The sequence below is a fragment of the Arachis hypogaea genome, chromosome 14 (genome assembly GCF_003086295.3).
Source record: "Arachis hypogaea cultivar Tifrunner chromosome 14, arahy.Tifrunner.gnm2.J5K5, whole genome shotgun sequence".
NCBI lineage: Eukaryota > Viridiplantae > Streptophyta > Magnoliopsida > Fabales > Fabaceae > Arachis > Arachis hypogaea.
This window is the reverse complement of record NC_092049.1, coordinates 132,996,126-133,068,214: the sequence shown is the minus strand read 5'-3', so window position 1 is coordinate 133,068,214 and position 72,089 is coordinate 132,996,126. Positions and strand designations below refer to the sequence as shown.

The 72,089-nt window shown below is 34.5% G+C and overlaps 4 protein-coding genes across 5 annotated transcripts; 1 reads left to right on the top strand and 3 right to left on the bottom strand.

The window, feature by feature from the left end:
* Nucleotides 1-24,627: 24,627 nt before the first annotated feature.
* On the bottom strand, nt 24,628-28,291 carry LOC112744255 (monodehydroascorbate reductase). 2 transcript variants are annotated; one of them, XM_025793821.3, is made up of 11 exons: nt 28,070-28,291; nt 27,557-27,680; nt 27,226-27,297; nt 26,718-26,769; nt 26,547-26,621; nt 26,284-26,402; nt 25,979-26,198; nt 25,765-25,883; nt 25,558-25,683; nt 25,285-25,425; nt 24,628-25,117 (listed from the first exon to the last, which is right to left on the bottom strand). In XM_025793821.3, exons 2-11 carry the CDS (start codon nt 27,602-27,604, stop codon nt 24,776-24,778), a joined length of 1,314 nt encoding a protein of 437 aa, XP_025649606.1. In that variant the 5' UTR covers nt 27,605-27,680; nt 28,070-28,291; the 3' UTR covers nt 24,628-24,775. The 2 variants fall into 2 exon arrangements, with proteins under 2 accessions (XP_025649606.1, XP_025649605.1); XM_025793820.3 differs by having other exon boundaries at nt 27,557-28,291.
* Nucleotides 28,292-47,953: 19,662 nt separating this feature from the next.
* Nucleotides 47,954-49,420, top strand: LOC112744254 (photosystem I reaction center subunit XI, chloroplastic). Its single transcript, XM_025793819.2, has 2 exons — nt 47,954-48,411; nt 48,790-49,420. Exons 1-2 carry the CDS (start codon nt 48,259-48,261, stop codon nt 49,279-49,281), a joined length of 645 nt encoding a protein of 214 aa, XP_025649604.1. The 5' UTR covers nt 47,954-48,258; the 3' UTR covers nt 49,282-49,420.
* Nucleotides 48,788-51,979, bottom strand: LOC112744253 (CRIB domain-containing protein RIC4). The gene is made up of 3 exons (XM_072215484.1): nt 51,646-51,979; nt 51,061-51,210; nt 48,788-50,182 (listed from the first exon to the last, which is right to left on the bottom strand). Exons 1-3 carry the CDS (start codon nt 51,776-51,778, stop codon nt 49,848-49,850), a joined length of 618 nt encoding a protein of 205 aa, XP_072071585.1. The 5' UTR covers nt 51,779-51,979; the 3' UTR covers nt 48,788-49,847.
* Nucleotides 51,980-56,405: 4,426 nt separating this feature from the next.
* On the bottom strand, nt 56,406-62,855 carry LOC112743240 (pentatricopeptide repeat-containing protein At5g04780, mitochondrial). Its single transcript, XM_025792459.3, has 10 exons — nt 62,322-62,855; nt 62,162-62,227; nt 61,877-61,999; nt 61,431-61,529; nt 61,200-61,272; nt 60,679-60,767; nt 60,320-60,403; nt 60,177-60,236; nt 59,883-60,068; nt 56,406-58,890 (listed from the first exon to the last, which is right to left on the bottom strand). Exons 1-10 carry the CDS (start codon nt 62,412-62,414, stop codon nt 56,611-56,613), a joined length of 3,153 nt encoding a protein of 1,050 aa, XP_025648244.1. The 5' UTR covers nt 62,415-62,855; the 3' UTR covers nt 56,406-56,610.
* Nucleotides 62,856-72,089: the final 9,234 nt, after the last annotated feature.

Genomic DNA, 72,089 nt, shown 5'->3' with positions numbered 1-72,089 from the left:
TTTAACCGGAGTTTACAAATAGTGGTCTCATTCTTTTTATTATTTAAGAAATTATTCATAATTTTTTAATTATGTAATTAACTTAATTAATAATATTTATTATATTAAAGAAATATCAATTTATACTATTTACATATCTTTTTCACCATTAATAAGTAAGTAGGTATTTGTACTATTATACTTATTGTTCTAGATGACAACTTAAGTTACTTATTTTGTATGTTAAATAATATATTGTATCTTAAATTCATTAAATATTAATATGAAAAAAATTGTGCAATAAATTATGTATATAAATATTCATTACAAAAAATATATATATTTATCATATATAATAATTCTTGATATATGTAGTGTCATGTATATATTAGAATTATCTATTTTAATTATCTGAGTGATAATTGTTATTTTTATTTTTTATTACATTAGTAAATAATATTTAAAACTAAAAAAAGATAATTAATTTTTTAATTTAAATTAAAAAATCTCTTATAAAAATATCCAACTTTTACATATCCTAAGTGTTACAATATTAAATAGTAAGTATTAATCCAAGACATATTTAGGTCTAGTAAGACCACAATGCAAGCAAGATCAACGCAAGCCTATTGTTAGGGTCCCAAATCCGACTTAGATTCATTACTTTAAAGGCACAATGTAGATGAAGTTTACGTGTCATGTAACACCCTAACTATCAAAATGTCACGCTTCCGGCTACGCCACTCTGATAGTTCGGGTATTATGACGACTCTTAAAATAGTTAATACTAAAATATGAACCTGTTTAAAACTTTGCCTCAAACTTTCCTCTTCAAACTAGCTTTGATTTCCTTCCAACTTTGCCGCGATTTCACTGTATAACTTTATTTGATTGAGTACCTAAATGTCTTTCGAGATCTCGAAAAATTATTTTGGCCTTAACCTAATTGATTTTCATTTTTCAAGCCTCACCTATTCTGCCTTTAACTTGGAAACTGTTTTGACAAAATGCAACTTAATTTTCTTTCAACCATATTGTAATTTTTGATACCTGCTTTTGTTGTTCTTTTAAAAAATATTTGTTACATATATTTCTTTTAGAACATGAGATAATTTTTCTTGAGTTTTTCATTCCTTATATACAATGTATTAGAAGATATTTTTAAACCATACTTTTAAACCTTGTTAGTGTAATTATTGGCTTTGGATTTTCTTTTCTATAAATCTCATGCTCCTTAACTTAACTTGAACTCGTTTCAAACCGCTATATTGTTTTCTTCTTATTATTCCTAATCAAATTTCTTTGATTCGCGGGTACCCTCAAAGTTGTCGATCAATTTTTCTTCCAGCACCCTTCATTGCTTTCACCTCCTCATTTTCTTGTAATTTTAACAATTCTCTCAAATTTTTTGCGATGCTATCCTTTTTTTCTAAAGTCTTGTATCTTTCTGAATAAACTCGAGAATTATTTTAATGTCACGTGCGACCTTTAAATATAGTAATGTAATACGTTAGTTCTTTAAGACGTGGTTTGTGGATATGGAAGGTGAAACGGTAAGTGTTCAACGTTATGAGAAGTTGTGGAAGTTCCGGTTCTCACGAAGGAGTTTGCATATGTTAGGCTTGTGACGGGTTATGGGGTTGTGAAGTGATTGATGGAGTTGGAAAGTTGAAGTTCTGAAGTTGATGTGAGGTCTGTGCGCAGACGTTATTCTGTTTGTCTACGTCAACTTGTTTTTCAAGTTTTTGCCACCTAGATATCCCATTTGTTTTTGCAAACACCTAACTTGAACACTTGCACCTTCTTGTGCTTCAAGTTTTGGTAAAATAGTAGCCTCATGTGACATCTTCGTTTTGAATCATCTTGTAACTTTTACTTTACACCACACATTTCCCTTACACCTAAGTTTTATGAGTTATCTGGTATATATATATATATATATATAAGTAAAGTATTCAAAACTATTTTAGTGTTTTGCGTATCAAGTTAATTTTTCTGTAAGGGAGTGAGAACATCGTTCTCGCTGGTTCTCACTATGGGGTTAGTTTAGGTATTTTATTTAAAAATAGGGGTAGTAATGTAACTTTTACAAAATAAATAAAAAGTAGAATAATAATTACTTCACCTAAATTATTTATGAAGTATCTATCTTTAAAAATATTTTTTTTTTTAATTACCAATCTTTAAATTATTTTTCAGTTAAATATCAAATTGATCAAAATTGGAGATAAGTAAATTAATTCTACTTCATTTATAAAATAAGGTTAAGAATATTAAAATTAAGACATATGAAATACTCATTATTTAAAATTATAAAAATTCTAAATTATAAATAGAAATTTGTCCGGTTTATATATAAAATCTCAAAAATATAATCTCAAGTAATCATAACAAATCATAAATAATTTATTAATAACTTTTAAAAATTTGGGGTTTTACATGTCCTCTCTCAAATCGGCTCAGATTGGATCTCTGTTACTGGTTAGATATGGTAATGGGCACTTAGAGGACCGTGGCAGGTCCCCTTTTCATCCGTCACTCCCGTTTAAAAAAATGTCCCCGTCCCTTCTCCATCTTTGCAAGTCCATGTTTAATTATCCCTTTAGAAAACGCAGATCTTCTCGAGTATCTACGAATATTCTTTGAAAATTTTTGAAAAAATTAACACAAAAAAATATAATATAATAATCATACAATAATCAATTCAATATAATTAAAAAAATTCATAACATATTCATCATGAAAAATAACATTTCAAAAGGAAAAAAATAATAACATAACATAATTTTTTGGAATAATATTGAGCGACGTAGTGACGGACTTGAGAGGCAGAGAGAGAGAGAGAGAGAGAAGAAGGATTCGCATTAGAGTTTAGGATCCGCATTAGAGGTAGAAACTAGGGTTACTAAATTCAAGAATTGGATTTATGTATATATAAATTAGGATAAATTTATAATTTTATATTCGCGTAGATTTAATGGGTTCTATGGGATGGGTATTATACCCGTGTCTCCATCCATTTTCACGTGGCAGGTTGTGGGGATTTCACAAGTCCCTATCTGGCCCTAAAACGCAAGTAATTCCCGCAAATATCTGTTTTAGCTGTTTTTGTAATTATTCTTATTGCTAGCATTTATTGGTTTGTGACGTGGAGTTATTTCAGGCACTTATTAAATTATCAGATAATCAAAGTCTAGGTTATATCATTCTTATAAAGTCACATGTATCCTTGTTATAACAATATAATTTTGTGTAGCAACTAAAATTTAATTGCCAATATGAAAGTTATATATAATATCATATCATAATCAAATAAGTGTTTAATCAAAAAATTTAATATTTATATAATATGACAAAATAAATTGAAATTTGAGCCTAACCATAGTAAGCGCTCAAGTTTAAATTTTCATAAATAATTTTTTTTGTCAAAGTGAATTATGCAATAAAAAAGTCATAAAAGTATTATTGATGCTCAAATAATAGAAATAAGATCATATTAATTATATTTATATAACAATCCCAAATTATAAAGTTAAATATTCATCTCATATATATATATAAAGTAGAAAATATTATATTCATAAATAAAAAAACTAAAAAAATTATGTTTAAAAGTTGAATATACAGATAAAAAAATAAATTATAATTTATAAAAATTATCTTTTCAATTTATTACACAAATAGTAAAACTGTAAAAGTTATTTATCTATATAAATTAAAGGGATAAGTATTGTTTTGGTCCCTATGGTTTAGGGTCAAAATCAAATTTGTGCCTAATTTTCTTTTGGATTTAAAATTGTCTCCAATATTTCATTTGATATTAAAATGGTCCTTTCAATTTTTTTGGACAAAAATACCCTTCTCTAACCCCACCGTTCACCATTACCGCCACCTTTATTACTACCAACTATTTCTTTTCTCATAGCTATTCATTTTAATCCATCAACAATAGCAACACAACAAAAATTCACACTACTCCTCCTCCGCTTCCTCTAACTCCTCCTCTTCTTCTTCTTAATCGGACCACCCTCTAAATACACTCCTCTTCTTTCTCCTGAGCATCCTTGCCCTAATTTTGGTGCTCTTCAAAATGGTGTCATTGTTGTGTTTTTGTTGCTGTTGTTGCATGTGTTGAAAGGGAAAACCATGGCAGAGATCTTCCATCGAGGACTCCTCTACCGCTGTTGAGATTGACAGTCGCCCTCGCCTTGCCACGCCGCACCCTCGCCTGGCGTGTCGCATCCTCGTCTCCCGTGCCGCATTCTTGCTTCGCCTCACCATTGAAGGACATCCTCTTTGCCGTTGTCGCCCTCCTCTTCGGCGTCAGTCACAGTGCTATCACCACCGTCACCATTTACCTTGTCGGCTGTCGACGACCTTCTACGGCTATAGAAGTGGTGGAGCAAACCGGTGACCTTACTATCTCTACTTCACTCTTGGATTTGAAGGATTTGATGTTGCATTTAAAACAAAAAATTTTGAAGCATTGAAGACGGTGGTGAACATTGAGGCTGAGCTTCTCTACTTCTCTGGTTTCAGATCTCTTTTCTCTTCCTTTTCTCTCTCACGCTCTCTCGTTCTCTCGCTTCCCCTTTCTTTCCGGCAGTCTCTCTCACTTCTTAATCTCTTTAAAATAAATGAGGTTGTTGATATTGTTCTTGAATTTGAATGATAGTTGTTGATCATGAATTTTTAAATTTGAATGTTATATTGTTAATTATGAATTTTCGTTGTGTTGCTGTTGTTGATGGATTAAAATGAATAGATATGAGAAGATGAATAGTTGGTGGTAATAAAGGTGATGGTGGTGGAGAACGGTGGGGTTAGGGAATGGTATTTTTGTCCGAAAAAAGTTGAAAAGATGATTTTAATACCAAATGAAAAAGTTCAAAATAAGATTAGGGACGAATTTGTTTTTGACCCTAAATCTTAAGGACCAAAATAGTACTTATCCCTAAATTAAATTATATGAAATGATAAGATATCTAGATATTTAATCAACCTAATTAATTAGTTGTAATTGATTTGATTTAATAATTTAAAAAAATTGCATAAGACTTTTTAGAAATATGCCAATCCAAATAATCTAGATTGAAGATAAGAAAAATATAACCAAATTATATAATACAACATAATATTCCTAGAAGTTTCTTTTATAGTAGATCTAATGCCAAGATATTTATCATCATATGTGGTATAATCTAATTTCACAATTAGTTAAATTTTGTTTTTATGAAAAAAAAATCGCATTATTTATTTAAACAAATATTTGCTCACTATTATAATTTAAATAGAATATAAAATAGATAATAAACTAATTTATTTTAATAATTAATCAATCACAAATATCCATAAGAGACATGAGATTTAAGAGCATACAAAGTAAATATAACTCTTACAACCTTTACACTAACACGATAAGATGATCATCATAAACCTTTTTAGCATAAATTAAACAGAACAACATGTAATAATAAAGAAACAATCAAATCTAAAAAAACTATAAAACACCTATTATGCACGACGACTGTTAGCATTGAGAAAGTTTTAATTATTTTTTTTTTTGGTAATGAAATGGGCCTAAGTCCAACACAAAAAGAAAGCAAACTAACTGATTTGACTAGTGGGTCTGGAGACCTTCCAATCCTGCTATATGAGGATCTCAAAATTTGACTCAGGTTTATCAATAAAACTATATCCAAATGGTTTGTTCAAACTATGCTTAGCCATCCAGTCGGCACAGGTATTGCCTCCCATGAGAATGTGCAAAACTCTAACTTTCCAGGGTTTCGCCAGCTGGTTTTGAACTTTTCTTAGAAGAGAATTGTACTGACTATAAAATTCTCCTTTTGTGATCTGTTGGCAAACTTCTAGGGCATCTGTTTCAACAATAATTTTTCTTATTCCCAAGTCCTAAGCTGTTTGTAAACCATAAAAATTTCTCCACATTTTCGCTTGAAAAACTTGACTATTGCCTATCTTTGCCTGGAAACCTGCAACCCACTCCCCATTCCACGTTCGGATTAAGCCACCACACCCAGCCACATTTCTCGCTTTTGAAACTGCACTATCAGTATTCAATTTTACCCACCCAATAGGAGGAGGCGTCCATATGCCTTCCTAGCTTTTGGATCTATTTATTGTGCATTTCTGACTTCTTCTTTCATAGGCTTTCCAGTAATTATTGAGGGAATTCCTAATTACTTCAACGGCGTTCTTGGGTCTTATATAAGGAGGAGAAAAAACCTCAAGATTTCTCCACTTCCATATCATCCAATAAGAGACATAAAACTCACCTATCCATTCAGATGGTGACTTACCAATGGAATTTTGCCAAGTTTAATTCTATCCATCCTTGAAAGTTGATATTAAAAAACAGGGCTGTAGCAACGGGGTTGATGAGCTTCACGCCTTCACCCATATAATCGCAGCTCTTGGACAATCTCTTATCACATGCAAGATAGTTTCAGGTTGATGCTGACAATGATGACAATTAGGATTAGTTCCCATCATAGAGGCTCGTTTGCTGGTTGTTAGAATTCTACCATGTAACAGTTGTCATATAAAAAATTTTATTCTCTCTGGCCCCTTCCATTTCCAAATTCTCATCCATCTGTCTGCATTATCATTCACATCCGACTCAGCAAGCATTTTATAAGCCGAAGTGATTGTGAATTGTCCACTCGAGGACCGGGTCCACCACAATGAGTCCTTCAAATTACTAGTAGTAGGAGGAATAATTCTAATTTTATCAATAATAGAAGGAGGGATGAGCATACGTAAGTCATCCAATTTCCAATCTCCTTGATTGTCCGCATAATCTACAACCAAATCTGCCTCTATTCCCGTTGAAATTGGATTGATGGCACCTCTAGCAAGACAGTTTTCATTCGGTATCCATTTATCATTCCAGACAGATATGCTTGTTCTATCTCCAACAACTATTCTACAATTATTCTCCATCATATGCCACAATTTAACCAGTTCTTTCCAAGTGGGAGAGTCAGAAGCTTTAAAACTGATACTTGAATCCTCTCTGCTATGGATATACTTATGATAAAGAATCTGAGCCCACAAGTTATTGGGTTCTGTCAACAATCTCCAAACCAATTTCATTAGGAAAGCATCATTAACAAGGTTGAGTCTCCTAAGCCCAATTCCTCCTTGATTTTTGGGGAGGCAGAGAATCTGCGAGTTAACATGGTGCATTCTTTTCTGATTTGAAGTGTAATCCCATATGAATCTCCTTCGCATTTTCTCCATTTCCTGACAAATACCTTTTGGAATTCTCATATGTTTCAAACAATGGGATTTAAGATCGACTTGGAGAGGGTTATTCTCCCGGCTAACGACAAACAATGAGACTTTCACCCCTTTAACTTGCTTTGCATTCTTTCCAAAATATTCTTAAACTTGTCCTTCCCTTTCCTGTGATTGGTGATGTGTGCTACCAAATACCTCCTTAAACAATTATTTTTTTTGTAATAGCATAAGTCAATAATAGCTTTTCTGTTTATCCCTCTAACATTGCTGGAGAAAGTTATAGAGGTTTTATTTATTCTTTTATTAGCCATCTTTTTATCTATTTTGCACTTTATCTACGAATATGCTAAGGACCAACCCCATGCTTAAGCCTTTTAAATCTCATATATTCTTGCCAAACACAATATTATTATGCATGGTCCATACACACCAAAAAACTGAAAATAACAAAATCATCCATCTTTTCTTTATAGAAACTACTGAAGGAAAGAACCGTTGATAAAAAAGATGAGCTTCTCTTATAATATATATGATTTTTTATGATAATAAAATAAAAATAAAAGACATGGAATAATATTTGAGGAATGTTAGGGGGCTAGCAACTTTTGTAATTTGTAGCCATCAAATAGCCATCAATGATGGTTTTAATGGTGTGAGATTGGTGTGAGATTTCATCCAATGACTCATTTTTTTTTGCTGGTTACATGCTGGCCAGAATTTAACAAAGTTGCTGGCCCCTAGACTTTTCCAAAATATTTTGTATTTTAGTTAATTTTAATATTTTTAATAACCAGATTTGTCATAACGTAACTGATAAATAATGACAGTTAATACGGATTGGATATATTTTGAGTATAATATACATTTTATTATTTTGTACGAAAAACATTAGTTTTAATTTATATATTTATTATTGGGTATTAAAAATAAAAAGTATTTGTATTGTTAGCATTTTTCTAACCTTCCTCAACTCCAACCGTGATTAGGCCTAAAAGCTCGCCCACTTCGTTGAAAATAAATGTAATCTAATCATTTTTATCAGATAGTACTATACATTGACATAATTATAGGAGAATTAATTTTAGCTACTTAACAATAAAGTATTTAGTTACCACAAGAGTATTTTTATACATAGAATTATCAATCAATTATATATGACTTCTAATGAAAAAATATATTCAACATAGATATTATTTGTTAGGTAAAAGTTAACAGATTGACAAAGAAAATTAATCACAATGGGTATATTCATTTTAACAAATATTCTTCTATCTAATACTATAAAAAATACCATGGCTACTCTGAATTACTACAGGTTTAACTTCCATCAGCAAGGATAGAATGCCAAAATTGAGACATTTTCGGGCTATAGTATTTGTCAAACAAACAATTAATGAAACACTCCATCCATGCCTTCTCATTTTGAGTATATTTATACATTAAAATATTATACATAAAGAAAAAAAAAAGAAAAGAAGAGTTGAAATAGCAAAAGTAATAAAATGATGATTCTTATAATTTTGTGTGGCTATCTATATAGAAGACTAGAAAACCATGATTATCCAACAAAATTAATTTATATTTATTGTATTCAATTTGAATAAGTAAAAATCATCTTATTTTAATTTAGTATTTTAGTCCTTAATACATATAATTTGAAGTTAGCTCAATATATATAATTTAGTCCCTAATTTATATGATTTTATTTTATTTAATTATTAGTAGAAAATATCTCAGCTGCCTATTTTATCCATAAATTTATTATTTTAATGATTAATAAATTAATTAAATAAATCAATTAATTTGGTTTAATAAATTAAAAAATACTAATAGAACATTAAAAGAAATAAATTAAAAAATACTACTAAATCAAATTGATATAAATTATAATAAATTATATGATATTTAAATATCTAATCAAATCAAGTAGTTGATAATGTTAATTTATCGTAATAAATTATATTTAATGAGTTAAAAGAAATAAATCGCTAAACACTCTCAGAAGCATACCACGTCACCTTTATCATTAAGTACAGAAACCTGATTTTTATATAATAGAATAGGTAACAAATAAAATCGATGAGAATGTGATATGTGACATATTTTAATTATAAATTTGATAATATATAATAGATTTTTTTGAATCCTTATTGTTTTTTCGTTGTTAATTTTTACGTTATCACTTAATAATTTTCGCTTAGGAAACTATATATCAACTACTATATATTATAGTTTAGTTAATAAGAATGATGACATTAATATTTTTTTCTAAATCTTATTATTATTTATAATTATAAAAAAGTCATAAGTAAGTTTATTTTCTTAATGAATGTTAATTTTGTTGTGAAATTCTATATTACCTTTAAAATTTTAGCGTAATTGAGTCTAATTCCTACATTTTGAAATGAATTTACTCAAGAAAATTTAAATTGAAATCACATTATTATTGCAAAATTACTTTATTAACATAATTAGTGGTGTAACACCCTAACTACCAAAGCTCACGCTTCCGGCTGCGCGACTCTGATAGCTCGGACATTACGACGACACTTATACTATTTAATACTAAAATATGAGCCTGTTTAAAACTTTAAACCGCAATATTGATCCAAAAAGAATACTTTTGCTATACAACGTACATCCATACATACCATACAACTTACAGAAACTCATAAAGAGTACATCCATATATATACATACATATATATAAATAATATTACCGACATTAACCAATACAATCCCTATCCCTCTTACAAAATATATTAAGTTGAAGGCGAGGGTACAATAAATAATAATCTAAAGCAACACAGAGCATTTCCACAACAATTAAATAAACTCTTCGTGACTTCTGCACCCATATCCTGAAAGGGGAAAAATGTAGGGGGGTGAGAACATCATCCTCGAAAGGATTCTCAGTATAGGGTTTTTGGGAATTACTGTAATAGGATACGTGGAGATAAATCGTACCAGTGATTAATAACTGACTTATGCCTCTTTTCAAAAATAACGGTTTACAGTAAAAGAGAAAATCTGAAATCCTTTTCTGAAAGAGGAAACTGTTCATTTAAAACAATATTTCGAAAGCCTTTCAAAAGGTTTATCTATGCTAAACCAAAAATAGCCTTTCACACTATTCCAAATCAGAAACACAAAACCGAAACCAACCATCGGTCCATCTCATTTCAACCACGGCCATAGGCCCAAATAATCCAACAACAACCAATCACCACAATCCAACAGAGTCCCAGTTGCAAACACAGATAGGAGGTTCAAGCACAAACAAACAGTTACAACAAGTAGAGCAAGCAGCAGATAATCTCAAATAGTCACAAAGGCAAACCAAGTACAATATGCACACCCAAATAATGTCACATAAATGCATATGATGCATGCCTGTTCCTAGTGGCTGATGATATCATCTGTCGGTTATAGAGCCAACCCGACAAGTCCTGGTAGCTAACCATTGGACTGTCCCTCTGTCGTGTCTCCCCAACTCGAGTTATACTCAATATAAACTTGATCATAATCATGATCCATATCCATCACCCTCACTGGTGAATATTTATGGGGGTGAGCTCATCCGGGGCTTTCACATTGCCCGGCCACCCTGACGACATAGGGTCAAAAGAGCTTCGAGTCTCAACCTGGAGCACGTGGTGGCTAGCCACTGCTTTCTCCCAGGGAAATTCTTATCTCCAATAGTGGAAGTGCAACATTCACATTTATCAATGATTCAGCATATACATGCATTCAATCTCATCCATGGCATTCAATCTCATCCATGGATCAACATCCATCTCAGCCATCCGGCTCACAGTTCAGTCCAGAACCAACCAATATTCATATCATACACAGCCATTCCGGCTCACGGTTCAATCCAGAACCAACCAATATTTATAATCATACACAGCCATTCCGGCTCACAACAAAACAGCACTTCCACATTCAACATCATCAATTCATAAAATCAGCATTTAAGCCATAAATCACTTCAGTTCACTTTGAAATCAAGTTTCAACTCTTTTTAGCCTTGGCTTTAAAGATCTCATTTCTCAAATCACCTCAGGCTCATAAGCCACTTTTACTCAAGGTAAATTCCCCTTTTAAAACCATGCCACTCTCGGCATCCTCTTTTCAAAACTTCCATAACCATGGAAAGTTAAAGATTCATTTTGAAACATTCAAAATCATCCATCCAACAATGGGATTTTATAACAAAGTTTTTCGGCAGAGTCCCAAGTCTTTAGGAGAAATTAATATAACTCATTTTCTCAAATTCACTTAAAATCATTAAAACATTGGCTTCCTGATTTGAGTAACAAAATAGGATCTAAGCCATACAGAGTCATAAAGTCAATTACTCTTTTCAAAGTCGTTTTCTTTACTTAAACAAAAATCAGCTTCAACCACATGAGGAAATTCTAAAGCGTTTCAACTGCTCAGAAATTGTTTTAGTCTTACAAAAATTCGGAACTCAAGGAGTACTTAAAACCTTTCCCAAAACACTTTAAAATGAGACTTGTCAATAGACGCTCGGGTTCTTTCAAAGCCATTGAAACTTCTTTAATTGAAACCCCCAAGTCAAATCCAAAGGCATAAACCCTTTTCACATTCAAGCAGCCTTAAAGCATAAGTTTCATTTAAATAACTTGTTCACAAGGGAAATGTAATACTTTGCTTAAGAAATAAGACTAAATCACAATTTCCTTTCTAATAATTCATTTCAAAAGCATAAGTCACCCCTTTCTTAATAATTCAGATAAAATAGTAGAAGCCGTTAACTCGTAAGTTTCCAAATAACGTTTCAATAAAGTCCCGGATTCTACCAGAATTTCGACAGCACCTCCCCTAAAACTTGGACTTTGCCACCAGGTTCGGGTCCCAACAAAACAGCCCACAATCCTTTTCATAAGCCCAACATCCAAAATCAGTTCAAGGCGAGCCAAAATCCAACAGTCATCTCAATTCCATTTTTCAAGAAAACTTTTTCAAGAATCAAATCATTATCAGCCGAATAAACTCATTTCTAAAGTTTCAAAGAAACGGCTCAGTAACAATCATTTATCAATAACCAGATCATTTAAAGCAAGCCAGGCTGAATTCAAGAGTGTATTCTCTTTTTCACATTCTCAAAAAAATCAACTCAACTCAAATCAATTCCCAACGGATTAAACTCGATCTCAAAGTTTTAAAAGAATCAACTTCAAAAGCATTTCGTTTCATAAAACCACACAACAATTCAGCCAAACAAACATTCATAATCACTCGAGACAATCAAATAATACATAAGGCTACTACAATCACCAAATACACATTGTCTCACATCAGTATCTATATGTAATAATTCCAATATAAAATATAGTTTTTGGAAAGCGCCCTTACCTCAAAACGCAAATCCATAACCCAAACGTCTCACGAAGTCCTTTCCGCCTCAACCCGAACTGACGGCAACCAAAAATTTAGCTCCCAGTCACGTTCGCAATAACCATAGCAACACTAATCGCAACAGACAATAATCAGGACTCGAGCCCACGTTATCAAAACTCATGTTCATTAACCAAACACAACAGAATACTAACGCGAGGTTTTCTGAAACATAAATACTTACTGAACTAGCAAAACGAAGCAGCCGCAACATCAAATCGGCCCGGCAGCAGCTCCGTCAATAATTTTTTTTTGGGCGACGGCGGCGGCCTGAATATCTGGTAATAGCAGCTGTACCACCACGCAGTGTCAATACTCTTTCCGAAATCCAAAAAGGACAAAAACCACAAATTAAAACCCCTTTACCTCAAAGTCAAAACTCGCAGAAATCACTAAACAGAGTAGCTCCATCATAGTGGCTGGTACCGCAGCGACCCAGGCAGCGGCACCAACTAAACAGCAACCTCGATGATGGCAGAGGCTCCGACAGCGGCGAGAATCAGGAGCAGAGGTATAACTGAGCAAATCTCTCATTCAAACCTCCAAAAGAAGCACCAGCTCCAACAACTCGATGGTGGTAGTGGCTGACTTCAATGCTGGCGACGCCGAGCAGAACAGCGATGGCGACAAGGGAACGAACGGTGGCGATGGAATGCCGGCGACAAAACCCTAGTAGTAGTGGCGGCCAGAGCATTTTTCTTCCTCTGTGCATCCCTGAGCTGCAAGTCTTCTCGCTCTTCCTTGGATGGCGACGCACAGCAGTGGGACCCAGCGGCGGCGTAGGATGGCAGAATCGCGACTGGGCAGGGACGAAAGGCATGGCTTCGACGGCGGCGCTCCTCGCGTACGGCAGAATGCGACGGCAATAAAGCCTCATCTCCCTCCTTCGCGTCACTCTCCTCCCCTGGCGACAGCAACAGCGACGGCACTCCTCGCCGGCACCGCACCGTCCTTCTTCTCCGATTCCTCTCCCCACTTCCCTCCATGGTTTGACGATGGTGTGACGGCGGCGGTGAGGCCAGCACGCCGGCTCGAGTCTTTCTCTCCTCCTCCGGTGATCTCCTTTCCTCCACACGCGGCGAACTCCTTTCCTTCTCTCTCAAATTCGTTTGTTTCTTTCTTTCTTTTCCTTTTGCCTCTGCGTGTGGGTGTCTAGGGTAGAGGGGCAGCAGCTGCTGCTGCTTGGGTTTGAGGGAGCTAGGGTTTCATTTTGAAACTTAGGGTTAGGGGTATTTTGGGCAAGTTTAAATAAAAGTAGGGGTAATATAGTAATTGAAACCTAAATTAAATCTAACACTAATTGTGTATAGAAAATACTATTTACTCCTCATTTTTACAAATTATTTTTAATAAATTGTCCAAATCAAATAATTAGAAATCATATAATTAAATCCTTTATTTTTTCAAAACAGTAGTATCAATATTCTAAAATATTAATTATTTAGTCCAAAATCATATAAAAATCCTTATTATTTCACAACTACCAACTTTGTGGTTTAAATATAGAAAATAATTCAACAATTATAAAATTGGATAATAATCATAACTTATCTCAAATTTAATAAATCAAAACTTGCCTTAATTATCTTTAATAAAATAATTTCTGAAATTAAGGCTATAAATAATTATATGATTTAAGATTTGATCATAAAAAGACTTTTCAAAGGTTCTGGGTCTTACAAGTGGCATTTACTTGAACAATTAAATTTAGCTTCTAAAGATATTAAAGTTGTAAATCTCGAAAAATTAATAAATAATTAGTCAATAAATTAATTATTATTCAGAAAAATTAAGAAATTAAATTTTATAGTTTATAGCAGTAAAAATACTAAGAATACAAATTTTGACACTAATTTTAAAGATTTTGACTTAAAACTAAGCCAACAGACTGAACCAATCAAACCAGATTCAAACTGGCCCAAGGCCTTATATATAAACCAAGATCTAGCCTTCTTCTTCCTAATAATTCCCATGAATCACGTCGAACTTGTGGGAGAGGAAGGAAATAATGTAACCCTTCCAAAAATTCAATCCGGAGCTCCATTTGACGAGCTGTCAGTGGCCATGCATTTGTCTCGGAATTCTCTACAAACCCACTGAACAATTTGGTAAAGACTTTTCATTTTTTCACCTATACCTTCTCTATTCAGTTTCGAAAATTGGGGATTTGGGTATTGAAGAATTATATGATTTTGATGATTTAGGTAAACTCTAGCGGTAGATAATCACCAGATTTTATCCATTTGACTCGTGGGTAACGGTAAGGAAACCTTAACCCTTGTGAATTGGTGATTTAGTGATATCTCAATGTTAATTATAGTGATATTGTGTGAAATTAGATTGTGTCCTTATTGATTTGGAGTTCAATTAGGCGGTTTGAAACGAAATCCAGGTGATTAAGTTTGAGGAATTGACGTTTCGAAGTTTGGAGCTTGTGAAAGGAGAGGTCTTTGAGGTGATCCGAGCTTAGGAAGGAATCGGCCAAGGTATGATTTTAGTTTCTCGTAGTTAATATTTAATGTCACATGAAAACTTAGGCTAGACGACCTTAAGAGATAGGAATGAATTGAATGAATTATTGATGGATTATGTATATGGTATATGATGTGTGTATAAAGGATGAACGAATTTGTATGCGTTGGATTGTGTCTTTGATAAGTATAAAAAAAATAATGAAGATTGTTGATGTATTGAGGATTGATAGTGGGTTTGTGAAATTGAATTGAATAGATTGGTTGAGAGATGTGCGATTCGATTTTGTAAACGGTTTGTTCTTGAAGTTGGTAGGTTTTTGGAAAAGATTTAATGTTGGAATTTGTTTGATTTTAAAATAATTTGATACTGGAAATGATTTGAATGACTGAGAGGTGTTTGATTTGGTGGTTGGGACCTTTGAAGGGTGGCAGAAGTCCGAGTTTTAGAAGAGATGCTGCTGAAATTTTTATGAAAATTGGAAGCTTCGTTTGAAGTGGTTATTTAGAAAGGTTTGGCGTTTGACTCCATGGAATATTATGTTATTGAACTTGGAGTATGACGCCATGTAATATTATATTATTGAGCTTGGAGTTTGACTCCATGGATATTGTTTTTTAGCTTGGGGATGCGCGCATAGAGGGACTGTTCAATAGTTAACTACCAGGGTATGTCGGGCTAGCTATATAACCGACAGATGAGACTCATAAGCTACAGAACAGGAATATATCATATGCATTTATTTGTTTTGTTTGAGTGTGCATTGTTTTGGTTTGCTTAACTGCTTAACTCTGCTTATCTGCTACGTGTTCTACTTACTGTAATTGCAATTCTATTTGTGTTTTTCTTGCTTGAATTGTATGTGTATGTTTTCTGAGAGACCCCTATTGGCGGAGGTTTGAGGGAGGTTGTTCCACCGGTGATTCACAGAGTTGGAGGAGATAGAAAGTAAAGTGATGGGTTAAATTTAGATTTAGAACTTGAATACCTTAGATAACTTACTTAATTTCTGGTTTAGTTGGATCTTTAAGCTGGAATCTGAGTGTCGATGTTCTAGGAATGCCTCTGACTTTTTCGGGACCTTTTATATTAACTATGTGGACACTTTTACCATGCTGAGAACCTCCAATTTTTATTCCATACATATTTCTGTTATTTTTCAGATGCAGGTCGAAAGGCACCTCATTGACCGTCTAGAGACCTTCCTTACAAGCGTAGAACTATCTTTTGGGCTGTATTATATTTTGTTTTAGGCTATGTATGTATGTTTATAGAATCTCTGTATGTATATTTCGTATTTAGTCCCTCCTAGAGGTTGACTTGGAGAAATAGGTGTTTATTTTGTAGTTTGAGTTTTATTTTAGGTTATATATATATTTTGGAACTCCGATCTGTATATTATGTATTTAGCCTTCTTTTGATCTTACCTATCTGCTTACAATTATCCTTGCGAGTGCGACATGATTTCCTGTTTACGCTTTTGTTTAGCTTATTCTTCAATGCTCCTAGATATGAACTCTTTCAACTATATTTATGTACGTATTTTATTTCTAGAGGTCGTTATACTTTGCCACCTCTGCTTTACGACTTATGCGTAAGGCTCTATGTGGTATGGTGTTACATTTTGGTATCAGAGCTTCGTTCCTGTAGAGCTTGAGGGACGGACTAACTATGCTTCTGAGCACACTCTGAGTCGTGTTTATGTGCTATATAGGATATCTGACTGATAAACATAGCATAAAGTTCACGAGCATGCATTTGGGACTTTGAAGTATTAGACTTGAGATATTGAGACTGATCACCTGAATATCACTTGTTTGGTGTGGACAGTAACCAAATGATGACTCATGGATGCAGTCGTGGTTGAGTACGGAGAGTTAATGAGGTAACCGTAATGGTAGGTAGTCTGACTAACTTCGTAACTGCGATGATGAACGTGGCTGCTGTCCTTAATGCTGCTAGTATTGCGACCAACCGAGTAGTGGATAGGATGAGACAACAAGTTGGAGATTGAAATGAAGGTAATAATGGACATGATATGGGAGATAATATTTCGAGTGCAATGGTACCAATAGTGATAGTGAGTTTTTTGGAGTTAGTTAACACAGGTCAAGTAACGGGAGAAAGCTCGAGAAAGACTATGGGGGCAAAGAGTGACCGTCGGGAATCTTACACAAAGAAGAAGGGAAAGAAGATCACACCAAAGAGTTGAAGTTTCAAAATGAAGGGTTATGTTTCCCTACATCTTCAGGACCAGCACAATGACTAAGGGAACGATAACCACTAAAGACCTGGCAAGAAAAAATAGGCGAGTACTCAGCTGGATAATTTAAAGTGCTCAAGATGTAAAAGGTATCATCAAGACAAGTCGTCCAGGGCCGAGCTAGGCGTGTGTTACAAGTGCGCGGAATTAGAGCATATGTTTTGGAATTGTCCACACAGGAAAGGCCGGGATGCAACTAAATCTGATTCTCAGACCCGAGGTAATTGTGAACTAGTAGCTAAATTTTTAACTGTCTTGCATAATATTAGTATGTAGCATTCATTCGTAACGCATGACTAAGTTGTGAGAATCATGATTTCCAAATGAATGATCAACCGATGACTTCCGATTATTGAGACAGAGTGATATTTGGTTAACATAGCGGAATGGCTAGGTTCTTGGAAGATAATAAATAGAGTGATGCGGTGAAAGCGGGTTGAACTATTTCGAGCATTCATTTTGAGTTACATCTAAGGGATCAAGAGTGCTTATAATTACGCAGAATTGTTATTCAAATTCATCAATGAAGAAATGTAGTGGAGAGGAATGACAAGGATTTATCTTTTAATTGCTAAATTGGTTAGGTGGCGAGAAAAGTTTTGATCGACTCCCGAATATGAGAGAGTTTCCTGAAGTGTTCCCGAGGATGCACCAGAATTTCTACCGCAAGAAAAGATGGAACTTGTAATAAACTTAGTGCCGAGAGCTGGACTTGTTTTGATTGCATCGTATAACTTAACACCGTTAGAATTGGCAGAACTTAGAATTTAGTTGAAGGAGGGTAATGGAAGAAAAATATGTTCGGCCAAGTGTTTTCTTGTGGTGAGTACCGGTTATGTTAGTAGAAAAGAAAGACGATGACAAGAAGTGTTATGTGAGAAAGAGTGTGTGCCAAGAAATCTTTGCGACTCGATCTAGCCTTTCTTTTGCAACTTGTATTGGAATTCTATCTTGAATTCCATCTTGAAAAATGAATTGATAATCTTCCCAATTCTATTCCTTAATTGCATGAATCTTGTCTCTTCTGAGATGAGCCTGAGCTTATCTTGGTATAATCATGTAATCCTTGAATCTAAGGAACTTGCTATGAATGAAGTTACTCTCCTTCGCAAACTGTATTCTTCTAAAATCCACTGAGACTTACCTGATTCGCTATGCCTTGTTCTCTCTATCAAGGTCTTGATTTAAATTTCTTTTTGAGATGTACCTTAGTTCCTCTTCTTGTGCATTTCGTTATTTCTGTACAACTCCATTTGACTGCATACAAGACCTTCTTTTGATCTTTTGTGAACATTGTTCATGTTGCTCGTTCATCTCTTTGAACCTAACATCTTTTCAAAAATCAACTTGAGATGGAATTTGCATCGCGTACAACTCATAGATGCAACCATTAAGACGTTAGTTTCGTAGAGCAAGATTTGTGAACGTGGAAGACAGGACTTGTAAGTATACGACATCAAGAGGAGTTTTGGAGCTTTAATTCTTACCGATCATATTGCTTGTGATTAAGTTGACTCACAAGAATGCACCATTCGTATGGATTCCCGACCATGAAGAGAGTTTTCGAACTCGGAAAGAGAGATTGATTACAGCACTAACACTAGTGTTACCTGAACCTAATGAACCATTTTAGGGTTACTGCGATGCGTCATTGAAGGGCTTAGAGTGCATGCTGAGGCAATATTGTAATAAGGTGATGGACGCCCTGAATAAGAAGTCTCTAAATATTGCTTAGATGTGGATTCAGAAGGAAGAATTGTTAAGTGAGTTTAGAGCCTTAAGTTGGGTGTTGAGAGAGTGGCTGAGGGTGTTGGACTGAACTAATGGCAATTATAAGCAATGGTGAGGCTGAAGTTCGGAGAACACAGCGAGATAGTAAGAAGCTACCAAGGATGTTGAAGTCTGTTGAACAAGAAAATAAAGAAGAAGATCGAGGGAGACAAAGAAGGAGTTGGAGTTATAATGGAATGATTTGCATGCCGAATGTTGTAAGTGAAGGCATAAACTGTGGCCTGAAGTTCTCAAAAACGGATTTTTGACTTCATCCTGAAGTTACTAAGATGCACCACGAATTAAAGCAGATGTTTTGATGGCCTGGGATGGAAGGTGGCGCAGCATCACTTGCGACCAAGTGCCTGACATGTCAGAAGGTGAAGACAGAGCATTAGAGACTGTACGTTAAGAAGATAGTAAGGTTGCACAAGGTGTTAATCGCTTCTGTATTGGTGTGAACCCGGAGAATCAAGCGTCTTAGGTCCTGAAACGATAGCTGAGACGACAAAAAAGAGATCAAGCGAATTCGAGTTAAGATTCTCATTACAAAAAGCCGACAGAAGAGTTATGTGGACCTGAGAGAAAACCTTTCAAATTTGAAGAAGGAAGTCCTGTATTCGTGAAGGTTACTTCAACAAACTAGAACTGATGAGCAATCAAAATTGAAGCCGAAGTGTTATGGGACCTGAGTTAGTGGCGAAAAAAATGGACCATTTCAGATTCTAAATTGGTAGCGTATCGGGTAACTCTACCCCCACATCTTTCAAACCGGTACAACGTATTTCACGTCTCGTAGTTTCAAAAATACGCTTTTGATGCCAATCACGTTTTAGAACCTGAACCAGTGTAACTGAAAGAGGATCTAACGCGTCATGTAACTCCGGTTAGAATTGACAATACCAGTATTAAGCGGCTACACGGAAAAGGAGTTTCGTTTGTAAAGATTGCTTGGAGTCGAGCTGGAGTTGAGGAACACACCTGGGAACTTAAGCCAGAAATGAGAGAAGACTACCCTTACCTAGTTTCAGTTAACTGAATCTAAATTTTGGGGACAAAATTCTTAATTATGTAGGTAGGATGTAAACCCCAGAAAATTAATAAATAATTAGCCAATAAATTAATTATTATTCAAAGAAATTAGGAAATTAAATTTTATAGTTTAGGAAAGTAGAAACATTAAAAATTCGAATTTTGACACTAATTTTAAAGATTTTAGCACAAAATCGAGTCAACGGACCGAATCGGATCCAAACCGGACCCAAGGCTCTATATATAAACCAAGATCCAGCCTTATTCTTCCTAATAATTCCCTTGAAACATGTCGAATTTGTAGGAGAGGAAGGAAATAACTTAACCCTTCCAAAAATTCAATCGTCCGTAACTTTCAATCCGGAACTCCAATTGACAAGCCGTCAGTGGCCACGCGTTCGTCTCGGAATTCTCTATAAAACCCACTAAACAATTTGGTAAGGACTTTGCGTTTTCTCACCCATACCTTCTCTATTCAGTTTCAAAAATTGGAGATTTTGGTATTGAAGAATTACATGATTTTATTGATTTAGGTGAACTCTAGTGGTGGATAATCACCGGATTTTGTCCATTTGACTCGTCGGTAACGGTAAGAAAATCCTAACCCTTGTGAATTAGTGATTTAGTGAGCTAAATGTTAATTATAGTGATATTGTGTGAAATTAGATTATATTCTTGTTGATTTGAAGTTCAATTGGGCGGTTTGGAACGAAATCCGGGTGATTAAGCTTGAGAAATTGATGTTTGAAAGTTTGGAGCTTGTGAAAGGAGAGGTTTTTGAGGTGTTCCGAGTTTAGAGAGGAATCGGTCAAGATATGGTTTTAGTTTTTCGTAGTTAATGTTTAATGCCACGTAAAAACTTAGGCTAGACGACCTTAAGATAGGAATGAACTGAATGAATTATTGATGGATTATGTATATGATATATGGTATATGATGTGTGTATAAAGGATGAATGAATTTGTATGTGTTGGATTATGTCTTTGATAAGTATAAAAAAATAATGAAGATTGTTGATGTGTTGAAGATTGATGGTAGGTTTGTGAAATTGAATTGAATGGATTGGTTGAGAGATGTATGATTCGTTTTTGTAAACGGTTTTCTATTGAAGCTGGTAGGTTTTTGAAAAAGATTTGTTATTGGAATTGATTTGATTTTAAAATAATTTGATATTAGAAATTATTTGAATGGCTGAGAGGTGTTTGGTTTGGTGTTTGGGACCCTTGAAGGGTGGCAGAAGTCCATGTTTTAGAGAAGATGCTGTCGAAGTTTTTATGAAAATTGGAGGCTTCGTTTGTAGTGGTTATTTAGAAACGTTTGGGTTTAAGAATTTTATGATTTGGTTTTGAGTTATTAAGAAAACGATTACATTTTGAGTTTGATTTATTTAGAAAAGAGTGAATTAAGTTTTGAATATGAATTTTTGATGAATGATGATGACATTGAGACTATTTGTTGACTTTCTGTCGCAAGATATGACCGAACACTTTAACTCCTCGGGTTCCTCCATAGGCATATATATATATATATATATATATATATATATATATATATATATATATATATATATATATATAGAGAGAGAGAGAGAGAGAGAGAGAGAGAGAGAGAGAGAGAGAGAGAGAGAGAGAGAGAGAGAGAGCTTGGAGTTTTTCTCATGGAATATTATATTATTAAACTTTGAGTTTGACTTCATAGAATATATATTATTGAGTTTGGAGTTTGACTCAATGGATACTATTTTTGAGCTTGGGGATGCGTGCACAGAGGGACTGTCTAATGGTTAACTACCAGGACATGTCGGGCTAGCTATACAACCGATAGATGAGACTCATCAACCATAGGACAGGCATACATCATATGCATTTGTTTGTTTTGTTTGAGTGTGCATTGTTTTGGTTTGCTTAACTGCTTAACTCTACTTATTTGCTACTTGTTCTACTTGCTATACTTGCACCTTTATTTGTGTTTTCTTTGCTTGAATTGTATGTGTATGTTTTCTGAGAGACCCCTCTTTGCTATAATTGCTCCTTTATTCTATAGTTTGAGTTTTATTTTGGGTTGTGTGTGTGTGTGTCTATATATATATATATACTCTGGCCGGCCTTAGTTTTGTAGGTCGAGTCTGGAGCTTGATATTTGTATTTTACAACTCCGATTTGTATATTATGTTTTTAGCCTTCTTTTAATCTTATCTATCTGTTTACGATTATCCTTGTGAGTGCGACACGATTTCTTGTTTACGCTTTTGTTTAGCTTATTCTTCATGACTCCTAGATATAAACTTTTTCAACTATATTTATGTACGTATTTTATTTCTAGAGGTCGTTACACCTCGCCACCTCTACTTTACGACTTAAGCGTAAAGTTTTGTGTGGTAGGGTGTTACAAAAGTCAACATATTTTATTGTCTTGTAACTTCAAAGAATTCACAAGACTGTCATAAAAATCTAACAATTATGAAAGAAAATTCATTACAATGGGCATATTTATTTTAATAAATATTCTTCTATCCAATACTATAAAAAAATATACTGGCCATCTTTAATTACTACAGGTTCAACTTTTATCGACAGTGGTAATATGCCTAAATTGAGATATTTTCGAGCTATAGTAATCATCAAGCAAACAATCAATGAAACATTCGTTCGTGCCTTCTCATTTTGAGTACATTTATACATAAAAGAATTTATACAAGAAAAAAAAAAGAAAAATTTGCAAGAGTAATAAAAATAATGATTTTTATAATTTTTTGTGGCCATCTATATATAGTAGACCAAAAGATTATGATTATTTAACAAAATTAATTTGTATTCATTGCATTCAATTTGAATAAGCAAAAAATCATCTTATTTTAGTTTAGTCCTTAATTCACATGATTTGAATTTGACTCGATATATATGATTTAATTATTAGTTGAAAATATCTCAATTGTCTATTTTATTCATAGATTTATTATTTTAATGACTAATAAATTAATCAAATTAATTAATTAATATACATAATAAATTTGGTTTATTAAATTAAAAGAAATAAATTAAAAATAAATTAAAAAATACTACCAAATCAAATTGATATAAATTATAATAAATTGTGTGATATTTAAATATCTAATTAAATCAATTAGTTGATATAATTAGTTTATCGTAATGACTTGTATTTAATGAGTTAAAAGAAATAAATTGAAAAACATTTTCAAAAGTATACCACATCAACTATATCATTAAGTCCATAAATTTGTTTTTTATATAATGGAATAGAAATAGATAGATAAAGAAAAAAATAAGAAAATAAAAAACTTTACTAAAATGGCACAAAAGACAGTATTAATCAGCAAGTAATTAGTTTCATCTAACTATATTTGTTAACTAATATACTAATTTTAGATTTTAATATTTTTATCCTAATTAAACTTCTAAATCAAAACTTCTTGTTTAGGAACTAGCGTAATACTCATTATCTTTTTTCCTTTTTTAGTCAGAAAATATTTATTATTTTAATTAATCTCAATTGGTTACTAAATAGTAATTACATCTCTATTTTCTTTTTCTTTTTTTTTTGGTCGACAATATTAATATAGGAGCTATCCTTAGGATTTGAAGAAGGCCCTCTGGAACAAAAGGGATATCATATATTGGTCCAGACTTGTCAAATTGGCCCAATAAAAAAACTCACGAATAACTTTTAAATTCATTTTTAATTTTCTTTTCTGTTGCTAATAAAACGAACTCTAGGCAACTACCAAAAACTATTACTACGTACAGTGAGATGTCAATGGATCGATCACAATATAACTGTCATTTCATTTGATTCATGTAGCTTCATCTGTGATTTATTGTTGTTTAATTTTTTTGGTTTCCATGGTATCCCTCAATTCTACAGGATAAAGACTAATTTGTCGCAGTACTGAACTCCATTTAAGGATTTGTCACTGGTAAATATGTTGCTGCATGCACAAAGCGGAATTGTTTAATTGACGTCGATAGTTATTGCATGCAATATGGGGTGAAATAGTAGTCAATTTGTATTTAAAAAAAAATTGTAACTTGAATTTAATTTGTATGCACGGACTTACCTATTTTTCATAGATATCCGATCATATATTCTCATGTCATCAAAATTCAGCTTTTGTGTTTTTGGGTACAAGAGACAAAAAAAAAGTAAAAAGAAAACGTGCTCCATGACAATCTTAAAAAGCAATGAGAACTTAAGTAATAATTCAGGGGAATATTTCACATGCAGATGCTCTTTGATACCTAGTTTCAAACATAGGAACCAAAATTCCCATGCAAACATTCTCACGAATGGCCCCACAATCCGCTAACAGAACGTTCTTTTTTCCAAACTCAATTCGTTTTCAGTTTTGTTTCGGAGGGGATTATTCTAACATAGATGTACATATCAAGTACTGTAAACATAAATAGTAACACAGAAATAAGGGATATCCATTGCAATCTCATAAGAAATCAAATAAAACATACAAAAAAGTTCCTCTATGACACAACCGCATAAACCCAAAGTATAATGAAGTCAGTACAGAAATTTATTCTATGCAATCACCCTTGAGTTGTATCATTCTAAACCAAAGTTCTCTATTTTTCTAGCAAATGAAAAACCTTCCCTTGCAAGTTCATCCACATTCTGGACTGAAGGTCGGACCCTTGCTACATATTCCATAGCATCGCGCTCCTCATCGATTCTTCCCTGCAAAAAGGCGCCAACAACTTTCCCATCTTTAATCCAGTATGACCCAAACTTAGGAAAAGATGACTCGGGGCTGCTGTCTCCAAATAGCACGGTGTCACCTACGTTGTCACCGATGAAACACCAAGGCTGTTCAAACGCGTGGGAATAGAATAATGGAAGGTAATCATACTCCTCAACTGTTTTTCCTTCCTCAGCAGCTATGATGGCCTACATAAAACATGTTACTCAAGATGAGACAGTATAGACAAGAATAGTTCATGAAAAAAAAAAAATTCCATTTGGGTACTGATCTACTGAGTAGCTTTGGAAACCAACTCATGTTCTCAAAATTGGATGCCATAGTGATTAAACATTTTTGAGAAGAAGTTTTTCACCTCCACAGCTTTTCTAGCTGATAGGCAAGCATGCTCATAATATTCAACTCTTCTCAACTCATTGTATAATTTCACGGGGAAAGTAGCAACATCACCAACAGCGTATACATTAGGAACACTGGTCTTGAAGAAGCCATCTGTCTGCAGCAACAATAAAAAGACATTATTATCAACAATGAAAGATTCATCTGTCACTTCCTTTTTGTACTACAATCATTTCTTAGATGATATCTTATTCAATATCAATTAAGAAATGGATATAGTATGACTAACCTTGATTCCACCCTTCTCTTCTTCAACCTGTCCCTTGAATAAGGCTGTTTGTGGCCTTAATCCATCACCAACAACAACGATATCAGCTTCTAGGACCCTGCCATCCTTTAGTTTGACTTCTTTCACCTGAATGGTGGTTTGAAATCATGTCAAGCTTGATTTGAAATTTAAAAGGAAATCATACTGAGATTAAGAGTTCAATCATACCTCTCCATCAGAATTGGCAGTGAATCCAACAACAACTGTTCTTTTCATAATATTGACCCCCTTCTTCGCATAGTACCCCTCGTTGAAAGCAGCTATGTCAGATGTAAAAAGTCTTGACACTGCAACATCAGATTATAATGCCCTTCTTTAGAAACATATAAAGAAAGATAAAATGGGATGGTGTGAAAAGAAAATGTTATAATTATCTACTTACTACACCAAGGCTCTGGGTAGACCATGGTAACATCAAGATTGTTGCATCTCAACCTTGCACTAAGCTCCATACTAATGTATCCACCTCCAACAACAACAGCTTTTCCGTTCTTCTTTGCTTTAATTGCTTCATATAGTTTATCAGCATCATCAATTTCCCTAAAATAAAATATGTTTTTGGCATCAGCTCCTTGAACACCCAAATCACTCAACCTTATAACCTGCAAACAAATCTTCAGTATTAGCAAGACGAAAAAAAAGTGAAGAAATGATTAAAATGCATGACATATCCTCAAGGATCCTTACCGTTAAGCCGGTCGCAATCAACAAAATCTGATAACTGAATGTTTCTCCTCCCGCACTTGTCAGAGATTTTGCAGCAAGGTCTGCTTTCACTATTTCTGTGCTGAGAATCAACTCTATACCTGCAATCAAGCATTTAAATTTGCATTGGAAAATCATTGTTAAAGACTTTTTTTTACGAGTTAACTCTTCTTTTCACTTGGCATGAAAGGCTCGCTATCCTTACAACTATCCAATAATTGTGTTGAACCAAACGTAGTAATCACCTTTCTCACTGTACCACTCAGGAAGCAATATTTCTCTTCTAGGGAAAACATAGAGAGTAGGGAGTCTATTAGGCACTGCAAAATCCAATTGTCACATTAAGATAATTATAGCATATCAAATAAGGAGGGACGGAGGGAGAATATGCACATATAAAATGCATCACAACTTACACTCAGGATCAAGGTAAAACTTGCTTAGTGCAGTACGTTCATAAGGTGCTACCTACAAAAAAAAATACAAAAAGAAAAATAAGGAAACATGTATTAGAAATAACTGCATTCGGTTCAAGTGACAAACTCAATACAAAATTTGAAGACAAAATGTATAGAAAGCACTTAAGGAAGGATATACTAGAAAATAATATGTATATTGCTTCCTTCACCAATTGTCATAGTTCAAAAGAAAAATTGCAACTTCTAGTAAATTCGGTTTGTAAGTTAAAAGGAAAATCATTTCTATTGGAACATATAAAACCACAGGGAATAAGTAATATTTAATTCCTGGCATAGAGGTCCATGATGTATCAATTTACAAAATGTAAACTATAAGAGAAATATATGTGTATATATTCGACAAACATTTCATACATCTAAAAAAGAGAAGGAATCATAAATGAGAAAATCACACATTTCTAAACATCGATATGAGATGCAATGTGCAGTTGAAAACAAAAGATACCGCTTCTTTGGATATGATTGCCAGCTCCCCAGGCTCAAGTCCCTGTCTGGCAAATTCCCATGCAGCATAACCCTGCAATTACGAAAATATATCAACTACACAATCCGAAAACTGAAAATAAGACAGAATGCAAGTGAAATAAATGATCTAGCGCTTTTTTTTTTTTTTTTTTGCGTTTTACCAAATTTCTTAGGGGAAAGTAGTGAAATAATAGTGCTGATCTACTCACACTAGGTTTCGATAGCCATGGCTTAATTTCAAGCTGATGCAGCTAACAATTCCATAACAAAATTCTATCACTTAAAACTGATATTGAAGAAATGGAGCTTACAGCAGCAACCCCTCCACCGAGGATAAGGTACTTGAAGGTCTTCGCCATTGTGGATCGCTACAGTTTCAGAGGTTCAGTTCGTTCTTTCTTTCTTTCTTCTTCGCCTTTTCAGTTTCTTTTCGAGCTGACTTGGTCACCGTGGAAATGAAAATCGGTTAGGTCAAGGGAATATATATCGGCTGAAACTTCTAAGTTCTATCAACAAATCAAATGTAATTATAATAAAATAAATTTGAATTTTTGTCCCCCTAATGAACTTGAAGCGAATTCTTGGGCTTCTTGTTGTTCTCGCTTAGCCCAATGGCCTCTCATCCACCCAAAACCATTCAATAGAATTAACATTAACACATGGTGGTTCCAGCAATTTCCTAAAACCCCAGACATAAACCTCCAAAGTTACCGAATTTTTAATCTCAAAAATTTACAACAGAATCGTCAAATTAAATGAAATTGCTTCCATTTTGTATGGTGGGTATGCATCAAAATGGGAACTTGATGAGAGAGCCACCGCACAAGCAAACGGTGACAGCGCCTCTTTCAGAGGCGAACTTGTTGGCCAGAGACACCGCAAGCTCCTATTCTTCGAAGACCTCCACAACCACATTGCTCTTCTGGGTCTCCGCCATCGACGATTTCAGAGCTAAAAAGAGCGAACTTTTGTATTTTGGAGTAACCCAAGAGAGAGAAAGCTCGGTGAAGGAGAATGGAGTCGAAGAGCAATGAGAGAGGAGCAAGGGATTTGAATATTTTGGCGGGAAAAAAAGTAATTTAATATAAATGGTAGGAGTTTTTTATTAAAATGAATTAAATATATTATTTATCAAAATTTGTAATATGCATAATATTTATTTATTGATATACACAATTCTACCATAAATTAATTAAAGAATGGAAGTAAAAATGGTGTTGTTCTCATATATTGTTGCATGGAATGTAATCTAAAAATGTGAATCTGCAAAATTTAGTAACATGTAAAACACAGGTAACATTTTGAGTGCATCTGAAAATGGCAGAGGTGCGTACATCAATCACCTGCTGCAAAACGCAGGATGCGTTTAGCAGGGAGGAGAGTCCAAAAAACGAAACGTGTCCTGTGACTCCCTGCATGCAGACAGGAGCAAGCCTTTGACCAATTTGGGGTATCACAAAACGCAGGTTGCGTTTGGCCAGCGTGAAAGCAAGTCGCAGGTTGCGTTTGGTAGCTACAGCCTTGCATGCATGACACGTGGATACAATGGGAAGTGAAACCGATGTTTTTAAAAGCCAAAACGCAAGCAAGGAAAACAATGTGTTTGACCAATTTGGGGTATCACAAAACGCAGGTTGCGTTTGGCCAGCGTGAAAGCAAGTCGCAGGTTGCGTTTGGTAGCTACAGCCTTGCATGCATGACACGTGGATACAATGGGAAGTGAAACCGATGTTTTTAAAAGCCAAAACGCAAGCAAGGAAAACAATGTGTTTGACCAATTTGGGGTATCACAAAACGCAGGTTGCGTTTGGCCAGCGTGAAAGCAAGTCGCAAGTTGCGTTTGGTAGCTACAGCCTTGCATGCATGACACGTGGATACAATGGGAAGTGAAACCGATGTTTTTAAAAGCCAAAACGCAAGCAAGGAAAACAATGTGTTGAGAAAGAGTGAAACATGGTGCTATGAGAGTGAAAGAGAGGGTAAGGTGAAGATTGTGGTAAATACTGAAAGGGAAGGTTAGGGGTTAAAACATTGTGCTGTTTGAGGAAGAAAACTGGGAAGGGGTTTAGGTTCAACTGAGGGACGCTGAAAAAATATGGTACATAATTTTATTAGACCTGAAAATCACATTATTGAATATTTGGATCATCTTGAATGGGTAATTTTTTTTTTTTAATTTTATGATCAATAGATAAATATATTTATTTGTATATTATTATTATTATTATTATTATTATTATTATTAGTGACGTTGTTGTTATTGTTAGTCATTATTATAATATTGTTTAATAAATAAATATTTATTATTATTATTATTATTATTATTATTATTATTATTATTATTATTATTATTATTATTATTATTATTAGGGTTAAGTATAGTTTTGGTCTAAAGGTTTTCAGCCAGAATCGAAACCGTCCCCCTCATCTAATTTTCGATTTAGAATCATCCTTAACTTTTTTTTCGTATTAAAATCGTCGTTTTAAATAAAATTTTTAATTTAATTCCTAAACTACCCCTATTTTAATAAAAAAATAAATTTTTTTAAAAATAAAAAAACGCATTTTGGGGGAGGAGGGCAAAGGAAACACGTTGGGGTGGGGGGAGGGGGGAAGGAAACGCGTTGGGGTGGAGGGGTGGGGGAAAGGAAACGCGGGAGGGAGGGGAGGAGTCCATCGCCATAGCCGCCACCACCATCCGACACCTGCATCGTCGCCGGTCCGCCTACGAGCCGCCGCCGGAACCACGACCAGAGGAAGACGTCGCCGCCTTCCCTTCATGTATCTTTCTGCCGCCACCGTGGAGTGCGTCGCCGGGAAGGGGAGCCCAAGCTGCCGATCTACCCAGCATGGTGTGTGTCGCCGCCGTTCATGCATGTTCCTGCCACCGCCGATCTACCCAGCCGCCGTCGCTCCGTCGCCCACGAGCTGCCGGTGGTCCTGCTTCGCCTTCTGCATCTGCTTCTTTGTGCTTTGAATTTCTGATTTGGCTTTGTGTTTCTCTGTTGATTTGGTTTTGTGCTTGAATTTGTTGATTTGGCTTTGTGTTGATTTATTGATTTGTTGCTTTCTGTTTCTGCTTGTGTTAAGTTTGTGTTGATTTGTTGATTTTCTTCTTCTCTGTTGATGCTGTTATTCTTGGAGGTGGAGGTGGGGAGTGGGGGTGGGGGAAGGGGAGACGGGGAGGGGACGCGGGGTGCGGGTGGGGTGGGGGGAAGGGGAGACGGGGAGGGGGAGGGGACGCGGGACGCAGGGTCGGGGTGGGGGTGGGGGGAAGGAGCGCGGGGTGGGGGTGGAGGTGGGGGAAGGAGAGACGGGGAGGGGGAGGGGATGCGGGACGCGGGGTTGGGGTGGGGGTGGGGGGAAGGGGAGACGGGGAGGGGGAGGGGACGTGGGAAGGGGAAAGGGGGGAGGGGGACGGCGGCGGCATTGGTGGTAGTGGTGGTGGTGGTGGTGGTGGTGGTGGTGGTGGTGTTGGTGGTGGTAGTGGTGGAGGAGGTAATTGTGTTGGTAGTGATGAGGGTATTTTTGTCCAAAAAAAATAAAAAGAACGATTTTAATACGAAAAAAACGTTAAAGATGATTCTAAATCAAAAATTAGATGAGGGACGGTTTTGATTATGACCGAAAACCTTTGGGACCAAAACCATACTTAACCCTTATTATTACTATTGGGTTTGTTAGTGTTAGTGTCACTGTTATTGTTAGCTATTATTATGCTTAAGTTTCGGGGGAAATTCAAAGAAATTGTTACGATGGTTAGTGTATATATAATAGAATACCGTTTAGGATAATGATAATATAATAAATGGTTATTATTATTGTTATATTTGAGTAATTATTATTATGAATAGTATATTATTATTTGTTTATAATACTAGTTATGATAGTAATAATAAGTTGTTATTAATTTTTAAGAATTAATAACACTGTTTAATAATTTATTATTAATTTTTAGTGATTTATTACTATTTTTCATTTATGATAATGATAATAATATGGTTTAGTAAACGGAATTTTTTTTAACACTGCTTAGTAAAAAAATTTATTAATTTTAATAGTTGACTAATATTTTGTAATAATAAATAATATTGTTTAATAATAGAATACTGTGTAGGATTCCGAAAAAAAGAAATGGTTATCATGGTTAGTATAATAGTCATGTTTAGGATTCCCAATCTATATCCCCGAGCTCATCAATATTGACTTCCTCGCCGATCGCGCCCAATTCTGACTGTTGTTCGAACTCAACGTACAGCTGTATCATTGGCACATGAAATCGGGTTTGTTGATAAATACATAATATCTGCTGCATACTGGCATCATCAGTGATGGGCATCATTTGAAACTGTATAAAATGTTGTTCACCCTTTTCAAAATGTGACTTTGAATGTTATTACAAAGTCCATTTTGCAACTCTACAAAACTCATGGTACATGGAATAACAAATGACAACGGACATTCACAAACAAAAGTCACTCCTTCATGTGTGTTTGGTATATGTAAGACCCAAAATTTTTGAATAAATCTTATTATAAATTAATTTCAATTCGTTCATTCATTAGAAATTTTATTTCCAGAAATTATTTTATTAAAGCTAATTAAATCAGGTTTTGATAATTAATTAGAAATTTTACTTAATTTTATAGATATTGAATAATTTTCTATATTTAAATTATATAGCGTAACAGTTGTAAAAGAATAAGAATTTTATATAATTCGATTTTAAATGAATTGTATTTATATCATTTAATACTTAAAGTTAAAGATAAAGAAAATTAATTATATTACCATGTATCCTTAATTAGAGTAATTTATTGAGAATCAATTAGTATTTTTATACCACAAATAATACTTTAAAGTAATTGATGAGTTTGGAAAACTCTTATTTAATTTTGATGATGAACAAACATTATTAAAATATTTAATTACAAAATTATTAATTTGATCTTAATTCATACTTACTAAATTAATAATTTTGTTGTGCAGATTTTCTATTGGGCCGAAAAATGAATTTCTAGTTTAAGCCCAATAATCAGCCTTGCTACATGTTTCTCATACCATGAGGCTGAATTATTAAATGGGCCAGAATAAATATTATTGTTGCAAGCCCAAACAAATGCTTTCTCATGTGCTCTATGCTTGATCCGAAATCAAATTCATCAAGAAAGCAAATGTTATTAATTGGGCCAGCTTTAATTTCAATACTACAATCCCAAGTCTTATTAGTGATGAATGGTTCCAAGCCTGGTCCGAAACTAAGAAAGCAAATAGGCTTCATGCTTTCCAACGGATTCCATTGCTTGCTAAGAATGGATTTCAAAACTTAATAAGCTAGCATTGGAAACATGAGAGAGAACTTGACTTTGATTTGATAGGGAATCATTATGATTAATGCTATACGCTACTCAAAGCAAGGGAAGTAAAAGCAATCTATCAATATGTTTCAGTTTCATTTAATTGCTTTTACTTTAACTTCACATTCTCTCTCATCTCTTTCTTCTTCTTCCTTCGGTCCTTGTCCAGGAAGCTATGGACGCTATGCTCATCAACCAAGAAAAGGAAGAAGTTGCATGCATCAAGACCATCAAGCTGATGATGGCAAAAAAACATACTAAAATAAAAATGAGCTGTGGCTGAGATATTCACCAAATGTGGTTAGATTTGGTGAGGTTATCTTGAGCTCTTCATGCTCAAAAAGGGAAGGTAAAGATTCGGCCAGCAAGGGAGATTCTTGAAGCATGGCTTGTCTTTGATTCTGTTTAACCACCACAGGGAGTAGCTAGAGTGGCGAAGTGATGGTTAAGGCAGAGATTGAAGCAGATGAAGTCATTATCATCATGAAGCATCAAGGGCCAGAAATCCATCTTGGAGAGCAAGCCAAGGATGGAGAGCTCGGATTGATGAAGGGTGATGATCAAGGAAGGACTAGAGGTAATTGCATGTTGGTTATTGCATGGTTATCTCTTTTCTCTCTGTATGGCCGAACCGGTTTCTTGAAGGAAGAAGAAGTTGGCTTGGGTTTTTGGCTTCAAGTGTGGAGGCTTCTCTCTTCTATAAAAAGGGAGAACAGCCACTGGTTGAAGCAAGGAGTTAGAAGTAAGCAGTGAGAGTGCAAGGCACAGGATTCTCAGAGCTGCCTAAGCTTACAGATTTTCTTCTCCTTCAATGTATTATGTTTAGTATTTTTCTGTTTAATTTTGTCATGTCTTGAGTCTCATGGAAAAAAGGCAAACAGTGAGGTTTGTATGAAAAAGCCATAGAGCGGAAAAAGGCAGAGAGTGCAAAATTAAAAGAAAAAGTCATAGATGTCTTAGAGTTCCTTTGTTCATCTATGTTGTGTTTCATGATTCTGTGGGAATCCCCTTGTAAGTTGGGTTAGCACTTTACAGTTTGTAATCAGGTTGATTATAGTGAAATTCCATCATTGTTGTGATGGAGACTGGATGTAGGCTGCACTGCACTTAACAGCTGAACCAGGATATATCTGGGTGTAATCTTTCTTCTCTCCTACTCCATTTCTGTTTTCTACTGCACAGGAGCAAAAACTAAAAATGTCTCGTGCAAAGTGACGAGACAAAACAAAAAGTCTCGTGACTAGGGACGAGATAAAAGAAAAAGTCTCGTGTCCAGAGACGAGCCAAAACAGAAAAGTCTCCTCTGAATTCAGCAAGTGTTAGCAACAAAAAAAGGGGGCTAAGATTCAACCCCCCCCTTCTCTTAGCCACTGAAACCATCAATTGGTATCAGAGCTTGGTCTCAAAGAGATCAAGCTTTGCAGTTTGGAGTAAAGATCCTCATGGCAGAAAACAGTGGCGCAAATGTGGTGTCCTATAATCTGACTGAAGGTCAATCAAGCAACAGACCTCCTCTTTTCAATGGGAAAAATTATACCTATTGGAAGGAGAGGATGAAGATATTTGTACAAGCAGTGGATTACAGACTTTGGAAGATTATTCTGGAAGGGCCTCAATTTCCAACTACCACAAGTGCTGAAGGAGTAGTCTCTCTCAAACCAGAAGCAAGATGGACTGAGGAAGATAGGAAGAAGATAGAAGTAAATGCTAAGGCAGTTAATCTGCTCAACTGTGCTGTCAGCTTCGAGGAGTACCGACGGGTATCAAGATGCACAACGGCAAAGGAAATCTGGGACAAATTGCAAATCACCCATGAAGGAACCACCATTGTAAAGAAGACTTGGACAGACATGTTGAATAGAGAGTATGAAATGTTTGCAATGAAGGAAGGAGAGTCCATTGATGAACTATTCGAACGGTTCAACGCCATCATTGTTGGCTTAGATGCTCTGGAAATTACACATTCTGAATCTGTGCTAGTGAGAAGAGTGTTGAGATGTCTCACAAAAGAGTGGGAAACAAAAGCTTTAATTATTTCTGAGAGCAGTAGCTTAGATTCCATGACACTTGATGATTTGAGAGGAAATCTTCTTGCTTTTGAAAACACCTATTTGAAAAAAGATTCAAAAAAGAAAGGAATTGCTTTTTCTTCTATAACTAACCCTCTGGATGAAGAATCCAGTGATAACTCCTCTGAACATGAATTTGTGTTGTTTGCCAAAAAATTCAGGAAAATGATGAAGCTTAAAGGCAAAGGCAGCAGCTCAAGGAAAGTGAAGAAAGACCTTAGCAAAGTAACTTGTTACAACTGCAAGAAAATGTGGCATTTCAAATCTGATTGTCCCAAGTTAAAAAAGGAGGAGAAGCCGAAAAGAGGAAAGAAGAAAGGACTGATGGCCTCATGGGAAGATTTGGAAAATGACTCGGATGATGATGATGAGGAATCCGAAACCAAGTCACAGCCTTGTCTCATGGCAGATCACATAGATCAGGTAGTCTTTCATAATCCTAACACTGAAGATCTTCATCTGATGATAGACCACCTTTCTGAAAAAATAAGATGTTTTCTGCTGGAAAATCAAGAACTTGAACAACAAATCACCATTCTTAAGGCTGAAAACAGTTTTTTAAAAGAAAAAGTGAGAGAGGCCGAAACTGCTTGTGATCTTGTTGAAGAGAATAAGCAGTTAAGAGCCCAAGTTAGAAGCTGTGAAAGTAATCATTTTGTTCTTGCATATGTAGATTGTTTTAAGCAAAATGAAGAGTTGCTTAAAGAGGTTAAAAGACTTAAGGAAGACTTAGCCAAGTTCACCCAAAGTTTCGAAAATCTGAATCACATCTTGGCTAGTCAAAAACCTCTTTATGATAAGGCTGGTTTCTATAAATCTGAAAAATCACATTTTGAAAATATTGCTTCATCTTCTAATGATACAAGATTTCAAGATCCCACCTACCTTAACAAAACAGCAACTCCAAGATTTTGTAGACTATGCAATCGGAATGGACACTTTCCCACTCAATGCTTTTTTGGTGAAAGAATGGTCGGTGATAAGGTTTACAAAATTGTTTTTTATTACAATGGCTTAGGACATAGAAGATAGTTTAACGTAAAAGGATCCAAAAAGATTTGGATACCTAAGGTTACTTAAGCTTGTTTTGTAGGTGTGCCTAGCATCCAAAAGGAAGGAAAATATGTGGTATATGGACAGCGGATGTTCTAGGCATATGACCGGAAAGACAGCCTTCTTCATAAAGCTTGATGAATATGATGGAGGGCTTGTCACTTTCGGTGATGATGCAAAAGGAAAAATTGTGGCTGTTGGGAAAGTGGGTAAAAATTTCTCATCTTGTATAAATGATGTTCTCCTTGTACATGGCTTGAAACATAATTTACTTAGTGTTAGTCAACTATGTGATTTGGGTTTTGAAGTGATTTTTAAGAAGTTTGTTTGTTTAGTTATTTGTGAGAAAACTGGGAATGTTCTTCTTGAAGCTAAAAGATGCAACAATGTGTATGGATTAACTCTTGAGGATTTAAAGGAACAAAATATAACATGCTTTACATCTTTTGAATCTGAAAAATGGCTTTGGCATAGAAAGTTGGGACATGCTAGCATGTATCAAATTTCTAAGCTAGTCAAAAGAAATTTGGTTAGAGGAATTCCAAACATCAAGTTTGACAAGGATCTTACTTGTGACGCTTGTCAATTGGGCAAACAAGTAAAATCCTCTTTTAAATCAAAAGATGGAATCTCAACCAAAAGGCCATTGGAAATGTTACATATTGATCTTTTTGGTCCTACTAGAACTCAAAGTTTAGGAGGTAAACACTATGGTCTTGTGGTGGTAGATGATTACTCTAGATTTGGTTGGGTACTTTTCCTTGCTCATAAGAATGATGCCTTTCATGCTTTTTCTACCCTTTCTAAGAAAATTCAAAATGAAAAGGATTTGAAAATTGCCCATTTGAGAAGTGATCATGGAAGAGAATTTGAAAATCAAGATTTTGAAAAATTCTGTGATGACTTAGGGATTTCTCATAACTTTTCATGCCCTAGAACCCCCCAACAAAATGGGGTGGTTGAAAGAAGGAATAGAAGTCTTCAAGAAATGACTAGGGCCATGTTATGTGAGAATGAAATTCCTAAATTCTTATGGGCCGAAGCTGTGAACACAGCATGTTATATTTTGAATAGAACAATCATTAGAAAAGGGTTAAAGAAAACACCTTATGAGCTATGGAAAGGAACCCCTCCAAATCTTAAGTATTTTCATGTTTTTGGATGCAAATGCTTTGTGCTCAACAATAAGGAAAACCTTGGAAAATTTGATCCAAAATCCTATGAAGGAATGTTTGTTGGATATTCCACCACAAGCAAGGCCTATAGAGTTTATCTCAAAGAACATAGAACCATAGAGGAATCCATACATGTTACTTTTTGTGATTCTAACTTAATTCCCAGTATTGTGAAGGATAATGATTCAGATTGTGAAGAGGCAGGAACCAATCAAGAAAATCCCAAATCTGTGTAAAATGAAGAATCTGTCAGCCCGGTTTTGTCTCGTCAGTTTAGAGGAGACATTTCCATTTTGTCTCCTGAGCAGGCACGAGCAACTGAAACAGTGAGACCACCAGAAGTTCATCAAAGCTCTACACCTGTCCGAAAGCCTAGAGAGTGGAAGTCCATGAGGGGTTATCCTCATGACTTCATCATTGGTGATCTCTCTCATGGTGTAACAATAAGATCCTCCACCAAAAGGCAAACCGAACCTAGCAACCTCGCTCTCTTGTCACAAATGGAGCCCAACAATGTCAAACAAGCTCTTGAAGATCCATCATGGGCCAAGGCCATACAAGAGGAGCTTGCTCAATTTGACAAGAATGAGGTTTGGACATTAGTACCTCATCCGGATGGTAAGAAGGTAACAGGTACTAAATGGGTATTTAAAAATAAACTTGGTGAGGATGGACAAGTTGTTCGTAACAAGGCTAGATTAGTGGCCCAAGGTTACGATCAAGAAGAGGGTATAGATTTTGATGAGTCTTTTGCTCCGGTAGCTAGAATGGAAGCAATTAGATTGCTTCTTGCCTATGCCGCCCATAAAGGTTTCAAAATGTTTCAAATGGATGTTAAGTGTGCTTTCCTTAATGACTTTATTGATAGAGAAGTGTATGTGGCACAACCCCCCGGTTTTGAACAAAAAGAGTTTCCAAATCATGTTTTCAAATTAACTAAGGCTCTTTATGGTCTTAGACAAGCTCCAAGAGCTTGGTATGAAAGGCTTAGTGCCTTCTTGTTGGAAAATCAATTTCAAAGGGGTACCACCGACGCTACTTTATTTATTAAAGTATCTAATGATGACATACTCCTTGTTCAAGTTTATGTTGATGACATTGTATTTGGATCGGCCAACATTTCCTTGTGTGAAGAGTTTGGAAAACTCATGACTAGTGAGTTTGAAATGAGTTTAATGGGAGAGCTTACTTTCTTTCTTGGCCTCCAAATTAAACAAACTCCTAGTGGTACTTTTATTTACCAAGGAAAGTATGCAAAAGAGCTTATCAAAAAGTTTGGCCTAGAAAATTCCAAATCAATGGGTACTCCAATGCATCCTAACACAAAACTTGAAAAGGATGATGATGGCCAAGATGTGGATGAAACAAGGTATAGAGGAATGATAGGTTCACTCATGTACCTTACCTCCTCTAGACCGGATATTGTTCAAAGTGTGGATGTTTGCTCAAGATTTCAATCTCACCCAAAAGAATTTCATCTTACAGCTGTTAAACGCATCATTAGATACATTAAGAGAACTTGTGATTATGGCTTATGGTATCCTAAATCTGATGATTTTTGTGCAGTAGGGTTTTGTGATGCAGATTATGCGGGAGATAGAGTGGATAGACGGAGCACATCCGGCATGTGTTGCTTCCTTGGGAGCTCACTCAATATGTGGTCAAGCAAAAAGCAAGCCACAGTGGCTTTATCCACAGCTGAAGCAGAATACATTTCCGCATCTGCATGTTGCTCACAATTAATTTGGTTAAAAACACAATTGGAAGATTACAAATTAAAAATCAATAGTATACCCTTATTTTGTGATAATATGAGTGCTATAAACATTTCAAAAAATCATGTTCTGCACTCAAGAACCAAGCACATTGAGATAAAATATCATTTCATTAGAGAACATGTGCAAAAGGGTACTATTGATATTCAATTTGTAAAATCTGAAGACCAAATTGCTGATATTTTTACAAAATCCCTCTGTAAAGACAGATTCTGTACATTGAGAAAAAGTTTGGGAATGTTTGATTTAAGTTCTTTTGATAATTTGTGAATATTTGATACTGTTCAGTTTTGTCTCGTAGGTATGGACGAGATAAAAATGAGGGCATGATGGAAGGGTTATGATCAAGGGGGAGGCAATGCAGAATTTAATTTCATGGGCCCCACCAAATATCTTTGACCCCACCATGACAGTTTTGTTAGTTCCTCATTTTATTTGAAAAATAAAATCACAAAATCTCTTGGTTGTCATCAAATATTTTTGGAAGTGGTTATTATCAAATCAAATCTTTTTCCTTTCCTCATCCCTTGATTCTAGGAGTTAACCTTTCAGTTTTAATTTTAAAATCTTTCCTTGTTGATCACCGTGCATAACCCTCTCTCTCCACTCAACTTAATGGTCATTAACCACCTAATCTTCTTTCTCCATTCAGCATTTAATACTCCTTGTTGCTGCTACTGCTGCTGAATGCTCTGTCATTTTGCTCTTTGTATATTTGATGCTTTGTTATGTTTCATTGATTTATTGTCCTGTTTTGTTTTGCTTTGATCTGGCTCTGTTTTTGAGCACTTTATGGATTAATTCTGACTTGAGCTTTGATTATCATTGATAAATTTATTTGCTCAAATGCATGTGTGATATGGAATTTTATTAAGGTGTTTGAAAAATATTTCCTTGTGAAAATATGATTCAGTCTTAAAGGATCCAAATCCTTAAAATTTTCATCTTTTAGGAATCCTTTGGAGCTTGTACACAGTTTTTGGTGGAAAACAAATATTCTGCTGTTTGGTATGTTGTTTTCATTTATTTTGCAGGTGCCCCTTTGATGACAAAAGGGGGAGAAAGTGCTGAAAATTGAAATGAAAAACAGGGATGAACATGAAACAGGGGATGAAATTTTCGTTTGAAAATTTATGATCACCCTTGTTAAAAGGATACATTTGATATTGCATTTTGATATTGCTTTTGGTTCACTATGATTACTGCTGCTGGAAATGCATTTGGCATTTAGTTTGTGATGATTGGCAATACATTTATCTTGATTACATGGATGACTGGTTGTTAATTAACTTTGATAAAAATGCATGTTTATATTGAATACTCTGTTTTATCTTGGATTAACATGCTTGATATTTTTGGCAGTTCCTTTAAACTATGTAAAATATAACAACTGCCATGTTTTGATCATGTGTGCTTCAAGAACATGTGTGCTTCAAAATATTTTTTCCATAATAATTTTGCTCTGATATCCTGTCTGGGAAAAATATTTGAATAATTTTTGAACAACAATTATTTGATGTGTGTAAATGTTTGAGCAGTAAATCAGTTTATGATATCAAATGAGTTTTGATTATCAATTAAAACTGCTCATAGATCAAGCATTTAGCATCATAAAATATGCTAAATAACATTGTTACTTGAAGCTTGATTTAAATGTTACAGGTTAATGCTTCCCTTGGTAAAATAAGCATACATCAAGGGGGAGCTATGTGACATTTAGAAAGGGGGAGAAATTCAAATTCAAAGGGAGTATTCTTTACTCAATATCTAAATTTCTTTCCATTTCAATTTTAATAATGTTTGTCATCAAGGGGGAGATTGATGAGTTTGGAAAACTCTTATTTAATTTTGATGATGAACAAACATTATTAAAATATTTAATTACAAAATTATTAATTTGATCTTAATTCATACTTACTAAATTAATAATTTTGTTGTGCAGATTTTCTATTGGGCCGAAAAATGAATTTCTAGTTTAAGCCCAATAATCAGCCTTGCTACATGTTTCTCATACCATGAGGCTGAATTATTAAATGGGCCAGAATAAATATTATTATTGCAAGCCCAAACAAATGCTTTCTCATGTGCTCTATGCTTGATCCGAAATCAAATTCATCAAGAAAGCAAATGTTATTAATTGGGCCAGCTTTAATTTCAAGACTACAAGTCCAAGTCTTATTAGTGATGAATGGTTCCAAGCCTGGTCCGAAACTAAGAAAGCAAATAGGCTTCATGCTTTCCAACGGATTCCATTGCTTGCTAAGAATGGATTTCAAAACTTAATAAGCTAGCATTGGAAACATGAGAGAGAACTTGACTTTGATTTGATAGGGAATCATTATGATTAATGCTATACGCTACTCAAAGCAAGGGAAGTAAAAGCAATCTATCAATATGTTTCAGTTTCATTTAATTGCTTTTACTTTAACTTCACATTCTCTCTCATCTCTTTCTTCTTCTTCCTTCGGTCCTTGTCCAGGAAGCTATGGACGCTATGCTCATCAACCAAGAAAAGGAAGAATTTGCATGCATCAAAACCATCAAGCTGATGATGGCAAGAAAACATACTAAAATAAAAATGAGCTGTGGCTGAGATATTCACCAAATGTGGTTAGATTTGGTGAGGTTATCTTGAGCTCTTCATGCTCAAAAAGGGAAGGTAAAGATTCGGCCAGCAAGGGAGATTCTTGAAGCATGGCTTGTCTTTGATTCTGTTTAACCACCACAGGGAGTAGCTAAAGTGGCGAAGTGATGGTTAAGGCAGAGATTGAAGCAGATGAAGTCATTATCATCATGAAGCATCAAGGGCCAAAAATCCATCTTGGAAAGCAAGCCAAGGATGGAGAGCTCGGATTGATGAAGGGTGATGATCAAGGAAGGACTAGAGGTAATTGCATGTTGGTTATTGCATGGTTATCTCTTTTCTCTCTGTATGGCCGAACCGGTTTCTTGAAGGAAGAAGAAGTTGGCTTGGGCTTTTGACTTCAAGTGTGGAGGCTTCTCTCTTCTATAAAAAGGGAGAACAGCCACTGGTTGGAGCAAGGAGTTAGAAGTAAGCAGTGAGAGTGCAAGGCACAGAATTCTCAGAGCTACCTAAGCTTACAGATTTTCTTCTCCTTCAATGTATTATGTTTAGTATTTTTCTGTTTAATTTTGTCATGTCTTGATTCTCATGGAAAAAAGGCAAACAGTGAGGTTTGTATGAAAAAGCCATAGAGCGGAAAAAGGCAGAGAGTGCAAAATTAAAAGAAAAAGCCATAGATGTCTTAGAGTTCCTTTGTTCATCTATGTTGTGTTTCATGATTCTGTGGGAATCCCCTTGTAAGTTGGGTTAGCACTTTACAGTTTGTAATCAGGTTGATTATAGTGAAATTCCATCATTGTTGTGATGGAGACTGGATGTAGGCTGCACTGCACTTAGCAGCTGAACCAGGATATATCTGGGTGTAATCTTTCTTTTCTCCTACTCCATTTCTATTTTCTACTGCATAGGAGCAAAAACTAAAAATGTCTCGTGCAAAGTGACGAGACAAAACAAAAAGTCTCGTGACTAGGGATGAGATAAAAGAAAAAGTCTCGTGTCCAGAGACGAGCCAAAACAGAAAAGCCTCCTCTGAATTCAGCAAGTGTTAGCAACAAAAAAAGGGGGCTAAGATTCAACCCCCCTTCTCTTAGCCACTGAAACCATCAGTAATTTTAGAGATTAAATTAGTTTTTCAAATATTAATACTTTATATTCCAATTTTATTTAAAATTATCAAATTATCCTTATACCTAATTTTTACTAAAATCCTAAATCCCCAAAATATCACCCTAACCCCAATTTTCCTAACCCTAGCCGCCTTACCTCCTTCAGCCACCAAAGTCCCTCTTCTTTTCTCAAACTCAGCAGCAATACATGGAAAAAAGAAAAAAAAAAGAGGAAAGGGATAACGGAAAGAAAGAGAGAAATGAGGGAAGAGAAGAGGAAGGTTGCGCCGGCGCCACTGGGTCCTGCCACCGACGCCGCTCGCGTTCCGCCGCATCGCCATCTCGCCGCGTCTAGCTTGCCACCGATGTGTCCACGAACCGCTGTCAAGGAAGGAGAGAAAGCAAGCGCGAGGGAGCTATTCTATCACCGAAAAGAGAGACGTGTGAGAGGGAGATCTTCGGCACCGTCCTCGTCTGAACCGCCGCCAGATCCGCCGCTGAGGGAAACCGCTGTGGGTCCGCACGAAGGGAGCCAGACACCGCGGGAAAGAAGTTGCTCGTCGCGTCATAGTCACCGTCGCTGGGGCTATGAACCGTCGCTGTGAACCGCGCGAGAGCCAGTGGAGGAGGGAGCCTCTGCTGCGTCACCGCCGAGCTTCCATCAGCGCCGAACTGCCATGCCGTTGCCGCTACTCTTGCTCTTGCTCTTGCTCTTGCTCTATACTGCTCTGTTTTGCCCCTGCTTCTGGCTTTCGCAATTGCCATAGTCCCTGCCGCCATGGATGTTGCCGTTAGAGTTGTTGGAAACCAACGATGGAGCTGCCCGAAAACCCTATTGTTGCTGCTTTATTATTTTATTGTAAGCTATTTCTATTTCCAATTCCATTGAATTCATTTTCATTTCCGATTCCATTGAATTTGAACTCTCTAGTTTGTTGCAACCTTGGTTAATGCTGTGAGGATTACTGATGTCACTGTTACTGGAGTATCATTGGAATCGACGTCACTATTACCCTAGTTAATGCTGCTCCCTTCCCATATTTCTTTTGGTAAGATTGGTTTTGTTCTACAACCAATATTCTGATTATTGCTCCTTTGATGATCTGTTCTATTTTATCCTTGCATTTGCCTCAGCTTCTATTAAATTTCCTTCCAAAGTTGCTGTTGCTGTTACTAGAGTTGTGGGTGATGCCGCTACTGTTCCGGTGGTGTTGGAATGACTACTGCCGCCACGATCTGGGGATAGAGGAAATTGTTATGTTAAATAATACGATTGCGACATCGAGGTAGAGGTTTTCTTAAAATTCATTTTATCTTACAGAGTTGTTGTAAATAGATATTAATGTGAGAAACATATGTCTGTGATTATGATTGTCTTATAAATGTGGTTGTTTGCTGGACTGAATGATTGATTGAGTTGCTGAAGCAGACAAGCAATCAATCATTCAGTCCAGCAAACAACCACATTTATAAGACAATCATAATCACAGACATATGTTTCTCACATTAATATCTATTTACAACAACTCTGTAAGATAAAATGAATTTTAAGAAAACCTCTACCTCGATGTCGCAATCGTATTATTTAACATAACAATTTCCTCTATCCCCAGATCGTGGCGGCAGTAGTCATTCCAACACCACCGGAACAGTAGCGGCATCACCCACAACTCTAGTAACAGCAACAGCAACTTTGGAAGGAAATTTAATAGAAGCTGAGGCAAATGCAAGGATAAAATAGAACAGATCATCAAAGGAGCAATAATCAGAATATTGGTTGTAGAACAAAACCAATCTTACCAAAAGAAATATGGGAAGGGAGCAGCATTAACTAGGGTAATAATGACGTCGATTCCAATGATACTCCAGTAACAGCGACATCAGTAATCCTCACAGCATTAACCAAGGTTGCAACAAACTAGAGAGTTCAAATTCAATGGAATCGGAAATGAAAATGAATTCAATGGAATTGGAAATAGAGATAGCTTACAATAAAATAATAAAGCAGCAACAATAGGGTTTTCGGGCAGCTCCATCGTTGGTTTCCAACAACTCTAACGGCAACATCCATGGCGGCAGGGACTATGGCAATTGCGAAAGCCAGAAGCAGGGGCAAAACAGAGCAGTATAGAGCAAGAGCAAGGGCAAGAGCAAGAGTAGCGGCAACGGCATGGCGGTTCGGCGCTGATGGAAGCTCGGCGGTGACGCAGCAGAGGCTCCCTCCTCCACTGGCTCTCGCGCGGTTCACAGCGACGGTTCATAGCCCCAGCGACGGTGACTATGATGCGACGAGCAACTTCTTCCCCGTGGTGTCTGGCTCCCTTCGTGCGGACCCACAGCGGTTTCCCTCAGCGGCGGTAGCGGCGGATCTGGCGGCGGTTCAGACGAGGACGGCGCCGAAGATCTCCCTCTCACACATCTCTCTTCTCGGTGACAGAATAGCTCCCTCGCACTTGCTTTCTCTCCTTCCTTGACGGCGGTTCATGGACAGATTGGTGGCAAGCTAGACGCGGCGAGATGGCGACGCGGCGGAATACGAGCGGCGGCAGTGGCGGGACCCAGTGGCGCCGGCGCAACCTTCCTCTTCTCTTCCCTCATTTCTCTCTTTCTTTCCGTTATCCCTTTCCTCTTTTTTTTTTTTCTTTTTTCCACGAATTGCTGCTGAGTTTGGGAAAAGAAGAGGGACTTTGGTGGCTGAAGGAGGTAATGCGGCTAGGGTTAGGAAAATTGGGGTTAGGGTGATATTTTGGGGATTTAGGGTTTTTGGTAAAAATTAGGTATAAGGATAATTTGATAATTTTAAATAAAATTGGAATATAAAGTATTAATATTTGAAAAACTAATTTAATCTCTAAAATTACTTTAAAGTATTATTTGTGGTATAAAAATACTAATTGATTCTCAATAAATTACTCTAATTAAAGATACATGGTAATATAATTAATTTTCTTTATCTTAAACTTTAAGTATTAAATGATATAAATACAATTCATTTAAAATCGAATTATATAAAATTCTTATTCTTTTACAACTGTTACGCTATATAATCTAAATATAGAAAATTATTCAATATCTATAAAATTAAGTAAAATTTCTAATTAATTATCAAAACCTGATTTAATTAGCTTTAATAAAATAATTTCTGGAAATAAAATTTCTAATGAATGAACGAATTGAAATTAATTTATAATAAGATTTATTCAAAAATTCTGGGTCTTACATGTAACAGCCCAGACCACCCGAAACTCTCCACACTCACTCGTCAAAATGCGTCATGCTAGGGAGAGGTATCCACACCCTTATAAGGCATGCTTCGTTCCCCTCTCCAACCGATGTGGGCCTTACAATCCACCCCCTAAGGGAGCCCAGCGCCCTCGCTGGCACATCGATCCGGATTCTGGCTCTGATACCATCTGTAACAGCCCAGACCACCCGCTAGCACGATATTGTCTGCTTTGGCACATAAGGCCTCACGGTTTTGCCTTTGACGATAGGGATGATGGCCGAAGCCCCCCACACTCAGTCGTCAAAACGCGTCATGCTAGGGAGAGGTATCCATACCCTTATAAGGCATGCTTCGTTCCCCTCCCCAACCGATGTGGGCCTTACAGTTTAACCTCACCGTTATAATACACTCGCAAATTTGCAATATTTTCCATAACTGCAACCTCACTTAATCCAACTTTTTGGACACACCTAACTGCCAAAAAAACTCAGAACTACAGTATATGTAAAAGAAAGAAGAATACAATGAGTAAAAATGGAGTGAGGCAAGCTGAATGAGAATCTTGTTTCGTATTTATAGGCCGAACTCTTGGTTAAAATATTTTTTTTAAAACAAAACGCAACATACGTTTTTAATATTTCGAAAAAAAAAAAGCTGACAGCCCATAAAACACAACCTGTGTTTTGGCTATTCTATGAAAAAAACTGACACATAAAAGTAACACGTAAGATGCGTTTTGTTACTTCAAAAAAAAAATTTTATTGTCCACAGCAAAAACGTAAGCTACGACTGAACTTAAAAAAAATTTAAAAACCTTTAAAAAAAAACGCAAGCTGCGTTTGTCTATATCTTTTAACAAAAAAATAATGAAAAGGAAAATAAAACGTAACCTACGTTTTGATTAATCTCCATAGCAGTGAAAATTTTGGACATGCATCCATTTTATTGCACGGCTCCAATACCAAATTCATAATAAAAAAAATGAGCCCAATTTTACACATCTTGAATATAATGACTCAAACTACATTAAACATTGCCAATGAGTTATAGCTCACACGGCATTGTACTCATATAATTAATTAAATATTCGATTTAAAAATATAATTTTTTAAAATAATAAAAAATTAATAATTTCATTTGGATCGATATAAAAAATAAAAATAAATATTTTGTTATTATTATTAATACGTATACGATCTAAAAATTTTTGAAATAAATAAAAAACTAAAAAAACAATTTATATCTTATATATCCCTACCATATATTCCTACTATAATTAATTACAACCACACATTAAACTAATGACAAAACTAATCAAACTGTAATAATTTATTCAAATTTCTTAAATTATTTTTCCTAACATAATCTATTTTATCTTCAATTTTCAATTCTCAATCCTTTACCTAAAAATTTTTTTTCTTTATTCTACATATTGAATAATACACATTTTTTTTGTCACTTTTCTCATGGCATAAGCATAATAAAGGATTGTTAATTTTAAATTTTTGATACAATTTTAGAACTCTTTACCCATTTTTTCCCATATATATTACATCAAATACACATATTCCCAAATGTAAACATAAAAAAAAAAAATACTATCTAACCAGGTTTTCGTATATTCGTTAGTCTAAAACCTAAACATAAAAAAAACTTTATTCAAATTTAGAATAAACTATTAAAAATATCTTTAAATGATCAAATGACCGATAAAATTATTTTTAAATTTATTAACGATAAAAATATTTTTAAAATATGATAAAAAAAATAAAAAATATCAATTTCTTTATAAATGACAAGTGGATTTTGTATTTAACAAATTATTTATATATTTGATTCAATATTTTTAAAAATATTAAATAATTATTTAGAATTTGCATGCAAAAAAACCAAAATTTAATTTTTATATTTTTTTTGTTTTTTAAAAGATATTTTTGACCATTAACCAAAAAATCACGAAATAATTTTAACTCAATGTAAAATCACCAAATTTCAATGATATAAATATTTTACTTTTATAATCATATTACAAAAAATTTGTATTAAAATTCGACCTCTAATATTTTTTTTTGAGAATATATATTTGACCCTCGAATACTTTTGCTGCATTTTAAAATATTTTTATCATTAGCAAAATTGGTGAATACCCTCTTTTACCAATTTAATGATTCAGAAGTATCTTTTATGGTTTACTGATTTATTCTCCAAATTAAGGATTTCAATCCTCTAAATTTTAAGTTTTACTTTAGAAAGTAAAGTTTGATCTCTCACTCTTAAACTTTAGAGTTTTTTTTTGTTTTTTTCCTTTTGGTCTGGAACTTTGGAGTTTGTATTGCCATGTGTTGATGGGTTGAATGGGAAAGAAGAGCCTGTATACAAAGGGGTCAACCCCAACCCAAAGAGCCCATTAGGAAACCAAGATATCAACTGAAAAAATAACAAAATAAAAAAAAAAGTAAAAAAATAAAAAATGAAAAGAAAGTTGGGGTTTGGATAAGGGATAAGGTTTTGATATGCATATCAACCAATGAGGTGTGAGAGGCTTCAACAGCCACAACTTTGATCTCATGCATTGATAGATAGCTATGGAAGTACTTAGCCAAATCCTGTCACTCACTTTGTGTAGTAGCAACTCTCTCTTTCTTTGTTGGATCTCTAAGAAGCAAACATGGCAGCTTCTTCTCCAATGGTTAGCCAGCTCAAGTCAAGCTTCACTAGGCCTCTTGTCACTCCTAAGGGCTTTGCTGGCTCTTCTCCATTGAAGTTCTCTCCTTCTAGAAGACATTTCACCTTCTCTGTTAAGGCCATTCAATCTGAGAAGGTACATTTTCCATGCTATTTATGCTTACTATTATATAGTTTATCAAATTAATGTGTTACTTATGCATATATATAGTTTAGTGTTTTCTATCATTAATTGTCTCATGAAGTGTTTCAATCATGTAGATGAATTGCACATTCAATTTTTAAAGTATATTTTTGTAAGTAGGGTCAAGAAATGGGTTTAGGGTTATAATTATGATGTAAGCATATGAAAAAATTCAAAGTAAATTACATAATTCTATCTTCTCTTTTGAGCTTAGATAATATTGCAAATGATGTATTTCTTTAAGAAAATTTTAGGACAGTCTTATACTAATTGTTAAACCACTAATCATTGGTGTTTTGATAATTATTGCAATGTGCACTTCAATTGCAGCCAACATATCAAGTGATTCAACCAATTAATGGTGACCCTTTCATTGGAAGCCTTGAAACCCCAATCACATCAAGCCCATTGATTGCATGGTACCTCTCCAACCTCCCAGCATATAGAACAGCAGTTAACCCACTATTAAGGGGAGTTGAAGTGGGCTTGGCCCATGGCTTCCTCCTAGTAGGCCCATTTGTAAAGGCCGGGCCTTTAAGGAACACTCCCTATGCCGGTGGTGCCGGCTCCCTCGCCGCCGCCGGACTTGTTGTGATCCTAAGCATTTGCCTCACAATCTATGGAGTTGCATCCTTCAATGAAGGGCAGCCGTCGACCGCGCCATCTTTGACCCTAACCGGCCGCAAGAAGGAGCCCGATCAGCTCCAAACAGCGGACGGTTGGGCCAAGTTCACCGGTGGATTCTTCTTCGGAGGAATCTCCGGTGTTACTTGGGCCTACTTCCTTCTCTATGTTTTGGACCTGCCTTACTACTTCAAGTGAAGAAACTTAGAAATTTTAATTTCTTTGGTTTATCTACTAAATATTCAATCTCAATGAATTGTACCAAGGAATGATATAATGATTTCTAGTGTTGAATTGAGATGGATGTGTATATGAATGACTCTCACTTTTGTTACAATGCTAAATTCCCCCTCTTGTTCTCTCATCTTAATTTAATTTGTGGATAACAAAATTGATGAGCAAAGAGTAGCATAGTATTTAATTATAACATGCATCTATAGTTAAATGGTTAATCCCAATTAGAAAACAATAATTAGTTCCTATGGATTTGGTAAAGTCCTACTCTTTCCATTAGACTTATTCTAAAATCTTCCTAAAAAAAATTATAGGCATTATATATGTGCTAGGAATAGTTACAAACTGAGACATATATATCACCTTGGTTTATGCATTTACATACAAATACAATCATGACCAACATAATAGTAAATGCAACTCACTATAAAATATATATATATTTCCACAACAATCAAATCTTGCTTGCATATATATAATAGCAAGGAGCTATTTCTTCATGTATCATATACATGAAATGCAAAGTTATATTAATTAGAAGAAGAAGAAGACTTCATTGGAGAACATGATGGAGGCTCAAGTTTAGGGTCCAAACTAGGAACCTCATCATATTGTTGTAGCAAAGATTGATGAGCAGAGAGGGTGAGAAGCTCATGGGGTATTAGATGATCCCATCCTTTAATGGAGTCAACAGAAGAAGAAGAAGATGAAGATGATGGTGGTGCATTTGTTGGTGCTATTGTTGTTGTTGTTGTGATTCCATCCAAACCAATGTGTGTAACATGTTGTACATCTGTTGGGCACCCTATTTCCATGTCCATGTCTAGTTCTTCAAAATCATCCTCCTCATCATCATCTTTCTCCACTATAAAATAATTAAACCACATCATAATTATGCTTCATGGTTAATTTGTTTATAGAAATTATGGCCAAAGGAATGATTTATCCTCCTAAATTATTTTTAATTAGAAAAATGATTATTCGGTTAGGAATTAGGGGGGTAAATAAATTTTTTTAAACAAGAAAATCTATTAGTTTTGGAAATTGGATTGAACGGTCGGTTTGATCAGGTTATTTGAAACCAACTACTAAATTAATTCAGTTTACAATTTTGGACAAAAATTGGTTGTCATTAAATCATTCAAAAATAGAAAAATCGGTCAAAATAATAAAATACAAAAAATTATTTTAAAAAATATATTATATATATAAATATACGAAAAAATGACAAATAGATTCTTGACTTTTTGATCTGCAGACATTTAAGTCTTGGAGTATTTGAAAATACATTTAAGTCACTGACATTTTCAAAACCTAGAGATATTGATTCCTCATCTTCACTTGGTTCCGTCAGACTGAACAAAAAAATCAAACATGACTCCCTTTGTACATAGATGCACACGTGAAAAAATTTTTAAAATTGAACAAATTAGACTTAAGGATCGATATATCCAGATTTTAAAAAAGTCGAGAACTTAAATGTTTGCGGACCAAAAAGTTATGAATCGATCTGTCCTTTTATTTTATTATATCTCATTTAATTTTAAATTTCTAACTCTATGGATTGAATCACAGATTAGTTTTTAAGAATCTTAGAAAAATCAAATTTTCAAGTACTCATGTGAAAACCGTTTATTTATATTCAATATAAAAAGTATTAAGACAAGTGGTAAGTAATATTTTCTTAACAATATGTTTAGTTTGAACCTAAAAATCATATAATCCTAACACAACTAGACTCACCAAATAGTTGAGAGATGTTCTTGAAACCCTTGACCAACCTATTAAAGCCGGTGGATATGTTAGGCTTGGGAACATTGTCAAGTAATCTCATAGGGTTCTTCACGTTTTCACCAGTGGAAGCATCTGAATCTTCAGGACCTTTAGATCCTTCTAAACTTATCACATAATTAACGAAAAGAAAAAAAAATCAGATACAAATGAAGCATTTGAAATATAATTACATATTATAAACTCATTCATTAAGTACTCAAAACTCAGAGAATGGAGATCTGATCTTATTATATCATGCCGCAAAGCATGATCAACACATAAACATAGACAACCAATAATTTAGTGTACATTTAGTTTGTGTTTTTATTTTTATTTTTTTTAAGATTTTGCAAAGAAAAAAGAAAAACAATAAAAATAATAAAATTTTATTTTATATTTTCACTTCTTATTTTTTTTATTTTCTATAAAATTTTAAAAATAAAAATTACTAAAAATAAAAACACAAATTAACCCACCCAAATTCTGTTGTTTTTACAACTCATCACAAAAATAAGAAAATTATGAAAGATAATAAAAAAATAATGAGAGAGAGACTTATTGGATCAATTGAAGTATTGGAAAGTGATTTTGATCTTCTTGGTTGTGGAAGACCAACAGCAACACTAGCCTCAGAGATACAACCAGCAGAGAAGGGAAGAATCACAAGCCTCTCCATTCTTTGTCTCATTTTCTATGAGCAAACAAAGATGCAAGTACCATGAACTAAGATTTGACAAGTATAATATATAGTCATAGGCTATAGCAAAAGTTGTTGCTAAATGTTATTATATATTAATCATAATCATATGCTACACATAACATAATCAAGAAGCACTCATTTTCCTTACCCTTAAATTGAATTTGTTATGAAGCATGTTATTATTATTACGTATGGAAAGTCAAGCTAGCTACATAGATAAATAAAATATATTTAATTAATATAATTTAATGTCCGTTTGGTAGGTGAAAGGGACATATACACACACATATAATAACATATAGTTAGGGGGTATGTATGTTTGAGGTGTTTAGCTACAAAAATTGCAATGTACTATTACTTTACATTATTACGAACAATGTTACACCGGCAGCAAATATTATTATTTTTTATCTGTATTTGATTAATAATAATTTATATATATATTTATAGAAATTTTTTACACACAAAAAATATATAATTTACACTTATATTTATTAGTATTTATACACATAAATCAATATAATTTATACATATCATATTTTTAATTTACATATATAAATTAATAAAATTTATTTATTAAAAACAATTTACTGTTTATACTAGTTAAACAATGACAAAAAATATTAAAAATTCGTGATCCTAAAAATTTCTCTATTATTATATCATAATATCAAAATCTATCAATTTCACTTTATGTGTCTCTAACGAATTTGACATCATTTCACATTGGAAAAAAAAATTGGTTGAGTAGTGAGTGGCTAAACAAAACCAATTACTAAGAACGAGGATCAGATCACATACTACTTTTCTTTCGCTTACCTGTCTTCTACAATAATTCATCAACAATTTTCTTTTCTTTTCTTTTTAAAATGTTTCATTTTTATGTTTTATTTAGTAGGTCTATATTATAGTATACGTTTAGTGTTTTTTTTTTTTTCCCTTTTACTTTTTTGAAATATTTGTTGTTTTGTTTACTTGTTTTGGACTCGAAGTGGAAGTAGTGGAAGTGAAGCGACCTATTTGGAATGAATCTCCTCCACCACCTCATGGAGATTGAGACCAAAATCTGATATTTCTTGAATCCAAAGAAGAAAAGGCATCATTGATTGTAGGAATAGAAAATGCGTTTGTTGAAGGCAGAAGGTTAAGTTATCTAATTTCACTTACTAAATCTGATGTATGCTGATTAACAGAAGCTTAGCATGTTAATAAAGTTTACATAGTTATGTTCTTACTCTTTCTTTCTTTCTTTTCTTTTTTTGACCTTATTAATCTCTCTATATTTAAAAAAAGTGATGACTGAAAAACATTGAACTCATCATAGGAATTTATCAATTTACATTATTAGATTCTCAAGATTAAAGCTTAATGAAACAAAATGTTAGATGATGATAGTGATTGTGAAAGAACAGATAACTAACTTTTAATTAGCCAATATTAATTAATTTTAGAGTTTAAATTCATAATGTAAAAATTAGGATTTAAAATTTATGATCTAGACTTTAAAATTTAAGATGAATAAAATAATTTTAAAAAAATTAGTTACATAACATTACTTATAGGGATTATCTATTCTATAAGTATGTCATCACTTAATATATCCTACCAATAAAAATTGAACACGTGAAAAATTATTTTTAGAATAAAATATTATTTTTGTTCTAAACGTTTGGAGTAAGTCTCATATTTAAATGGTCTTATTTAAGCCTCTAACGTTTTAAAATCGTCTCAATGTTGTCCTGTCGTTAGATCTCTGTTAACAAAATGGACGGTGGGACAAAATTGAAACGATTTTAAAACATTATAGACTTAAATAGGACAAAAACGTTGGGAATAAAAATGAAACATTACTTTTTAAAAAAATTACCAAATCAAGTAAAATAAAAGTAAATTTTAATGGAATGAATTGCATTATACAAATTTAAGATTTTTACTCGTCATAAAATACATGTAGAATGACTAGTAGTATTTTAATTAAATTAAACATTAAAGAATTTTAATTAAACCTTATTTCTAACTTTTAAATGAATTTTATTTTTTTTTTGCTTCAATAATTTCAGTTATTTTACGACAAATAATTATTTTTTACTTAGAATGAAAGTAATATGATTAAAAATTTAAAAAAAATATTTAAAATGAAAGTAATGTGATTAAGAATAATTTATTTAGATGCAATTAAAAAAATAATTGAATAATTATCTACCATAAAAGATTGATATTATTGAAGGATAAAATTAAAATTTATTTAAAATTAAAAATAAAGTTTAAGTAAATTAAATATTAAAGAAATTTGGTATATCAGAGACAAAAAAAAATATAATTTATACTTCATTGTATATGTATTATATTTTTTTTTACAAATTTATGTGCTAATCATTCTACAAATATTTAATAATGAGTAAAAATCTTTAAGAGTAAAATTTTTAAAAAATAAATTTACTTAAAATGAAAGCAATGTGATTAAGAGTAATTTATTTAGATGTGATAAAAAAATAATTGAATAACTATGTATAAAAAAGAAATTATTATTATTATTAAAAGATAAAATTAAAATTTATTTCAAAGTTAAAATAAAATTTATTTAAATTAAATATTAAAGAAGTTCAATATATTAAAGACAAAAAGATATAATTTATACTTTATTATATATGTATCCTAGTTATTTTTTCTTTTTTCGAAAGTTTATCTATTAGTCATTCTACAAGTATTTTATGATGTGTAAAAAATCTTGAATTCGTAATGCAATTTATTCGGTTAAAATTTACTTTCATTTTACTTGATTTAGTAATTTTTTAAAAAAGTAATGTTTCATTTTCGTTTCCAATGTTTTCGTCCTATTTAAGTCCCTAATGTTTCAAAATCGTCTCAATTTTGTCCCACCGTCAATTCTGTTAACAGATCCAGCGGCAGGACAACATTGAGACGGTTTTAAAACGTTAGAGACTTAAATAAGACGATTTAAACGTTAGAGACAACTTTGAGATTTACCCTAAATTTTGGAGACAAAAACGATACTTTACTCTTGTTATTATTGTTATTTTATTAAACAAATGATTTCTATTGCAAAATTAAACTAATTCTCAAATTGAAATCATAAACTAGCATTTTGCAATGTTTCCATCCTAAATGGTTTCATCATCATTTTACATTATAAATTCGGCACCTTGTTCCAAGTTTTAAAGCACTCTCCCAAACCATTATTATTTCCTTTAATTATAAATTTACAAGTCTAACAAATACATACTCATAATATATTAATATCATGGTATATGGATAGCAACTGTTCCTTAATGTTAATAAAACACTCAAAATAATAAATGGCATAATCTTTTGTCTTTATCCTAACTAACAATATTGTTCACCTAGCCTATGCATGATTGGTGTAAAACCGATAAAGAACTAAACATTGTGTAGATTAAACCTTGAGAATCAACTATTCCAATAAAGAGAGCAGGACTAGAAGCATCAAATGATTCTTAATACGTGTCTTATTTTTTTTAAACCAAGCTGAGTTAGTTTAGTAGTTAGCTCACTGATCTAATTAAGTAAGTATCGAAAGTTTGAATCATTCCTTGCGCGTGCATGCAGTAAGTTATTGACCAACGACAAAACCTTTAAAAAGAGGTCAAGTTTGTGACGAATTAATCTTTAGCCTGCAGAACACACAGGTACCGAAGAATACAAAAATATATATATAAATTTAACATTATATGCACTTTATTAATAAATTGTGATTATGACGATGTAATTTATTAATGTAAGAGTGAATATGGTCTTTCTTTTTCAATTTGCTGTTATACATAAAGGTGAAATCACTAATTTTACTCTTCACGATTCACGAAAGAAATTTCAAATAATGCTTCGTACAACATTTTCAATTGCTTTCCATTCAGTCATGCCGAATTTAACAATTGTTTTCCTCTTTTATACCTTCCACCACCCTGTTCTGAAACAATGCAATACAATAGTGTTGTAAGATTTTTTCTATTGTTAAAAATTTGAAGATACAGGACCTGGTGCCAGAATGCATATAAACAAAGAACTTTGCCAGAGTTTCTTTGGCGTATATGATCATAACCTTCTGCAAAGCATCAAAATGGTTAGGTGAGCACTGTTCTGGAATATAGTTTGCAGAAATATGAGACAGCACAGGATTTTTTACTTTCAGTCAAGATGCTTATTAGGGGTTGATTCTTGGTTGGGATTTTTATAAACCATAACTAAGATATGTGTCGTATCAAACCAGAATGGATTGTTGGAAGGGTAAGTGAAGAAGAGTTCTGTTAATTTTAGTCACTATTTTTTTATTATTAGAAATTGCTTAGAGAAGACATCATATCATGCTACCATTACAAAGGATGTGATTGTTAACTTGTCATGAGTTGAAAATTTGGCCACCTTATATTTTGATTTTTTATCAAGACATAGTTGGAGGCATAAGACATGTTTTAGACAAGTAGCATTGGGTGTTAGTGTTTGTAATGTGCTTGACATGTAGACTCGACAATTCAGGAAAGTGTCCGTGCTTTCTAGATCACAAACGATATCTAGATTGAAATTATTGGTCAGCCTAACATGTACTTTAATAAATTAAAACAGAATAGAATAGAAGATATAAACCAGAAATTGAAACTAACCTGAAACCAGTACTAGAACAAGAATTTGCTGTCAATTTTTGCTACTGCTACAGCCTACAAGGCTCGGATGGACTGGTGTCTGGTGAGTTAAGATTTACATGCTAAAGAATGAAAAGTGGTTTCAGAAATATTCTATATAGACTAGGTAATTATGTATAATATAATTTTGGCTTTTGTCAATTGTCACCAATAATCTCCACAAGAGCAATGGCCATGCCTAAAATGATGGAACCTATGAATGTCTCTGACGATTATTTCTCGTTCTAGAAGCTGAGAAGCATACTTGATGAACTTATGGCAATCGGTACAAATGCGGAGGTTCTTCATAATTCGAATCGGCATCTTAGGAGCAGTGTTAATGATGCCAAAGACAACTGCAAGTTTTTCACTATGATGACCAATAAGTACTTCCCCTTGTTCTTCTTCTACATCCTGCATGACAAGATTGGCATCAAGGGAATAGCCGATTTCCTTCAACCTTCCAATTAAATTGTCAAGATATGAATATATCTCCTTGTCTTGTGGATGAGACCTATCTCCCATGACAAAGGTGTGGATCTGATCCCTTAGCTGAATCCAAGATTGACCTGGCTGCTTCTTGACACCTCTTTGATGCATTAAACTCCTTAGCTTTGCTGCCTCGTCCCATCGATGATTTGAAGAACACATATTTGATAGCAGAACATAGGCTCCTGGATCAGATGGTGCAAGTTGAAGTAGGATATCAGAAACCCTTTTCCCCATCTCAAAATTTTTGTGAAGCCGGCATGACGATAAAAGGGATTTCCATACAGAAGTCAAGTGGGAGATGCCATTTTCAAAGATAAAGTTCTTTGCCTCGATTAAGCGACCTGCTCGACCATAAAGATCAACCATGGAAGTGCAATGTTCAACTCCAAGATTGTAGTGATAAATATCTTTCATCATTCTAAAGTACTTACAGCCTTCTTCAAGCAGCCCTACATGGCTGCATGCATTTAAAACCCCTAAAAATGTAACCTCATTTGGTAAAATACCCTGTTTCAACATTTCATCAAAAAGACTGATTGCCTGCCTCCCCTGACTGTGTAGCGCACAGCTAGATATCATTGAAGTCCATAAGACAACATTCGGTTCTAAGATTTGTCTGAAAATCTTCCAGGAATCATCCAAGCTACCGGATTTAGAATACATATCAATTAAGGATGAACCAACATAAGCATCAATTCTGTGCCCAATTTTCTGAATGTAAGCATGCGTCTGCTGACCGAATTCCAAGATTCCAGCGCTGGCACAAGCTGAAATAATGGTTGTGACGGTCCGAATTTCCACTACAACCAGTTCCCGGACCATTGACTTGAAAGATTTTAAAGCATCTTCATACTTGCCATTCCAAACGTAACCAGAAACCATCGAACTCCATGAAATCATTTCTGAATTTGATTCCTCAGTTCCAGCATTCCCTATTCTTAGAGAATTCAGAGGTATATCTCTGAGAACTATAGATGCCTTATCCGTTCTCCCACACTTGCAATACATTTCTACAAGTGAACTCCGCACAAAGCCATTACAATTAAAACCATATTTTAAGGCCTGCCCATGAAGTTGTTTTCCAATCTCCAAAAGTGACAATGAAGAAGTCAAAATAAGTGCTATGGATAGTGTGGCTGCAGTGAACTCCGTCCCATGTTCCACCATACAATAGAGCTGCTCCAATGCGCATGTTTCATAACCACATTGCATTAGCCCATCTATGATTGTATTCCAACTGACCACATCCTTGTAAGGCAAGTTATTGAACATCTCAAGAGACTTCTCTGCATCTCCCACTCGCAGATATGCGCCAATCATTATATTCCATGACACAACATCCCTCTCATTCATCAAATTGAAGAACCTCTCTGCATATCCAAAAGCCTTGCACTTCAAGTAAAGATCAAGGATAGAATTCTTCAGCACAACATCACCACCAACCCCATTCCTCAGAATCCAACCATGAATCTCCTTACCCAGTGAGAGATTGTTCTCCGCTGAGCAACACTTGGATACACTAGACAATGTATAGTGATTCGGGGAAGCATCCTTTTCCTGCATTTCCCTGAAAAGGTCAAAGGCCGCCACTGAGGAGCCAGTTCTAGCAAAACCAGATATAAGGATGGTCCAAGTGTGAGTGTCTCTGTGGGGAATTTCATCGAACAGCTTCTGGGCATAGTCCAATTTGTTGTGTTTAACATAGAGGGTCAGAAGATGGTTAACCAAGTTTATAGTTTGAAGGGCACCTTTCTTGATGAAGCTTGCATGAAAAGCACCTATGGGTTTCCGTGATGCCGATTTTGGGGCATAGGATATGGTGGAGTGAAGTAGTTTTGAGCATGAATAGCGCCAAGGGGTGTGAATTGGGGTGGTGGCATTGAGAAAATTGGTCACTGAAATTTGAGAGACATGGTATTTCCAAGAACGATAACCCATGCATATAATATCATTCTACATAAGCGTTGTACTACAAAAGAATTTGGGTCATTAGAGTTTAAGTTACAATATTCTAGAGATCTTTTGTATAGTTTACAACTTTACATGAATGTAGGCATGTTGCTAAAGATGGAAAACTAATGACCCCGATCCATCTATAATTCAAGAATCAAATCTTACATTGGTTATGTAGATAGTTTATTGCATGCACTTATTTCTGTATAGATTTTATCATAACTGAATACAACAACTTCATTTTGCAGTTATTCAAGATTGTTGTACATATATTACTAATCTGATATGATTTTGATTTATGTGTGGAAAGGGGTAAAAAGAAGATAATGCTTTATTAATTCATCTTTTCTACATGCATGCGTCAGTATATATTTCTTTTAGATGTTATAGCGTAATACTATTAATTGGAATCTTGGATAAGCATTTGCATCATTTTGTTATGAATTATCGTATAATTAAAACAAAATGACGTTCAAAATAACTCTTCACACCAAAAAAAAAAAACTGTTCTTGGTTAAATTTTGCGCAAATAAAAATGTAGATACAATTAAGTCTACGCCCATTGCTGGGCAGTACTACGTCATTAACTCATCATAACACCGTTGAGATGAAGTTGGTCCATACTCTATACAACTTGGGAACCTATTATACACAGCAGTTTCTAGCCGATTTATGTTCACATAATATTTACAATATACGTCAATCTGACAAACCCATTAAACCAAGATTAATTCACAACAGTGGACCAATCATGATATGCGAACCAACAAATTTTATGATATTAAAACAAAATATTTTACAAAAAAGAATTGACATACAAAATCTCCTGTTTCACTTCGTATAGAGCTTTCCTTACAGCTAAGTACAATAGAATACTATAACAAGGGTAATCACTTCGACGTTATGTAAAAAGAGGTGGGACAACATTTCACTGATTTCAGGGGAAAACTAGAAACTATTAAGAATGACAATTAATCTACAGTTGTTAATCATAGTGGAGGGTAGAAGTATGAAGACAAGGAAAAGCCGAGGAAGAGAAAGCCACCGACCATGGCTACCGTGCGTTGGGAGATCTTAGAAGCCAGCATGCTTCCTCCCACCACTGCCAGTGAAGTGCAGATTGTGTGCCCTATTGTTGCCCCCATTGCTACTCCCACTGCATTTTTGTGAGTTGCCAGCTGCACAAACAAATTCAGAATGTGAAAAATCAGAGTCATGTGCACCAAATAGTACAAAAATATACAGGAGACAAAAATTGAACAAAAGAAGAAATTCTAGTTTCTTACTGCAATTGTTGCAATCTGGCTACGATCACCCCACTCAGCAAGAAATGTTAAAATGAATGACTGCAATAAAAAAAATGGAAAAAAAAGTTAGAGATGAGAATATTGTCTTCTAATCAAGCATGTGATCCAAAAGTTGCACTTGCCTCCAGAAATATTGGTGTACAGAATCTTGAAAAGATCCGCCGAAATGAACTTTTCCCTTGTCCACTTTCAAGCTTTTCTTCAACCTAGTACACAAACAAATTCTTAGCAATTACCAAAATTTAAACCATACAGGGTTTTATCTTTTAAATTTTTCTGAACCATAACACACTTAAATACATCAACTGTACAAGAGTCTGCATCAATATGCCTACAGGTAATCAATACAGCTCCTTCCAAAATGACCAGATGGAAGAAAAACAGGAAAACTACAATATTTCGTGCAAAACTTAGGCACTTGGAGCAACAGTTTTTCCAGGTCTATAACTTAAAAAGCATTTTACTAGTGTCAAAAACATACTTCTTCCATTTCTTTCTTCTGTGAAGATTTTGAATCTGATGATCTCCAAGCAATATACAGCAATCGCAACCCAAAGAAAGCATATAGAACTGCACATGATAAAAAACATAGGCTCACCATCATCTTATGTCACAAACACGTTAACTTGTAGACAAATATTGGAGCATAAGTAAAAATGAGAACGTGAATGTAATTTTTTAAGCAAGTAATTCAATAAGGTATACATGGCAATAAAAAAGACACGCAATTGGTTATGTAACTAATAATTTTGGTTTGTTAAACCACATTAAATTCTGGTGATGTTAGTAACATTAGTAGTTTCCAACTTTCTATTTATTGGAATTTTCATGGGTTTCATCTCATACAACCTAATCACACAATAGCCTTGTCTCCATGAACAAAAGACATAACTAAATATGCAGCAAATGAAACAGACACGAATACATGATGACCTAATCAGAAATTGCAAATTACAACATAAAAAATTGCAGTGCCAGCAGCATCTAAGACAGAAAATTTACCTGTTGCAGCACTATTTGTATGCTTCCTCGAAATTAAATTTGGCACAATCCTGCCAAGTCCAGTGGAGAGTACCTGATTGACACACACCATAACTTAAATCCTAATAACAATGATAAAATGTTAGAGCGCTCAAAGTAGTGCTCTAAGCTAGCCGAAGCCACATTAGCAATACCATACACAAAGCACTCCATGATATTAAAATCTAAAATGTAACTGAAGTTTGCACCTACCGTCATTACAACCAGGGCAGTTAGCGCACCAGACAACACAATGGACTTTGGATGGCGCATAGCCATAAGAGCTGCTATTATAAATGTCTCATCTCCAATCTAGCAGCAAGAGAATCTTCAGTTAGAAGACATAACCCAAACCGTAAGACATACAACGTCTAACAAAACATTTATAACAACTAAATTGTTCCTCCTACTACAATGCGAACAAAGTTGAATCAACTGATATCCTATACAACCCACTAGATACAGGTAGCTCCTATAATTCACTGAACAGAAATGTACAACAAATCACATGAAAATTGCAACTGAACACACTAGTTCTCCAGCTTCCTATAGCAATCTTCTAATACAAAATGTAGCTAAGTAACTTTCGTTCCATCTCTATGAATCCAACTTGCTAGCTACGAACAAACATGAGCATGAACAGTTGTCGTTGTACTAACCTCGCTGACAATGATCATTGATAGACTGGCGAAAAATGCATCAAACACTCCAAGACCATCATCATCGAAGGTAATCGCACGGCCAGCATCCTTGGAATCACCGACAGCATCATTCTCCCAAAGCTGTCCACAAAAATCGCAACAGCTAAGTCACAAACATTCAATTGGAAAGACGAGCACTACATTCATAGTTGCTAGCTTCCGATTTTTTCTTTTCATTTTCCATCGCTAAATTCAATCAAGTAATGGAGTTTAGCTAAAAAAAAGAAACTCATGGATGCTTACTTTGCCGCGGCGACCGAGATCCACAGATCCACCGGAATCCTCCTTCCCGTTCTGAGCAAGAGTATCCTATCACGCACAAACACACAAAATCAAAGACGTTATAGGCGCCATTCATGCATGCAAATTCAAAAGAACCAGATAAAAACGGAGAGAGCTGAACCTGAGCGAAGGTCGGTGACAGGTGGAAGAAGAACAAGCAGAGGAGAACAGCGAGAGCGGTTGCTCGATTGCTGAAGCTGAAGCGCAGAGACATTGTTGGATCCGTGACCTCGACTGCGAAGGAAGAAGAAGAGCACGAAGCAGTGGCGGTGAGAAAATTCTGAGAGGAATTTCTCGGGAAAGTGAGGGATCTGAGAAAGTTGGATCTAGTAAGGGCGCGTTTGGATTGATTTTGAAGGTTAAGATTCCGATCTGAGAGATTAGATTAGATATTTAATTCGTTCCGGTTTTTACTAGTTGTGTTGCAAATGTGTGTGGCGTAAGAATGCGAGGGAGAGATCCGGCGAAGATCCAAGATCTCCGAATCCAAACGCGGCTTTGACCCCGTTACGCATTTATATACAGTGACGACGGTGGTTCATTTCTGGCTTACTAGCTTTTTTGCAAGGAACCGAGACACAACTCACAAGCCATATTGCACGAAGATGCAAAGTTGTGTTGTGTGTAATGATGGGATTGGAGTGCGAGGGTATTTATGTCATTTTAATGGGTGGAGACTGCTATAGTGCAATTAAATTCCATTCGGTTGAATTATATCATTGTGGTGGCTGGCAGCTGTGATTTCCACTTTTGCACTTTTGTGTTATTTGTTAAAATAAAAAATATTATTGTTCTTGTATAAAAAGGCCCCATACTCCCATCGCTTCAAGAGAAGATATTGTAGATGAGGCATATACCATAGTGCAGTTGTACTCTGATTTTTAACTTCTGTTTTGACTATTTTTTAGTAATTATAATAAATATATATATATATATATATATTAAAATTAGTTATTGATGTAAAATATATATTAAAATATAAAATATATTTTAAAAATAAATTAAATAATCTATATATAAATACATAATAACTAATTTTAGTATATAAATAAAATTTTTGTCTTTTGAATTATAAGTTGTAATGACTAAATTATAAGTATGATCGACAAATTATACATAACGAATTTTTGTTTATGAATTATGAAAATTTTAATTTTTTTTATTTAGTCTCTAAACTATAGATTATAACTGTTGAATTACCGTGACCAAATTAATTATAAATAAAAAATAATTTAATTGTAATTTACCGTTAGTGACTTAGTGTATATATTTAATATTGTATTACTATATCAGTACAATGACTAATGATTATTTAAGAAAATAGATATAACCGAATGATTATATAAATAATTTTACGCTACCAATATTTTAAACTCAATGCAAAGTTATGGATAGGAGACCTTCAAGGGTGGGGCTTATAGCGTGGCTAGTGCGCCAAAGAAATTTAACAGGGATGATGTTATCTGAGAAAAGGTTGTTTTAACTTCAAGTCTTCAATAAAAGTGGTATACGTCCTTTGTCTCTTAAACTAAATCAATTAATCATCTATTCTCCATGGTAATTTTTCATAAAAATGTGGTGTGAAATGATTAAGTGGTGGAGATTTAGTACTTGTTTGCTTGACCTCTCACATATAAAGTCTTTAAGGAGTGATGTTATTGAGTAAAACAAAGATAATTAAGATATGAGTGACGGCATATATTTCAAAGTGAAGAATAAAATAATTTAAAAAATACACAAATTAAATGGAGTCTAAAATTTTGAAATTGATGATGTTAAGTTGGCACTTAGTTTTTGGAGTCGAGGTTTGATTACCAAATAGAAATATTATGTTGATCGAACATTTTTAAAAAATCTTTTAATTTTTTAAATAATGACACCAACTATTTGCTGCGTGTTAACACTTGAATTTATTTAACTTCATAAACTAAAATCAAATCAGTCTAACCTCAATATTTAATAAAAAATTAAGAATAACAGAGAACATAAAAAAAAAATTTTTGATAGAAAGAATATTTTAAAAAAAATTTTAGTAGAAAGAACATTTTATTATTCAATTATTTGTTACAAATGACTTACATATTCAAATTCTAACTCTCATCCTTATTTATAGTCATCTACCTCCTCAACGAATGGTTATAATTAAATCTAATCAATGGTCTAAATTATATTGATCATCCAAAACCTTCACTACAAAGATCTATCCTACCACATTTTTCTAAATACTTTTAGATTATTTCATACTATTCTTCATATTTCTATATACATGTACACTCTTCTAAAATACTCTATGACCTTTCACAGTCTTCTAGAACCTTCTAGGGCATTCTAAAACGTTCCATAGCCATCTAGAGCATTCTTAAACACCTCAGAAAATTATACAAACACCGTTAAATTTAACCTTCTAAAATTTATCTTGATATTTTTTCCCACCTATTGCGCAGACATCCTCGTCACGTTTTGTTTATGATAGCGCTCTAGGTGTTATTGGAATTGCCACAAATCTTCACGAGTTTTTCAATTAGTCTCTGTTATTGGGAGTCCTTTCCACTTGATCAAGTATTGGATACTTAGTGGTACTCCTTTTCATCACACAATTCGATTAGCTAGGATTTTCTTGATCTCTTTGTCGAATAATCTAATTACCATGGGTGGAGCTCGATTCGAGTCACCTCTACTCGGTTCATTTTTATCTTCATGATATGGCTTAAGCATACTCACATGGAATACTGGATGAATCTTTGTAGAGGGAGGGAGTTGTACTTTGTAAGCAACCTCTCCAACACGCCCAATGATCTCAAATGACCCTTCATATTTGCAAATCAAGTCCTTATGAACCTTGCAAACGGCTTTGAATTGTTGATTTGTTGTGAAATAATTTTAATCATTACCTTATCTCCCACTTGATAGCTTGCATGCCTTCTCTTCTTATCTGTCCATTTTTTCATCATCTTTGCAACTTTGTTGAGGTAAGAACGAGTGATATCTACTTGTTCTTCCCAAGACTTAATCATATAATAAGTTTCAGGGCTCTTCTCTGAGTAAGAGGAAGAAAGAAAGTGTGGTGTAAGCGGCTGTTGTTTGGTCACAATCTCGAACAGACTCTTCCTTGTGAAATCACTCCTTTACAGATTATATGAGAATTGAGCAACGTATAGGAGTTTTGTCTAGTCTTTTTTATTAGGGCTTATGAAATGCCTCAAGTAAGATTCGAGTAAGGCATTTACTCTCTCTGTCTGCCCATCAGTTTGAGGATGAAAGCTTGTCAAGAAATGAAGTTCTGATCCAAGAAGTTTGAATAGCTTTGTCTATAGTCATTCTGTGAAGCGTGGATCTCAATCACTGATAATGATCTTAGGTAATCCCTAGTACTTCAGAACATTCTTGAATAATAGTTGTGATGCTTCCTCTACAGTGCAATCAGTAAGGGCAGATATAAAAATAGCATACTTTAAAAATCGATCTACTAATAAGAGGATAGATCCAAATTCCTTGGACTTCGGTAAGAAAAAGATGAAATCCAAAGACACACTTTTTCACGGTCGCTCTGGCAGAGACAGAGATTTCAACAACTCACTTGGTATCTTATTTTCAATCTTATCTTGTTGGCACACAAGACAAGTATTCACATAGCTCTCCATTTCATCTCTCATTTGAGGCCAATAATAGGAAGATTCAATGAGTGCCAAGGTCTTTTGTTGGCTTTGATAACCAGCCCATTTGGTGTCTTGGTATTTTTTTCACTAACTTCTCCTTAGATTTTTTCAGTTAGGGACGTATAGTCTTCTCCTTTTAGTATAGAGAAGGTCATCTTATAGTCAAAATCTGTTGGTCATACCTTCTCTAGTCAACTCCACCAATTTTTTGGTTAATGGATCATGATGCAACCCTTCCTTGGTGGTGTGTATAATATCTCATTCAATCATGAAAATGACTGCCAACTCGGTCTTTGATGGACGGATGAATCCAACATCTAGCAGATCCTTGAGTTGCTTCTCCAACTCCTTAAGTTCTAGCGGTGCCATCTTGTATGGTGCTGGGATAGGCGACTTTGCTCCTAAGTCCAATTTAATCTTATGGTCCACCTTCTTCTTTGGTGGTAGTTGCTTTGGCAACTCTGGAGGTATCATATCCTTATTTTATTCGAACACTTTCTTGATTTCAGGGAGAATATTTTTTCCTTCGGATGTTGACTCCTCTTGTAATATAGCCAAATATGTCATCTCCCTCTTCTTGAACCCTCTCTTGAGTTGCATAACAGAGACCATTAGTGGTCCTCTAGCTTTTGAAAGTGTAAGGACCATGCATGGAGACCTTTTTTCCATGACGCATACTATGTCATAGTATGACATAGGTATTATGTAACACCCTAATTACCCTAAGCCTTACCTCATGCCATAAAGTAAAGGATAACTAAATGTCACGACAATTCTAAGGCTTATACAGTAATATATATAGAAAGAGATAGTAAGTCTAGAAGCCTGATGAAGAAATAAGCTCAAAAACAGAGTTACAAAGCGTGAAACGTTCACACGAAACTACAAGTATAAAGGCACAAGATATAGATACAAGATAACAAGGCATATGTAGATATATGAGTATAATAGTCATAAAGTACTAGCCTCAGCCCACAGAGTTTAGGCCGACTAGTATATACAGACATAACAGAATTTTAAAAGTTAAAACAACATATACAATGTCTCTCTCAAAGTTATCCTCTAAGACAAATAGAGATACAAAAGTGAGAGTACTAAAACAAACTATTCAAAAGAAATAAAAAAGATGATAAAGATCCTCTGCTCTGTCACCATCATACAACTCACCGAGGTGGGTTACGGCCTGTATCTGAAAAACAACAACAGAATATGATATGAGAACTGGAGGTTCTCAGTATGGTAACAGTGCCCAGTAATGTAAGATATAAGATTTTGGGACGCCAGAGGCAATCATAGAACTTCACATCAGGCATAATATTCAAGCTTATAAAACAAATAAATAAATCCTTAAACAGGTCATCTAACTTAGAGAATTTCTAATCTAACATTTACACGATGTCCCACAACCTTCGCCAACCTAACCGCCATACGATCCTATCGCCACCGTCTACTGAACCTCCTCAATCCCAGTAGAAAATACAAGTAATTCATACAAGTAAAGCACAAGTAATTATCAAGTATAGTAAGTAAATCAAGAAGCACTTAAGCATGTTATACAATTAGGCATATTATGCAAGTAAAAAAAGCAAGCAAACACATAGTAATGCATATAATGAATGCATGTCCTACTGGCTGTGATATCACATTGTCGGTTCAACTGCTAACCCGACACATTTTCATGGGAATGTCGCCTTTTGGTCACGAATAAAATGGGTACCCTCAAGGATATCGTGCCCGGCACATGGTCCATGGATATAGTGCCCGCGCACACTCGTGATTCCAAAAGGATGCAAGCAGGATACTCAGCCACAGACCTCACATCTCAACATAAGTGGGATAAACCAACCATTCTTATGCCGCCGATGCGACCTCGACAAGCGGGATTAACCAACCGTCCTTGCCAGGTGCATAGCATCTCAACAATACCAGTATAAAACAATATACATCCATATTCCATCAATTATCACTTTCAGTACTCAATCTTTTCTCATTTATCTTCGAGTCCCAAACTCATCACAAACATTTTCAATTTTCTTATTTCCACAACTCATCATACTCATCATCAATATAATACTCCAACGGTCCCCTCACAAACTTCAGAAATCTAAGTCTCCGTCTTCTAATCTTTTTACCAGAAAATATCTAGTTAAACTCACTTAGGGTATTCTTTATGTTTCAAAGCCTAAAAACAAGTTAAGAGACCTTAAACAAGCGTTACAGAAGTTTGCAAGTTTATCGAAAAGGTAAAATGATTGAAAACAAGGTTTCTATTTGAAAAGCAGAGCTTGTGCGTACGCATAGAGGTGGCGTACGCACACAAGGTAAAATTTTCTATTTTATGTGTACGCTTGAATACGTGCGGACACACTCAACAGAAGACTCTTCTCAACTTGTGCGTACGCATAATGTTGTGCGTACGCACAACTTGCAACTTTCACAGGGTTTGCGTGTGCACACCCCTCATGCGTGTGCACAAACCAGAACTTACAATTTTCTGCAACATCACAGAATTCATATTTTTGACACCAACTTCCAACGATCATATCTTTTTCTACAAAATTATGATTTCTTCGAAATCTATACCATTTTAAAGATCTTTGAATTATCTTTAATTTGATATAATATTCAATTAATTTCAAAAATCGAGACTTAAGATATGATCCACCAAAGTTGGCCAAAAATTCGTGCCAAAAACCTTTTAACATCAAATTTACCAAAACTCTCAATTCAAAACCAATTATTCCACATCTAAAACAGCCCCAATGTACCTAAATTATATTCACATACCTTCTCATCATTCCACAACTTAGCAACATACAATATCATCCATTCCATACACCAAATTCCACTTATAAAACTCAAATTTCAATAATTAACATCACAAAACATCATTTCACCATCCTCAATATTTATTAACATCAACAAGCCTCATAATTCATTATCAATCTTCATAATCATCATTATTCAACCCCACATCATAATTCAACATCATCATTCACCAAAATCATCACAATCATCAAAACCATCATACAATTATCAACAACCAATTCAATCCTATCCTAAGGTCTACTAGTCTAAGTGTCCAGAAATATTACATATTACATAGAGAAAATCGAAACTATACCTTGGCCAATTTCTAATACGTGCAAAACACCAAATTTGGACTCCAACAAGCCTCAACTCCCCAACAATCCACCAACAGAAGAACCAATACTCCAATAATCACAATTCAACCTAGACATGCATAATTTATCACAAATCAACCTAGAGTTTATCAAATCTACAAAACTACAAGAAATTTGAATATTCTCACCTTATCCAATATTGATTAAGACAAAACCCAATAGCAACTAAGTGCTAGAGTGTACCTAAACACCCAAAATCACAAAAATCACTCAAAAATCAAACCTAAAATTTTGAATTTCATAGAGATAAAAAAATGGGTAAGGATTTTCGAAAATCTTATTACTTTGGTTAAATAAAAATAATGGACTCGATGAGAGCTTCGCGTAGCAACTGGCGGCACGCGAATCGGAGTTACGTAGCTCAAGATATGATCAATTGAATATAATTATGAATAGTATTTTCTCTCCTCCCTTCACTCTTCTTTTTAGTTGCTAGAGTTTTGTTTCAAGTGTGTTATAAGTTTATTTGGGTTCATTTACACACTTATATATATTGGGCTTGGGCCCAACTTAGGTCCGGTCTAACTCTTTAGTGTTTTTGGCCCATTTGGTCCGATTTTGGGCCAAACCTTTAGAATTTGCGCCCGGTTTTTAACTTTAATTATTTTTCTAAGTTTTTCTACAGTTTTTACTGCTCTCACACAGTACAGATTTAAGTCGGTACTGCCGACTAATTTATCGGTACGCATTTTTCTGCAGAAAATTATATTTTCCAACTCAGAAAAATCTATTGAGTCCAAATACCATATTTAAAATTTTTAATTAATATTCTAAATTTTTGGAACCTATTTTGAGTAATTAAATTATTTTAGTTAAGCGGTTAATTAACAGCGGTTCTTACATATTATATTTGTCTTCCTTTGTAAATCGAGCCCAATGACTATCTTAAAATCGTCATGGATGCTACTGAGAAATCCACAAGACTCTTTAAAGATCTAAGAGTCATCTCAACCCTTTTTGCTACTCCCTTAAGAGGTTCACCCTTAGTATTCATGGATTTGAACCAGTCAGTCTTTTCGATGATCTTCAACCCAAGCCTCTTTACTTCATCAGGTGTGACGAAATTGTGTGTAACACCACTGTCAATCATAACTATGACGGATTTTTCATTTATAAAGGTTTTGACATACATCAAACATTTCTTTTCTACAATGCTTACCTCTTTTTCCTTCTCAACATTCATGACTTGAATAGATTCAATACACTCAGTCACTTGTGATTGAACCTCTCATTCTTCGGCGATAGATGCTAGAATCCCTAATTTGGGACAGTCTTTTATTTGGTGTGGTCCCTTACACATGAAGCATCCTTCTTTAAGCATGAAAGCTTTTTTTTTTCTCGTACTCTTTTTTTGAAAAATACTTTCTTTCCTTCTTGGTTGAGAAATGTTTTTCCTTATCTCCCCTAACTTTAGTAGAACTAGGCTTGGAAGAAGACTTGGGTTTAGAGTCTCCCCGACGATATTCGGTAAACGATTTGGCTACCACGATAGCCTCGTCGACATCCTTAGAATTTTTCCTTTGTAATTCTTGTTTTGCCCAAGGTTGGAGTCTATCAATGAAGAAGAATAATATATCTTCTGATGCTAAGTTGGAGATTTAAAGTGTGAGAGTAATGAACTCCTTTACGTAGTTGCTAATCATACTCTTGTACTTTAACTCCCTCAACTTCTTCCTTGCTTCATAGACCACATTCCCAGGGAAGAACTTTCTTTTTTTAAAAATCTTTCCATGTAGCTATGTTACAAGTACCATTTTCTATATCTATGTACTTTCTCCTCCATCATAAAGTAGTATTATCAGAAAGGTAGAGAGTTGTAGTATGTACCTTTATTGCTTATTTGACCACCTCTTAACCTTCGAATTACCTCTCCATTTGTCATAAGAAGTTCTCCACCTCTTGAACTTCCTTCATGCCCTTGAACTCATTTACTTTTGGGAGATCAATCTTTGTCGTCTCCCTTATAATGGTTGGTCGAGATTTTGCCTTCTCGAACCAAACTCGAACTTCCTAAAATAACTTCAAGAAATTCTCAAGGTTCTCTTCTATTTGGAGCATGCTTTTCTTTGAAAGCATATAGTTCACCCTACACGTGAGTCTCGAGGATCTCCTTATCATGTTCTATCCTTTGGAGGCGCTCATCCATAGAGGATAGAACATTCTCCAACATAAAAATTCTCTCTTCTAAGAAGTTAAAGTCCTTACCTCTAGACTCACTCAAAGAATGTACCTTCTTGCCTCCCCATTGACAAGGAATGATATCTTTTTTCCTTTGAGACTCAACACATTCTATGGTTACATTAGAAGTCATACCCACAAACCACTTGTGCTCCCTCTCGAACCTTACTTTGATGCCAAATTGTCACAGGTCTTGCACACACTCTAACACTGCCGTGTCGACACTTGAACTTACTTAGCCTCTTAAGCTAAGACCAAGTCAGGCTAACCCTTAATATTTAGCAAGAAGGCTAAGAACAAAAGAGAACACAAGAGAAAGGAAATTTTGGTAGAAAGAACACTTTATTACTCAAGTATTTATTACAAATGACTCATACATCCAAACTCTAATTCTCATCCCTATTTATAGTCATCCACCTCCTTAATGGATAGTTATGATTAAATCTAATCAACGGTCTAGATTGAAAATCCAGAACATTCACTACAAATATCTGTTCTACCACATTTTTCTCAATACTTTTAGATTATTTCACACTATTCTTCATACTTCTATATACATCTACACTCTTCTAGAATACTCTATGACTTTTTAGAGTCTTCTAGAATCTTCTAGGGTATTTTGAGACCTTTTAAAGCATTCTAGAACCTTTCGAAATTATCTAAAACATGTTCAAATACTCCAAAAATTATACAAACACGATTAAATCTAACCATCTAAAATTTACCGTGACATATTATAAACATAGTCTAAAGCTTTACCTTCAATTTTTAAGAGACTTGATAAATAAAAAAAAAGTTGTATGTCGTATATATATATACACACGTTTTGACTAAATCTTTGTTTGCAACAGCTATTATATATTTTTAATT

Excerpts from the sequence above, each read along its gene's own strand:
- LOC112744253 (XM_072215484.1), bottom strand. The coding sequence starts at position 51,778 with ATGAGACAAAGAATGGAGAGGCTTGTGATTCTTCCCTTCTCTGCTGGT. Across the intron at positions 51,211-51,645 it reads TACTTCAATTGATCCAATAA|AAGGATCTAAAGGTCCTGAA; the intron begins GTCTCTCTCTCA and ends TGATAAGTTTAG. Across the intron at positions 50,183-51,060 it reads GAACATCTCTCAACTATTTG|TGGAGAAAGATGATGATGAG; the intron begins GTGAGTCTAGTT and ends ATTATTTTATAG.
- LOC112743240 (XM_025792459.3), bottom strand. The coding sequence starts at position 62,414 with ATGTCTCTGCGCTTCAGCTTCAGCAATCGAGCAACCGCTCTCGCTGTT. Across the intron at positions 60,404-60,678 it reads AGAAGAAAGAAATGGAAGAA|GTTGAAGAAAAGCTTGAAAG; the intron begins GTATGTTTTTGA and ends TTTGTGTACTAG. Across the intron at positions 60,069-60,176 it reads GCCAGATTGCAACAATTGCA|CTGGCAACTCACAAAAATGC; the intron begins GTAAGAAACTAG and ends TTGTTTGTGCAG.
- LOC112744255 (XM_025793820.3), bottom strand. The coding sequence starts at position 27,604 with ATGGCGAAGACCTTCAAGTACCTTATCCTCGGTGGAGGGGTTGCTGCT. Across the intron at positions 27,298-27,556 it reads TCGGTGGAGGGGTTGCTGCT|GGTTATGCTGCATGGGAATT; the intron begins GTAAGCTCCATT and ends TCGTAATTGCAG. Across the intron at positions 26,403-26,546 it reads TGAGTGGTACAGTGAGAAAG|GTATAGAGTTGATTCTCAGC; the intron begins GTGATTACTACG and ends GCTTGATTGCAG.
- LOC112744254 (XM_025793819.2), top strand. The coding sequence starts at position 48,259 with ATGGCAGCTTCTTCTCCAATGGTTAGCCAGCTCAAGTCAAGCTTCACT. Across the intron at positions 48,412-48,789 it reads AGGCCATTCAATCTGAGAAG|CCAACATATCAAGTGATTCA; the intron begins GTACATTTTCCA and ends CTTCAATTGCAG.